Source organism: Arachis stenosperma, chromosome 9, assembly GCF_014773155.1.
Source record: "Arachis stenosperma cultivar V10309 chromosome 9, arast.V10309.gnm1.PFL2, whole genome shotgun sequence".
In the NCBI taxonomy this organism is placed as follows: domain Eukaryota; kingdom Viridiplantae; phylum Streptophyta; class Magnoliopsida; order Fabales; family Fabaceae; genus Arachis; species Arachis stenosperma.
Window position 1 is genome coordinate 37,246,981 of NC_080385.1, and position 71,262 is coordinate 37,318,242.

The following is a 71,262-nucleotide window of genomic DNA, read 5'->3' on the forward strand; positions in this document are numbered from 1 at the left end:
AGAGGTCACTAAGTTACTAGAGGCTGGGATTATCTATCCTATTTCTGATAGCCCCTGGGTGAGCCCTGTCCATGTTGTCCCTAAGAAGGGAGGAATGACAGTGGTTCATAATGAAAAGAATGAACTGGTTCCTACAAGAACAGTTACAGGGTGGCGTATGTGTATTGACTACAGAAGGCTCAATACAGCCACCAGGAAGGATCATTTTCCTTTACCATTCATAGACCAGATGCTAGAGAGACTAGCAGGTCATGAATATTACTGCTATTTGGATGGCTATTCAGGTTACAACCAAATTGCAGTAGATCCTCAGGACCAAGAGAAAACAGCATTCACATGTCCTTCTGGAGTGTTTGCCTACAGAAGGATGTCTTTTGGTCTGTGCAATGCACCTGCAACCTTTCAGAGGTGCATGCTCTCTATCTTCTCTGATATGGTAGAGAAGGTTCTGGAAGTCTTCATGGATGACTTTTCAGTATTTGGAGACTCATTCAGCTCCTGCCTTAACCATTTAGCACTTGTTCTGAAAAGATGCCAAGAGACCAACCTAGTTTTAAACTGGGAAAAATGTCACTTTATGGTGACTGAAGGGATTGTCCTTGGGCATAAAATTTCAAACAAGGGAATAGAGGTGGATCAAGCTAAAGTTGAAGTAATTGAAAAATTACCACCACCTGCCAATGTTAAGGCAATTAGAAGCTTTCTGGGGCATGCAGGATTCTATAGGAGGATTATAAAGGATTTTTCAAAAATTGCAAAACCTCTGAGCAATCTGCTAGCTGCTGACACACCATTTGTGTTTGACACAAAGTGTCTGTAGGCGTTTGAGACCCTGAAAGCTAAGCTGGTCACAGCACCAGTTATTTCTGCACCAGACTGGACATTACCCTTTGAACTAATGTGTGATGCCAGTGACCATACCATTGGTGCAGTATTGGGACAGAGGCATAACAAGCTTCTGCATGTCATTTATTATGCTAGCAGTGTTTTAAATGATGCCCAGAAAAATTACACAACCACAGAAAAAGAATTACTTGCAGTGGTTTATGCCATTGACAAGTTTAGATCCTACTTAGTAGGATCAAAAGTGATTGTGTACACTGACCATGCTGCTCTTAAATATCTACTCACAAAGCAGGATTCAAAGCCCAGGCTCATAAGATGGATGTTGCTTCTGCAAGAGTTTGATATAGAAATAAGAGACAGAAAAGGAACAGAGAATCAAGTAGCTGATCACCTGTCCCGGATAGAACCAGTAGCAGGAGCATCCCTCCCTCCTACTGAGATCTCTGAAACCTTTCCGGATGAGCAATTGTTTGCTATTCAGGAAGCTCTGTGGTTTGCAGACATTGCAAACTATAAGACACAAGGTTCTCCTTCTGTAACCATGGAGAGGAAGCATGAAAAGCTTCTCTCACTGCAGAGTCAACCAAAGTCCCCACAGTCAAACTCTAAGTTTGGTGTTGGGAAGCCACAACCAAACTCTAAGTTTGGTGTTGAACCCCCACATTCAAACTCTAAGTTTGATGTTGGGAGGTCCCAACCTTGCTCTGATTATCTGTGAGGCTCCATGAGAGCTCACTGTCAAGCTATTGACATTAAAGAAGTGCTTGTTGGGAGGCAACCCAATATTATTTAATTATATCTATTTATTTTCCATGGCTATTTTATGTTTTCTTTAGGTTGATGATCATGTGAAGTCACAAAAACAAATGGAAAATCAAAAATAGAATGAAAAACAGCACACCCTGGAGGAAGATCATTCTGGTGTTTAAACGCCAGAAACAAGCATCTGTCTGGCGTTTAACGCTAGAAACAAGCACCAAGCTGGCGTTTAACGCTAGAAACAAGCATCAGTCTGGCATTAAATGCTAGAAACAGGCTACATTTGGGCGTTTAACGCCAGAAACAGGCAGCAGTCTGGTGTTAAACGCCAGGATTGCACAGTAAGGGAATTTTGTACGCCTAGTTGGAGCAGGGATGCTAAATCCTTGACCCCACTGGATCTGTGGACCCCACAGGATCCCAACCTATCTCACCATTCAAATTCAAACCATTCCCCTCCCAAACCCACCCATTCACACACTTCCATCTCCTCCATCTTCTCCACTTCTTTCTTCTTTTGCTCGAGGACGAGCAAACCTTTTAAGTTTGGTGTGGTAAAAGCATTTCTTTTATTTTTTCCATAATTCAATGGTAGAGCAATTGACTGCAGATCAAAGAGCTATGAGGAAAGAGCAATAAAGGCAAGGAAGAGACATAGAGGAGCTCAAAAACACCATTGGTCCTTCAAGAAGAGGAAGATGCCACCCTCATTAAGGTGGACCCATTCCTTAATCTCCTTTTTCTTATTTTCCTATTTTTCGTTTACTATGCTTCATGTTTTGTTTGTGTCTTTACTATATGATCACTAGTATCTAAGTGTCTATGTCTTAAAGATATGAATGTCCTATGAATCCATCACCTTTCTTAAATGAAAATTGTTTTCTGCAAAAGAAAAAGAAGTACATGAATTTCGAATTTTAAAATAGTTTAATTATTTTGATGTGGTGGCAATACTTTTCGTTTTCTGAATGAATGCTTGAACAGTGCATATGTCTTTTGAATTTGTTGCTTATGAATGTTAAAATTGTTGGTGATGAGCGGATACTTTATACGCTTTTTGGGGGTAATTTCATGTAGATTTTAGTATGTTTTAATTAGTTTTTAGTAGAATATTATTAGTTTTTAGGCAAAAATCATATTTCTGGACTTTACTATGAGTTTGTGTGTTTTTCTGTGATTTCAGGTATTTTCTGGCTGAAATTGAGGGAGCTGAGCAAAAATCTGAGTTAGGCTGAAAAAGGACTGCTGATGCTGTTGGATCCTGACCTCCCTGCACTCGAAATGGATTTTCTGGAGCTACACAAGTTCAATTGGCGCGCTCTCAATGGCGTTGGAAAGTAGACATTCAGGGCTTTCCAGAAATATATAATAGTCCATACTTTGCGCGAATATAGACGACGTAACTTGGCGTTGAACACCAAGTACATGCTGCTGTCTGGAGTTAAACGCCAGAAACACGTCATGATCCGGAGTTGAACGCCCAAAACACGTTATAACTTGGAGTTCAACTCCAAGAAAAGCTTCAGTTCGTGGATAGCTTTAGTCTCAGCCCCAGCACACACCAAGTGGGCCCCAGAAGTGGATTTATGCACCAATTATCTTAGTTTACTCATATTTTGCAAACCTAGGTTACTAGTTTACTATTTAAACAACTTTTAGAGAATTATTTTGTATCTCATGACATTTTCAGATCTGAATTATATACACTTTGACGGCATGAGTCTCTAAAATCCATTTTTGGGGGGTGAGGAGCTCTGCAGCGTCTCGATGAATTAATGCAATTGTTTCTATTTCACTCAAACGTGTGTATGGTCCGATCTAAGATGTTTATTCGCGCTTAATTATGAAGGAGGTGATGATCCGTGACACTCATCACCTCCCTCAATCCATGAACGTGTGCCTGACAAACACCTCTGTTCTACATCAGACTGAATGAGCTTCTCTTAGATTTCTTAATCCGAATCTCCGCGGTATAAGCTAGAATTGATGGCGGCCACTCTTGAGAATCCGGAAGGTCTAAACCTTGTCTGTGGTATTCCGAGTAGGATTCAAGGATTGAATGGCTGTGACGCGCTTCAAACTCACGATTGCTGGGCGTGATGACAAACGCAAAAGGATCAATGGATCCTATTCCAACATGATCGAGAACCAACAGCTGATTAGTCGTGCTGTGACAGAGCACCTGGATCATTTTCATTGAGAGGATGGGAGGTAGCCACTGACAATGGAGATGCCCTACATACAGCTTGCCGTAGACGTGCTTTACAAACAATTGAGTTGAATATTACATTGCAGAAATTCAGAGGACAAAGCATCTCCAAAACTCCAACATATTTCTCATTACTGCACAACAAGTAACTATTTTATTCACTTTTATTTTTCCAATCTAATAATTCCAACTGATAATTTTAATTAATATCCTGACTAAGATTAATAAAATAAACATAGCTTGCTTCAAACCAATAATCTCCGTGGGATCGACCCTTACTCACGTAAGGTATTACTTGGACGACCCAGTGCACTTGTTGGTTAGTTGTACGGATTGCAAATTCGTGCACCAGTTGGCTCTTGAAAGAATGATGAAAAAGGAGAAATGTTATTTGATAATCTGAAAAATCATAAAAATGATTCTTGAAGCAAGAAAAAGCAGTGAAGAACAAAGCTTGCAGAAAAAAATATGAAAAAAAAAGAGCAAGAAAAAGAAAAAGCAAGCAAAAAAAGCCAAAAGCTCTTTAAACCAAAAGGCAAGGGTAATAAAAAGGATCCAAGGCTTTGAGCATCAGTGGATAGGAGGGCCTAACGGAATAAAATCCTGGCCTTAGCGGCTAAACCAAGCTGTCCCTAACCATGTGCTTGTGGCGTGAAGGTGTCAAGTGGAAACTTGAGACTGAGCGGTTAAAGTCAAGGTCCAAAGCAAAAAAAACAGAGTGTGCTTAAGAACCTTGGACACCTCTAATTGGGGACTTTATCAAAGCTGAGTCACAATCTGAAAAGGTTCACCCAGTTATGTGTCTGTGGCATGTATGTATCCGGTGGTAATACTGGAAAACAGAGTGCTTAGGGCCACGGCCAAGACTCATAAAGTAGCTGTGTTCAAGAATCAACATACTGAACTAGGAGAATCAATAACACTATCTGAATTCTGAGTTCCTATAGATACCAATCATTCTGAACTTCAAAGGATAAAGTGAGATGCCAAAACTGTTCAGAAGCAAAAAGCTAATAGCCCCGCTCATCTAATTAAGACTGATCTTCACAGATGTTTTTGGAATTCATTGTATATTCTCTTCTTTTTATCCTACTTTATTTTTAGTTGCTTGGGGACAAGCAACAATTTAAGTTTGGTGTTGTGATGAGCGGATAATTTATACGCTTTTTGGCATTGTTTTTACTTAGTTTTCAGTATGATTTAGTTGGTTTTTAGTATATTTTTATTAGTTTTTAATTAAAAATCACATTTCTGGACTTTACTATGAGTTTGTGTATTTTTCTGTGATTTCAGGTATTTTTTGGCTGAAATTGAGGGAGCTGAGCAAAAATCTGATTCAGGCTGAAAAAGGGACTGCTGATGCTGTTGGATTCTGACCTCCCTGCACTCAAAGTGGATTTTCTGGAGCTACAGAATTCTAAATGGCGCGCTCTCAATTTCGTTGGAAAGTGGACATTCAGGACTTTCCAGCAATATATAATAGTCCATACTTTGCTCAAGGATAGACGACGTAAACTGGCGTTCAACGCCAGTTCCATGTTGCAGTCTGGCGTCCAGCGCCAGAAACAAGTTACAAGTTGGAGTTCAACACCAGAAACAGGTTACAACTTGGCGTTGAATGCCCAAAATAGCCCAGGCACGTGAGAAGCTTAAGTCTCAGCCCCAGCACACACCAAGTGGGCCCTAGAAGTGGATTTATGCGCTATCTATCATAGTTTACTCATTTTCTGTAAACCTAGGTTACTAGTTTACTATTTAAACAACTTTTAGAGACTTATTTTGGACCTCATGATATTTTTCAGATCTGAATTTTATACTCTTTGACGGCATGAGTCTCTAAACTCTATTTTGGGGGTGAGGAGCTCTGCAGCGTCTCGATGAATTAATGCAATTATTTCTGTTTCTCCTTTCAACATGCGTGTTCCTATCTAAGATATTCATTCGCGTTTAATTATGGAGAAGGTGATGATCTGTGACACTCATCACCTTCCTCAATCCATGAATGTGTGCCTGACAAACACCTCTTTTCTACATCAGATTGAATGAGTATCTCTTAGCTTCCTTAATCAGAATCTTCGTGGTATAAGCTAGAATTGATGGCGGCCACTCTTGAGGATCCGGAAAGTCTAAACCTTGTTTGTGGTATTCCGAGTAGGATTCAAGGATTGAATGGCTGTGACGAGCTTCAAACTCGCGATTGCTGGGCGTGATGACAAACGCAAAAAGAATCAATGGATCCTATTCCAACATGATCGAGAACCAACAGCTGATTAGCCGTGCTGTGACAGAGCATCTGGACCGTTTTCACTGAGAGGATGGGAGGTAGCCACTGACAATGGTGATTCCCTACATACAGCTTGCCATGGATGGAACTTTACAAACAATTGAGTTGAATATTACATTGCAGAAATTCAGAGGACAAATCATCTCCAAAACTCCAACATATTCTCCATTAATAAAGTAACAATTATTTATTTCATGCTCTTTTATTTTTCTAATAATTTCAACTGATAATTTTTATTTATATCCTGACTAAGAATAATAAAATAAACATAGATTGCTTCAAACCAATAATCTCCGTGGGATCGACCCTTACTCACATAAGGTATTACTTGGACGACCCAGTGCACTTGCTGGTTAGTTGTGCGGATTGCAAAAGTGTGATTGCAATTTCGTGCACCACACATATAATCATGACCATGTGTTAACGTCATTCTTCTTTACTGTGCATTGATTACCACCCTTCCCGTTCTCTTCCTTGTTCTAACCCTTGAAGTTTTAACATCCTTACTCTTTCCCTTTCAGGATGGCCACCAAGAAAGAAAAAGAGAAAGCTACTCCCAAACCACCAGCAAGGAGAGGAACAAAAAGAGCATTAGTGGCAGAGCCATCTTCAACTGCAGTTAAGCCCTCAACAAAAAGAATTAAGAGAACTATAAAGGTCAATGAAAAAGAGAAAGTCTTCCCAGCAAAGGACACTGCGCGATTCCCCAACCGCTACTGTGAGCAGATGTTCCCCATCCTGGAAGAAAGGAGTTACAACAATGAATACCTTCATATCCTCCCAACCCGTATTGCTGAATTTGTTGGGCCGCAAATTGAGCGACGACAATGGGGATTCCTACAAAGACAGCCACGGCAGGTTAATCTTTCATGGGTAGTTGAATTCTACTCCAATTTCCACTTGCCAACCCTGCAGTCTGTCTATGTCTGTAAGAAGCAAGTACCCATTACAGAAGAAGCCATTCAACGAGCTTTAGATCTTCCCCCTGCTCCAGAAGGATTGGACGCATTCCAAGAAGCCTCACTCAAGCGCCAGACATACTAATTCGACTGGGACGCTATTCTCAACGTTATCACACAACCTGGCAGCAGCTGGATTTATGGATACCATCGTTCCCGACCTAAGGGAATATCGGCTTCCACACTTACCTTGGAAGCTCGCGTATGGGCAGAGATTATGTCCCATTACGTCTTTTTGAGCACTCATGAGTCCTCATTCACTGCAGACATGGTCGTTCTACTATGGTGCATCCTTACAGACCAGCCTCTGAACCTACCAAGACACATCCAGAATGCCATGGGACACGTACAAATTGCGGGCAACTTACCTTTTCCCGCCTTGGTCTCAGATCTTGTCTCAGCAGCCGGAGTCTCCTACAGAGCTGGGGACACCAAAGCCATGCTTCCACGGGATGATCAGTACGTCCCTAACAGGAAGTATCTCAGGCCACCAACAGTCACTACCAGCCAATCCGCAGAACAAGCTACAGACATTCCTCCTTCAACACCACAGGCACCTTCTACAAGTCAGCTGCTCCATCAAATACTGGAGAGGTTGGACCGGCAAGAACAGAAAGCGAAGCTACGAGAGCGCCGCAATCAACGCCGATTCAAATACCTCAGGGAGCTACTCATAGGCAACCACAGACCTGACAAAGACATAGACACTCTGGACTCCACTTCCTTTACCAGCACAGGGAGCCATGACGGTCCCGACTGTAGAGATATCGCTACCAGCCCACCTTTGTTCCTGACAGATGGCACCAAGGACGGTGCAAAGCCTTAAGTGTGGGGAGGTCGGTCAGTACCTGACTTCCGGAGGTAATTTCTCTTCCCTAACATCAATAAAGTAGGATATTTAGTCAGTTTTTTTTTAGGATAGATTGCATAATAATAGGTTAATTGCATGCATGTTCTGCTTGATTGAAAAGATAATAAGTTTCTTCTAAGACCCAAATTTTTTATTTTTTTCACTAATTTAAATCAAAACCTTTATGTTAGATTTGTTTGAAGTTGTAATTGGAACATAGTTTTTAAGCTAAAGGACACACAACCTGTGAGACTTTGAGCCTAAATACATGGTTATATTATTTAACCATAACTATTTTATTCTTGTGTGTTTACTTCTCTATGATTGTAATTTGAATTTTGTTTTATCTTATATGTCCAATGTTAATGTGTTATTTGCATGCATATGATTGAGGCCATTATTTGTCTAGCTCACTTATCCCAAATAAGCCTACCCTTTAAATTACCTTTGTTAGCCACTTTGAGCCGTTTTAATCCCATTTGTTCTACATTTTACCACATTACTAGCCTTAAGCAGAAAAATAATTAAATATTCCAATTGAATCTTTGGTTAGTTTAAGGTAGAAATTGTGTGTTAATTGAGTATGGGAAGATTGTGGGAACAAAAGTTAATAAAGGAATGTGTCATGATAAGATAATAGAAATTTGGGTACCTACTCATGTGAAACTATAAAAGAAAATTAAAAATCTATGTGCATTGATAAGCTATGTTTATTTTCATGTTCAAAAAAAAGAGAAAAATATTTAATAAATAAGGGGACAAAATTACCCCAATGATAAGTTAAAGTTCAACAATCAATGCACATGTGATAAAATTAAAATAAAGGTTGATGCATGAGTATGGAATGTGAAAAGGAAATTCTGGGTAGCTAGGTATGAAATTTGAAGTTATATAAAATATACATATATGATTAAGTAAAAGCTTGGGTTAATTAAAGATTCAATTTATAAGCTCACTTAGCCATATATACCCTTACCCTTACCTTAGCCCCATTACAACCTTGAAAAGACCTCATGATGTTTGCATTGATACATTAAATGTTGTTGATTAGTTAGGTGAAGAACAAAAATTGGAAAGCATAATTAGAGAAGGATAGAGTGATTACCCTATACACTAGAGAGATTAGAGTGCACACACACTATCAGTGAGGGTTCAATGCTTGATTCTATGTCCCCTGCTTTCACGAGCTGTCTTCTTACAAATCTACTTGCTTTTACTGTGTGATTTAAACTAGTGGAATCTGCTCTATGTTTTGTCTTAGAGAACTTATTTATTTTTAATCAAACAGACAAAATCATATAGTTGCATTCATATATATAGGTTGCATTGCATTGCATGAGTCTTACATGTCCCTATTCATTCATATTTATCTCCTTCAACTAAGCATGAGGACATGCTAATGTTTAAGTGTGGGGAGGTTGATAAACCATTATTTTATGATTTATATTGTGTTTAATTGAGTGGTTTTATCAAGTCTTTCACCCACTTATTCAAATGATTAGCATGATATTCTAAGTCCTTCCCAAAATTGTTCTATGATTGAAAACTTGCTTCCTAAAGATCTTTTAATTATATATTTTTATTCTCCTTTATACCATTCGATGCCGTGATCTGTGTGTTAAGTGTTTCAGGCTTCATAGGGTAGGAATGGCTTAGAGAATGGAGAGGAAGCTTGCAAAAATGAAAGGAACACAAGAAATTGAGGAGATGACTAGCGAGAAGTGACGCGGGCGCATGGCTCACACGACCGCGCGAAATAGAGGAAATCGCAGTGACGCACTCGCGTGCCTGACGCGAACGCGTGGATTGGAAGCTGCACGAGTGACGCGAATGCGTGGTCGACGCGCACGTGTGGCACGAAAAACGCTGGATGACGCGAACGCGTGGACAAAGCAGTCGCGTGACTTGCGTGATCTGCAGAATTTATGGGAATCGCTGGTGTGGATTCTGAGCCGTGTTTCGACCCAGCTTTCGGCCCAGAAACGCAGATTAGAGCCAGGGACATGCAGAGACAAAAGACAATTCACATTCCGCATAATTTCTAGTTTTAGTTTTTGGGATCTAGAGAGAGAATTCTACCTCTTCCTCTAGGTTTTTCTTTACATTCATAGTTTAGGATTTGAAGATTTTGCTTTGGTTATTGACAAGAGTCTACCTCCGAAACTGGTCATTCTAGTTTGTTTACTTACCTTTCACTTACTCTTTCATATTCTTAATTTGTCCAGAGTTACAATTGGATTATTTTTAGAGTTCATTAATACAAGACTATTTTTATTTTTTAATTGATCTCTTTGATTATTGTTTATCATGTCTCTTTTTATTTCCCCTTTTAATTTTGTGAAGTCTACATTTATGATAATGGAGTAGTTTTCCAACTTGATTGGGAGTTTATTAAAAGGAGAACCTTGAGTTGGAATACTCAAGAGTTCAATTGTAATTGGTTCGTTATTGGTTGGCTTGTTAGTCACTAACTCTAACCCTTCCCAAAGGAGAGGATAAGGACTTGTGAATAGAAGTTGACTTTTAACTTGACTTTCCTTCATTCGTTGAGGGTTAACTAAGTAGAAACAATTACTAATTATTAATTTATCTTGAAAAAATTCCAACAAGGATAGAACATCCGATTAATCTTCTCCCGGTCAAGATTTTTATTTAAATTACATAAATTCTCTGATTTAATTTCCTGTTTATCAAACTCAAAACCATTTTGGAAAACCTCTGATTAATAAAATAGCACATCTTTCTGCAACTCGTTGGGAGGCGACCTGGGATTCATACTCCCAGTATTTTAATTCTAATTTTGTGACAACTCTTTTCTAAATTGACAAGTGGATTTTTGATGGTTAAGAGCTGTACTTGCAACGCTATTTTTCTTAATAATTCTTAATCTGCCAATTTCCGCCACATCAAGGTGCAACTGCAAGACGCATCAACAAACAAACAAAACCACCTTGTTAATGCTTCTATTGTATAGATGCGTATTGCATGCTGTGAAAACGTAACAAAGGAATTGGGTAAGGGTCCTATTTGGGGTAAGTTAATTAAAGATATTTTTCTTGTAAAAACTTTAGAAATCGGAGACTTAGGTTTCTGGAGTACTGGGGACAGATTTGGCTGAGTGAGAAGGTGGAGTATTGTGTTGATGATCACTGACTATGAATTGGAAAAATTATTAATGAATGGTGGTCGAGACGAGTCTGGGACTCGGAATGGAATGATGGATAACTGATATACTGAAAAAAATGATTTCTGAAAACTATTGAATTACTCTTTTAAACTCAGATTATTGAGATGCTATGCGCTTGGAATGGACGACGGTTTATCCCGCCTGTCGAGGTCGCGGCGGCAACGTAAGGACGGTGGTTAGTCCCGCTTACATTGAGTTGTGAGGTCCGTGGCAAAAGTATCCCGCTCGCATCCCTTCGGAATCACTATAGTGTGTAGACACTGACATCCTGGACCGTGATTCAGGCACGATATCTCGAGGATTCCCATTATGAGACCGAAGGGCGACATCTCCATGGAGGTGTGTCGGGTTGGCAGTGAATCGATGATGTGATATCACAGCCAAATAGGACAAGCATTCATCATGTGCATCTTTTATCTATTTGCTTGCTTTGCCGACTTGAATTGCTTGTCTGATTGTATAACATGCCTAAATTTGAATTACTTGGTATACATGCTTATACTTGTGCTTTTCTTGTATTGTATTATTTGGGATAGAGGAGGTTCGGAAGGCGGTGGCGATGGGATCGCATGGCGGTTAGGCAGGCGAAGGATGTGGGACTGCGGAGAATTGTTAGTTTAGAATTTCCTAAGTTAGATTACCCCTTTTTCAATGTGGTTTTAAAGTTAATGTTTTAAATTTACTTATGGTTAAGCTTGAATCTCATTATGGATATGAAGCTTTAGGATTGCCTCTGGCGTCCAAGAGTCATATATCTTACATCACTGGGCACTGTTACCATACTGAGAACCTCTAGTTCTCATTCCATACTATGTTGTTATTTTTTAGATGCAGGTCGCAACCCACCTCGATGGGTTGCTTTGATGATGACAGAGCGGAGGATCCTGGCTATGTTTTGGAGTCTTTTGATTATTTTGTTTAGTTCTCTCACCTTTTGTTATTATAATTGCCTTAGAGGTTTACTTTGAGAAAGATATTTTGTATATACTGTTTTAACTTTCAAAATTCTGTATGTTAGTAGTTAACTAGTCGGCCTAAACTCTGCAGGCTTAGGCTAGTATCTTATGATTAATATACTCTTATATATCTACATACATCTTGTTGTCTTACATAGTGTATCTTGTCTTTTACGCTTGTAGTTTCGCGTGAACGTTCGCGCTTTGTAATTCTGTATTTAAGCTTATTTTCTTCATCGGGCTTCTATAATTATTACTCCTTTTATATTGATATATGTATAAGCCTTAGAAATTGTTGTAACCTTTAATTAACCTTTATTCTACGACTAGAGGTAAGGCTTAGGGTAATTAGGGTGTGACATCAGTCATATCTCAGATGCACCCGAGATATAAACAAGACGAGATCTCGGATACAATACATCCGAGATATAGCATTAATTAGCCTTAACCCACTGCATTCAAGATATGCACATTTTTGGTGATTTGGGGCAATGCATTCGAGTTACGTTCGAGTGTGCAAGACAATTTTTTTTATAAACTTTACAATATTTTTGTAAATTTAAAATTACGTGTATTATTATTAAAAAAATTATTATAAAAAATATGTGTATATTATAAAAAATTTACGATTAAAATAATATCAATTTTATTTTTATTTTTAAATTAATTCAATTTTTAAAAGTTATATCTTACCCTATGTACTTAAAATTAGTGATTCGAAATTGATTGGTACATTATTTTCTTAAAAATCAATCCATTTGAATTCGTACTCAATAAGAGTACATACAAAACTAGATCAAATTAAATTGATTTAAATTTAAAAAAAATAAAATTGTACGTGTTTAGTTATTATATTAAAACAAACGTGGTCGATGAAACAAGTAAAACAGATAAAAATAGAGAGAAATAATTTCGTTTCTTCTCATCATGAAATCAGACCACGTAACTTTTTATCCCTGATCACATAATTTCTAATCCCTAATATTCTCTCACATACTCAATGTTTCAAATTTTTACATATAACTTTTCATTTCTCATAAAACTATATTTCAAGTTTAAATCAATCCAGTTTGATCTATTTTTTATGTATTTTTTAGTTCTAATTCAAATAGGATAGTTTTTAAGAAAATAATATTTTCCAAGTTAATATATATATTTTTTTACTAAAATATTATAATGTTATATGTAAAAGTTGTCCTGCATACTTACACATATCATTGCCCCAAATCAGCATACATGTTCGTATTTTGGATGCACTGGATTAAAGCAAATTACACGCACATCTCGAACGTAGTGTATTAGATATACAGTCTTATTCATATTTTGAGTGCATCCAAGATATATGACTGACGCGTGTCGTATTACAATACGGGAATAGTGCATCTAAAATATGACTTAAAATATATTTTAGTAAATACTTACACGTTTATTTAAATCGATAAATATTATACATTTTTAATTTAAATAAAAAAATCCAAAGAAAGTAGAGGCTATGATCCACGCTCATAAAAGAAAAAGAAACGCACGTGGTTTGGTTGCAGTCCCAAAATGAAAAGTAGTTTGGCGCGGCGGCTGATAGTGGCGCTTTGAGAGATTTTGTGACGAAAGAGATCGTAAACAGCAAAATCTTTGTTCATTACCCACGCGCACTTCCTTTTCTTCATTTCCATATATAATTAATTGGATAAGAATGAACAATGATATCATTATCGTGATTATGAGATATCCTTTTACTCATCATATAAATAATTAAGTTTAATTATTTTGTTAGTTTTTATAATTTTATAAAATTTTTAATTAAATTTTTATATTTTTTAATTGAATCATTGTACTAATTTTTTAATTAAATTTTTATATAATTTTTTTATTTGGTTTTTACACCAATTTTTTATTTTTTAAATGAATTTTTATATAATTAAATTAATTATTATTAAAAAGAATTTATTTAAAAAAAATTGTACAAAAATACAATTAAAAAATATATATATAAAAATCTTATTAAAAATTTCGTAAAACTTGAGTAATTAAACCAAATAGTTATTATTCAATCTAACATCACATCTTTGTTATATTATATCTTTTCTTTGTTTCTGGTAAGATCCTACTACTCATTTCATTTGTTGACAGTTATTAAAGGCTTGAGTGGGTTGATGCGCCCGCAAAGTGACGCTACTGTACTTCATCACGTTATCCATTTTGATTTACGAATTGAATCAAGCGCAAAAATGCTATTCATCTGATAATAAAATACACAAAATAATACTTCTATATATATTTAGCTAAATTTAGTATGCATAGTACCAACCATAATTATATTGATATTGATATCATCAGCTTGAATTGACCAAAATCAACTTTAAGTTCCCTCAAAATCTTTTTATAAACTTTAACACAATCACACTAATACTAGTATTTTGTTTCATATGTCCCAACTACTAGACTAGTGTTCGTTTCTTATTGCTGTCTTTATTTACGAGAATAAAATATTAAAATTAATATATAAAAAATAAAAATATAAAATTTTATATTTTTGTATTTTATTTGATGATAAATTAAAATAAATTATAAAAATTTAATTTATTTTTATTTTTTATTTAAAAAATTTGAAATAAAAAATATAATTATAAAAAATTAATAAAAAAATAAAAAAATTAATTATATATCTCACTAATATTTTGTATCTTTTTTATTAGTATGGATATAAAAAATACTAATTTAATATCTCTAAACATATTATTTCGATTAATATATTTTTTCTGTCAAACACAATTTTGTGCTTTAATATTTCTGTTTTTATAAACAAATTTTTAAAAACAATGCAGCTTATGTGTTGGAAAATTGGAAGCCAACTTTGAGTATCTATCCATCTATACTGTACTAGAAAAGTAGATATAATAATTTTGTACGGATCTTGTATATAAGAGAGAGAGAGAGAGAGAGAGAGAGATTTTGGTTCCGAGAACTCGTGGAATTTGTTGTGTGTTTGTACCTGATTGCTATGCTGATATATCTACAGATTTTGGATAGATATGTAATAGTGAACTATTTAACCAAGTGTTTAATGATTTGCAAGCAAGGGATTTATGTGCAGCTGGTAATGATTGGAGAAAATGACGTCTTTGAATTGAAGGCACACACGCACAGGCCGACTTCCCATGTCAACATTCCAAGTCATGAATGCACTAAGCTTGAATAAAAAAACATAATAAATTAAAGTAATAACGATAACGAAATATTATATATATTTTATGGGGATTACAATAATTACAGTGGTTATGAACTTATGATACTTGTGAAATTTTAATTTACACATATTAGCCAGTGAAATATGTGCAAATCAGCATATTAGCAAATTTATATTTTTTTATTTTTAAGTTAATTATTTATGTTGTTAAAAATATTTTTTATTTAAATTCAAATAAAATATAAAAAGATCAAACCTAAAAAGACTACAAGCCGAAAATTTATGTTTTAGTTTAAATTCAGAAATGCATTTTCACAAATTTATAAATTTAAAATAGAATTAATATTCTAAAATCTGTTAAAAACCATTCTTTAATTCATTGACATTTAAAGAATCGTTACCATTACAAGTGAAGATGATGATATTTGTATTTTGCAAACCAGTTGTGCATTTGATATGAAATTTTAGCAAATTCATACAAAAAAACGAAAACAAATAAAAATTTGATTTCTAGAGTTTCTTTTTATACTTTTTTAAAATATTTTTGGCCATTTACAAAAGAATCACAAAAATATCTATTTAGTGTATAATTATCAAATTTTAAAGATAAAAAATATAATATTTTATTTTTAAATCATAGTTGTAAAAAATTATATCAAAGTTCAATATCTAAAATATTTTTTGATAATATAGATTTAATGGTGAGGTACTTGTGTCATGTTTTAAAAGATATTTATAAGAGTGTTTATAAATCGGATTTAATCTGTATATCTGCAGTATTTATCCGAATTCGATCTGAAAATTGCGTATATCGGTATATTAATCTGATCTGCAAGGCCATTAGATCGGATTGCGAATCGAACCATATCCAATCTGCACACTAACTAATAGAATAAGATCAGATTGTGGATTTTAGGTACCTATCCGCATGTATATCTTTATTTAATAAAAAAAATAAATAAGTAAATATTTTTTTATTTTATTTCAATTAATAATTATCATATGTATTGTACTATTTATTTTTATTATTTAAAAAATATGTTTAATAATATTTTAGGAGTAAAGATCTTTAAAAATGTAAAAAAAAATATTAATAAATTTTAATAAAAATATTTTTATATTTTGTAAATATATCTAATATTCTGATTCATAAATGTGCGAATCATTTTTAAATTTAAATAAAACAGATTTTAAATCTAATCTGATCCGATGAATTTAGTGTAGATTGTATCAAAATTTTAGTCATATCCGATCGATTCATATTAATCTCTAATGATCTCTAGATATTTTGGTGAACAACTAAGAGAAAAAACAAAAGAGCAGAAAAGAAAAAGAAAAGAAATTAGGTTCTTAACAATAAGAGAGGACAAACCACCTCTGGTGGCTGGTGCCAAAGGTGAACCTCATCAGTTTCGCTACCTCCAGATCCCATCTTTGCCAACCGATCTGCCACGATATTAGCTTCTCTCGGGATAAGCTCAAAACGAATATCCCAATCCCTTCTTAACTTCAAGTCAAAGATCAGTTGTATCACTTCTTTTTCAAGATGTCAGAGTGGAACTTGCCAACCAGTCACTAGTTCAAAAGCTGTTGCGCAATCTGTCTCACAGACAACAAGCTTAAGACCCGCCTCCCAAGCCCAAGCCAAACCTTTCCATATACTCCACAACTCCATCTTGATGACACTAGATCCAAAGGAATTTCCTGAGCATCCCATTACCCATTGACTGGAGCTATCGCGAATTACCCACCCAAAACCAGCACAATCATCCCCCAAGTTCACACTCCCATCACAATTTAACTTCCAAGCACCAGGTTCTGGCGGAGACCAAGACAGAGGTTTTAATCCCTGGATGCAACACACTTGATTCTGAGTTGTATATTCAAAATCTACCATGCACCTGCGAGCCTTGTATGCAATTGACCCAGCAGATCCAAAAACTCCCTGAAAATTACCCATATTTCTATCTTGCCAAATTGACCATATTATAGCTGCAAATTTGGAACAACCTTCATTGAGGAGGCCATGCTTGAACTAATCATGCACCTCGTAAGAGCCAAAGAAACACACATCAGAAAAACCTAGAGAAACCCAAACTGATCGCACCACTTCACAATCCCGAAAACAATGAAGAATTATCTCCGGAAGTTGATTACAACGTGTACATAAGGATGAGGAGGAGAGATGTCGCCGAAAACGCAGATATTGAGTTGGTATAGCATCATGAAGGCAAAGCCACACTAGGAGCCTCAACTTTTCAGGGACCCGCGCCTTCCAAAGCCAAAGCCAGTTGATATTCCTATCCCAATTCAACTTCTTCTGAATTAACCATAAATATCCTTGTTTAGCAGAGTAAAGAGTGTGCTCCCAACTCCAACCCAAATCACGACCAGAAGCTGAAATATGTACTAAACTAAGAATGTCTTCCCTTAAGTCCCTAGGAATAAAAGAGTAAATCCTCTCCAAATGCCAAACTCCATCACGGTAAACATTTTCAATGGTCAAAGCAGCCTCACAGATATCAAAAAATTCAACCTTCGGTCCTATTGGCCCAGAGTGTAACCAAGAGTCAAACCAGAAATTCTTAGAAAGAGCTCCCACTTTTCAAACAATTCCTTCCTTTAATACGGAAGCTGAGTGCACAATAGACTTCCATATATACGATGAAGAATCCATTGCTTTAACTGCAAATAGGTTTCTATTCTAGAGGTATCTCTAGATATTTTTGTCGTTAAAATATTTGAGGCAGTATTTTTGTTAGTGATTTAATAATTTGAAAATATTTGTGGTGATTTACTTATAAAAAAATCTTATAACATGAATGCATTTTCTATTTTACGTCAAATAAAAGCTAATTTATTTTATATATTTCTCCGCTCTTCCCATTCTTTAAGAATTATAATAAAAAATTTCACAAAATTATTATGTGAAAATAAGTATTGATTATCGGATATATAATCTCTGTTTTAAATTTTTTGACCCACTCTAATTTTTTCTCAACTTCGTATAATAATAAAACAATTTAAAGAAATTAAAGAAATTTACAAAATCATTGTTCAAACTTTAAAAATAATAATTATTATAAATTTATTATTATTAGAGTAAATGTTTTTTGCGATTCCTAATTATTTGTTCGATGGACTTTCCACCCCTTAAGAAATCTAAAAACTCAAATCGATCCCTATCTATTTTGATATATGTACGTTGCAGTCCTTGGTTAGGGACCGGAAAGAACATTACCGGGGACCGGAAAGGCATTTACTCAAAGTAGATAGGGATTGGAATGTACATATATTAAAGTAGATAGGGACCAATTTAAATTTTTATATTTTTTTAGGGGGTGAGAAGTCCATCAGACAAATAGTTAGGAACCGGAAAGGACATTTACTTTTATTATTATTATTATTATTATTATTATTATTATTATTATTATTATTATTATTACATGCACACAAGTTTGTCTCTTAAAGAAAAGGGTAAACTTGGGATGCTGTATAAGTGTGTGTGTGTATATATATATATACATATGCATAAGATCCACAGCGAGCATCCATTATTTTACGTTGAATGTTGAGTATAACTGAAAACCAATAATCTTCATTGAAGCAGTCATCACAAAGACTACTACTGCCATTATTAATTATGAGAGAACTATAAAAGATCCACAAGCATCCATTTACAGTGCAAAGCAGACGTATGCGCAAGATATAATAATAGTAAGAAAGAATCTTACTTGTGATAACATAGTGTATGTGGTGGTGGATTTCCAGCTGGCAAATAATAATAAAACCCCAGAAAATCAAAGCCATCCACATTTTTGGTGTGTGGGATCCCTATATTTGGTGATAGAGACTAGCTAATAGTTGAGAAGCAGTAGTAGCAATTTGGGAAACCAACCTTCCATATTTGACGAAAAAAGTATGATTGAAACATTTAGATAGGGCGGCTGGCACAGGTAACATATGAGATAAATATTGCGAAATAATAAAGCTCTAAATAAAAAATATTTAAAATTCATAATAATAATAATAATAATAATAATAATAATAATAATAATAATAATAATAATAATAGTTTATCTCATAATATAAGTTTCATATATTTTGTTACCGAGAAGTTGGTAGAAAAAGCATAAAATTCTTGTTTCATTATTTCTATATATTTATGTCGTCTCAATTTTAGATTACATCGTTATAAAAAAAAATAGATTACATCATTTTAATTTCTTCCTTAAATATATAAGTTATATTCTTTGAGAAAATACTCAAATTAATTTTTAAAAAATTTTAAATTAGACATTTTAATATTTAATAAATTTTTATTCTTTAAAAATTTTCGATAATTATTCCTATAAGATAAATTAGTCTTTTATCATTTTAAAAAAAAAATAATTTGCCTTATAGTAATATTTTATAAAGATGAGTGCTATGCGTCAGTAGATTTTGTCATTTATAATCATCAATTAGTCATTAATAATATTTTTAATGGTATAAAATTATTTACTTTTTTTTTTGATGATCAAGTACTGATCAAATTTTAATAAAAATGTTGGCTTCCTAAATTTTCTCCATTATAAAATCAAATTATTATAAAAAAATTTATTAAAAATTTATTTGTCCGATATGAATATTAAAAGTTTGATTAAAAACGAAAAAAAAAATTATCTAATAAGAATAATTTTCAAAATATTTAGAGAACAAAAATTTGTTAGAGACAAAACTATCTGATCTAAATTTTTTTTTAAATCAATCTTAAGTGTAAAATAATTAGTATTATTATTAAATTATTATTTAATAATTTTTAACTATTAATTTCATATAAAAATATCTAATGTTTACTTTAATCTAAATAATACTCTACCTTCTTGGTGAATAACTGAATCATTGAGGAAAAAGCAAACAGAATTAAGGATATATAAACACACCACACACGTGACTTGTCCTTTCACTACAAAATCAATTGCCACTACTTAGCTTCCTAGAATTGGCTTCCCCTCTTCTTAATTTGTTGCCATTTCGATTCAAGAAAAAAAAACATACACAGGAACGAACTATATGGCTTCAGAAGCTAATAATCCTTCAGACTTGGAGAATCTTTTGGATTTTTCATACCTTGTTGATGAGGATGATATTATTGTTGAAGATTATGATACACGACAAGCATGCGAAAGGGTACGTATTAATTCTTGTCATGCAACTTATACGTACTAGCTATATATATACTATATACTATTTATTTATCCAATTATTTTTTAATTTTATTTTTCTTCTATATCCTTTCAGTTTCTTTTATTTTCATTGTTTAATTTGTTAAGTTTAATTAGTTATCTTGTTTTATTCTTTTTTTTCAGGAAGAACATGAACACGATGAATTGAAAGAGTTAGCAGAACTTCCACCATCACTGAGGTTAACGCTAACGATAACACCATCTCTGGTGCAAGAAATAGAGGAAAAAGTGAACGGTGGTAGTGTTTATGATGATGTAGTAGAAATTAGAACTTCTTCTCCTTCTCCTTCTTCTCCATGCCATGAACCACTCATCAACAAGGTTGAGAACAAGTTGAAGGCTGTGCACTTGCCAGTTTGCTCCCTTGCAATTGGGTGTTACTTGGTAATAAACTAATAATAATAATAATGCAATTTATACAGTGTTCAATTATATATTCAATGTTGAATTTTCATGCATGCAGTATTTCATACGAATAATATATACTTTTCTTTTATGAGAAAAATTAACCAGTCTATTTCTTCTTTTTTTACATAAAAATATTATTTGTACACAAAAATTATCATTAATATATTTGTATATAAATATATATTATTTAATTTATTTTAATATGTATTTGTGTTTTAACATATATTTTAAATTAAATTAATAATTAATTTTAGTATATACTTAACATAATTATTTTGAAATTATAAATTTTATATTGAATTTTATTCAGTTTTAATTTTGACTTCTAAACTGAATTTAGTTTCTTCAGTCTAAGATATATATATACACACACACATAAAGCATTAGTACTTAACTACTTATTGCACTTTTCACAACTTTCCATGTTTTCTAATATACTTTATAAGAAATGAATTACTACTAATTAATGTGTGAATTTAATTCAAGTAATAAATTTATTTACATACAAAAAAAGTATAAGTAGATATTGAAGAGAGGACGAGAAAGTCACACACAACATTTTGTTCTCGTAAATAAAAACAAAATTTTGCATTTTAATTCTATTGAATATTATTCACCTTTAACAACATCGTATATATATTTTTTATGTGAATATTCACACTTAAACTTTAGTAATTTTTTTATTGGTAAAATAAATTGTTCATGATTGTGAATAAAACAAGCGACTATAATAAGTTTGATGTATAGATAGAAGCTCAATATCCAGCACACTTGGTGGCCAAGTTTTACTTTAGCAAGCGAAAACTTGTGTGGGAGATATTAGATAAGGGTTTGAAACATAAGATTGAAATACAATGGGAGAATATTTCAGCCATTCAAGCAAGCATTCAGGAAAACAAACCTGGCCATCTAGAAATTGAGGTGCGTTTAAATATTACGCAAATAATTTTTTATTTTATTTCGAATTAAAAACGTGACACAATATTGTTTAAATACTTATTTTATTTATCAAGTAGTGGTGATTTAATTTTTAAAAGGAGATAACGCCACTTGAACTAAAGTACTTGATGATGAACTTCTCAAAAACAATTGTTCTTACACAGCTTGATAGAGTGCCATTTTTCTATGGCGAGACTACCCCACAGCCTAAAAAGCATACTGTATGGTCTGCATCCCCTGACTTCACTGGAGGTTATGCTTCCAAATACAGGTGTGTGTAATCTTAATTCTAGAATAAACACTCAAAATTCATCCTCAAGACATTTCAGATTATTAAATACTTTGATCCTCAATAAATTTTTATACTTTAAAAGTTTTAAAAAATTATTGATGTCAGATGCATTCGTCCTTCTATTATTTTAAAGAACTAATTTATTTTAGAATGTATTTTTGCAAACCAAATTAGATTATGATTACTTTTTAGGAATTTGTGTAGGACAGCTAAATGGACCAGCCTGACCATTTAAGTCTAATTCGCACAAATTTATAGGTTAAACGGTTTAATTTGTTTAAATTCACTTTTTTTACGGTATATAATTTTTTAGGTTAGACTATTTATAATCAATTTGATGGGTTAAATAGACTAGTTTATTTATTATTTTATTTTATTTTTTGAAAAATATTCCAACAAAAAACATCATTTTTAAGTAAAAAACTTTAAATAAATAATTTTTTTAATTAATGAGTCAAATTTTCATATCAAATTGTAGAAAATATTATCTAAACTACTATTTTTTTTTTTGAAAAAATAATATAATTTAAATGATGTTTAGCTCACGGGTTGGTCCGTTTAACCAAAAAGTTAAATGGACTAAATGTGAGAGATAAAACAGCTCCGAAGAATTTGATCTATTACCTATTTTGACGAACCTAGAAGACTAGACTTTTGTATCCAATACACATTAAAAAATTGATTAAAAGCGATAAATGCACCAATTTATCCGATAAAAATAATTTTCAACTAATTACTCTTCATGTTATTATCCCGATAATCTACAACTACAAGAGTTTCACATAATTTTTCTTATGACACTTCTAAATAATAGATATTTAAATAGAATATTTCAGTAAATTATAATTAAATTCATCAACTGAAGTAGGTGTGCATTCCTTCTTCTCCTTTTGTTGTTTATTTATTCAGGAGACACTCCCTTCAATTTCCTCCTGGAGTTCTTGACCAGCACTATGTTAAGCTTCTACAATTGGACAGAAGATTGTTGGAGTTGAGTGGGACACCTTTTCCTAGATTCAAATCTTGTTATTTTGATTCATACCTAGAAGATGAAGAGACAGCAGCAACACACATTCGTTTTGGTCATCATCGTGATCTATATGCACATGGGTCAACAACCACCAACCAAACTATGGAAAGTGAGAAACTATATTTCAGTGCCTTTAAAGAACCAACTTCATTTCCTTCATCAGCATCTACTTTTGATCTCCCTCAACAAGTTCAGCTATATCACAATACAATGCCATTGACCACATGTGCCGTTACTGAATCATCAACTCCTCTTTCTTCTGGTAACAATCATTTCTATTCATTCTTGCATAATATGTACTCACCATAACCATGGCAAAAATTACACTGATCATCACTCTGGACTCTTGTGAGGATATTATGGAGGGCAACTGGCAATGTCATATTTATAAGAAAATTAGTATGGTAAACATCATCTTATGCAAAGCATCCTTCATTACACAAAGTTTAGAGAAAAAATTGTACCTATAAGGTGTAATATAGATAACCTAATTTGATTAAAGTATTAATGATTGATTCGACGGTTTGAATATGCGATCTCAGAGACAACACAAATGTTATTCCAATACTCTCTTTCAAATATTAGAATCAAATTTTACAGAATAAGAAAATGTCAAAACCTATAAGATCTAAGAGCAACGCCAAAGACGATTGCTATTACTATATTAGTGTAGATAACCCTAAAAAATAATAGTAATAAATAAATGGTACTTGTTCACAGGCAATTGCTCTCCTACAAATGAGGAAATCAAGAATCAACTGCAAGTAGATCATGGCATGTATGACCCTTTTGACGTTCAACATATTTTGTTCTACCAACAACGTAACTCATTACATCTCTTCAAAACAACAAGAGCTTGCTCATAGACTCATATACCCTAAGAGGCTAACAAACTATTGCACCCTGCTCCTAGCTACGAGAATGTGTTGGTCAAATGCAATTTCACCCACAGCTATGAATGGAATTTTTCCTAACTTGTAAAAAGCTTTTGCATTTTACAAAGCCAAAAGCAAACTACCGCCTATTTATTTACATCTCACTTTGCTATCCTCATTTAAAATGTAACGTGTCTTTCTTGGTAACTTCATTTTTAAGCAATAATAATTATTGCAGACTCACTTTTGGCTTAACTAAGTATTTAGTAAACCATTTTATCACTAATATTCAAAACTTCATTTTGATATAGATCCAAATATTTCAAAAAAACATTTAGTTTTGACTCCCAGAAGATTATGATAAATAGATTTTCAAGAAGCTTAAACTATTATTTGAAAAGACTCGAAGCAAATTATCGTAAAGTTTGAGACTTCAAGGACATAGTACTTTGGTATAGAAATTAAGGTTTTCAAACTCAATAGTTCACATAAACTTAGGAAATTTAAATAAAGTTGGATGGTAAAACTCAACTTGTAAACTCGACTTGAGGACCTAGACTAATAAACTGGACGATTTTATGAATTAACTAGGCAGATTGATACGTTGATCTAGAAACTTGAACTTAATACCTTTAGAAAAATTTGGACCCAAACCATGAAACATATAATAGTAATAATACTATTTTCAATAACAAACTTATTTAAGCGCTCACTGTTTAACATCATTCTCAAACATAAATCAGATCTCTGAAAAATTCTAAGATCATTCTTTAAAAATTTATTTCAAGAGAAATTATACCAAAACAGCAAATGGACAGTGAGTGGCCAAGAGAATATCCTATGTCTTCTTATTGATTTATTTTTTATTTTTATTGGTAGGGTAGCCTGGGGCAGCAAGAGAACCACCTGAAGGAGCTATAAGCAGAAGCTGGTTCATGGATTTCAAAGCTGGATGAAACATCACTTCTGAGCAAAGGTGCCACCCACAACCATTGACTTAAAAAGGAGTCCAAGGTTTCCAGTTTCCTTGGTTGCGTATTGCCATCACAAAACCACCCCTTCTAGATTGAAAGTAAAGAGAAAGAATAATGTGCCTGCGTATTAAATTTTCGGGCGTTAGAATAGCTTGAAACTTCAAGAATTAGATTTTATATATATATATATATATAGCCTGTTGAAACACCCATTAGCCAGAGCAAATTTGCAATACTATGATTCGTTCAGATGTCTTACTTTTGATTTGAGTCTCTAATGACAAAGAAACGTAGGAATGATGACCCTAAATCTCATTAAATTTTGAAATAACTCTTATGAACCAAGTCCAGCGAGTATAAATGTCCAGAATTTTGTTTTGTTAAAATTTAACACTCCAAACATCAAAATTTATTGATCTATCAGCTGTGAAAGGAAAATTTTTTTAATTTGCATCTTAAAGAAGGACTCTCATTCTGATCAACAAATCATAATTGTGTAAATAACGAAACGGTGTTATTTAATCAAGTATACTATAAACTTTAGTTAAAGACTTTTTTATATGTCCATTATTTCCACCTCAAACCTTTATACTTAATAAGAATAAAATATACCCAAAGAAAAGAATTAAACTGTAAAGAACATCACCAAAAATAGTCAATCTTTTTTTATAAAAACCAAATTGAAAGATAATTATCACTGGGCAATGATAATGTAACAATAAAAGTTACAGTACATAGACACAACCGATCCCCACCACCCTTTGTTCATTCATATTATCATAGCGTCAGGCTAAACAGACATTTGACATTATAAAAAATGGCTGAAGATTTTTCTGCAAATAAAACAGAACTCTCGGCAATTACAATTTTTGAAAACTATATGCAAGATGGAAACAATTTTACCCTGAGGGATTTAATTGCTTTGGGGCAAGCAGACTGATATAATAGCATGTCAACCAGTGGACTTCAACCATTGCATAAATCATGATGTTCAAATTATATTCCTAATGTGTCCTGTAACAACCTTAAAATAGTTTAAAGATGAAGCATCTGTGAATCAACAACACAATTAGTGAACATTCATAAATCAATTTCATCAATTTTATAGGTATATCATACAAAACTTGGTAATGGCATGATATTTCTAAACTCCAGTGAAATCCTACAAGTGGTGTTAATGATATATGTACTAGATGTAATCACTTCCATTACAAATTAAATAACTAGTTTAACTCACAAATCAAGTTTTTGAGATTGAAAGCGGTGATTTGCCAGAGCCTTCTGACATCGCTGCAGGATCAGAAGACCTGGTTGTAGTTTCTTCTGCTCCTTCTGAATTTATTTCGGCAAAGCTTCTTTTCTTTGGTGGCGTGTTTAAATTTACATTCTCGTTTTCTTTTTGCTTTCCTTTGCCTTTATCTTTTCTGCTGTCAGCCTCCTTATCAGGTTGTGGTTCCCCATTTGGAAGTGGAAATAAAGGAGGCTCTTGGCCACTCAATCGACAAAACACTTTTTCAACTGTTTCACTTATCTCCTTTCCCAGGCCATTATTGTCTAAAATTAACTCCCAAACTGATTTAGAGGCTTTTTCAAGTACAGAAGCTCTGCATGAAATAAACATGGACGTAAGAGAAGATCAATAATGAATATAAAATCTAATAAGGAATAATGACTACAAACCAATCTTCCAAGACCACTACATATAGCGACCAGATGGAAGCACAACAAAATAGACACTCAACATGAGAAAGTCAAGAAAACAATATATTAACATTAAGCAGACCACATAAGCCCAAAAAAAAGGGATTTAACAAGTAGGTGATATATTGACCAGGGAGGGCTGCTTAATATGCTTTTTGTAATGTTTCATTTGATAACAAAAAATAATAGGCTCAGACACGCACAAAGACTGTCATCAAAGAGCAAACACGTTTGCTTTGGTCCTGGTCACTGATCAGAATCGAGAAATGTTGTCTGTCATCACAGCCTACTGATATTCTGTAATGTTTGTGCAAAAACGATTTGAAGTGAAGTAGCGAATTTGAATTCATCGTGTTTGCACTCATTTATTCCATACTTCTTTGCAGAAAACCACTTAACGCTGCTAATAGAATGTAACCTTTATATACGCAACTTCGAAAGCAAGTTAGAAGCTATGCAAGAATTTCAATTTCGTAAAAATTCCAGACTATCAAGGACCAACTGTCTTAAAATCATAAGCTGTTAGGAAAAAAGGCACATAAATGACCTTTTTATTTCATCGGAAGATAAAATTATACATATAAGAAAGGAAGAATTCCCAAGACAAGAGATCCTATATACTTACCAAAATATACAAAAACTACCAAAGGAGCATAATATTCCAATCTCTCAGTAGGGCCTAAATAGTCCTCTAAATAGTCCATCTACTTGATACCGAAAAGACACCAAGTGCCTAAATCTATCCCACAGATGAAGCACGTTAATGAGTTTTGCTAATAGCCTAATGCCCCCTCCCCCCAACAATGCAAGAGCCTGTTCGCCTTAAAGCATCGACACTACATGGGCCTATCATATGCTAAAGTTCAACTCTCAATTAGAATAATAGGGATAACAAAAATTAAATTCTAAACCATTTTAGTCATAGACTTTGGTAATATGACAACGAGCATCTCAGCATAGTGTATATGTTATTATGTGAAAGCATATGAATAATTTATATATTTAACAGACCCAATACTTTTGTCTGGAGCAGAATACTTTAATACCAGTTGAGATGGGGTCTTCTCTTCGGGTGAGTTATAATCATTTGTAGGTAAAGCTAAGTTCATGCTTACTATTCGAAAGGAATTCAATGACTATATATAGAACAGGTTTTACCCATCCCTTCCCCACCAAATATGTTAAACAAATACAGTTCGATAACTTCTACCCTGCATCACATTATGCATCAATTATGTGCAATATCAGGAATGAAACTTTCAAGGTAGAACCCTTTGGAAGAGTTAGCACATAAAAACTGGTGCTTGTGGTCAAATCTTTAACTTACTCGAGCTCTTGCCGAAGCGCATCAAACAGCTCTCTTTTGGTCTGTTTCTCAGCTCCAGGGGTGTTCAGAACCCTACTCTGTTCAGCCATCTTTATAGTAGTGCTCTTCAATTCCTCCTTTAAAAAAAAATCAACTTAGACCATGAAAAATTGCAAACCAATGAGACCTCATGGAAATTAACTATCTAGTGCAATGGAATCAGACACTTGTTAAAATTCAGCCAAGTTTTCAGTAATATCTCATGGCTTCCATAATTAAAAAGACCAAGATTAAAAGAAAACAGAAAAGGAAAAAGAGAAAGAGAAAGGGAAATTACATTGGCCTTGAGCTGGTTGATGATCTTCAATCTGAGGGCATCGATTGTGCCGTCGTTCATGAGGGACTCAAGCACATCCTCCGGAGTGATGATAGAGGAAGAAGCCATGAGAGTCAAAATTGCAGAAAACCGTAACCCTGGATAATGTATTTCGAGTCTCGCGTTGATCGATGCTTATACTACAATTGCGAATGTCTGGGGTTCAGTATAGATGAATATATACACCTTCCAGAAAACGTTGTCGTATTAATGGGTAAAAGAGGGTGGAGCGCAGTGTCAGTTTGAGAAAAACGGGGACTCAGAAAAACCCTAAAAATACGATGGAGAGGGGAATAGAGATGAAGATGAGGGTGAGGCGAAGAGGAAAAGTTATATAACCGTTTTTATTAGATAAATTTTGTTTTGACGAAACTACCCTTCATGAATCATTCTCTCACTCTCCGTCTCCGTTCACACCATTCTGGCATTCTCTCTTTCAAGTTTCATCCCAAAACCCTTCTCAACCATCATCGCTACCAGAATCTCCAAACCCTCCCTCTCCAAAACTGTGGTAGCATGGCAGACTCAGATGAACCCCAACCGCCAACCGACTCGTCCCAAAATGGCCTCACTTCCCTCGATAATTACCCCGTGCCACTGTCCCCTCCACTCCCCGCAATCTCCAAGCAAATCGAGCTAAGCCGAGCCATGACCGCATCTTCGAAATCGAGCCTCTTCTCTCTCTCAACGTGCCACGTCATCTACGAAGACCAATGGCTCATCGCAATCAACAAGCCCCAAGGAATCTACTGCGAAACCATCCTCTCTTCCGTTCCAACCCTTCTCAAACCACATCAAGGTCAAACTAAATCTACATTAAAACAAATTTGTTACACATTTTATAGCCTTTATTTCAGAGTTAGTTATCATATTTTTCTGTCCAGGTGTCCACGTCAGCGTGCCTGAGCTGCACCTTGCTAACCGTCTCGACCGCGACACAAGCGGCGTGACGATTATTACGAAGTCCCACAAAGTGGCATCGAAGTTCGTGAAGGCATTCACCGACCACGAGGTTCGTAAAACCTACATCGCTCTCTGCAGTGGCGTGGCCCCGAAGTGGAACAGGATTACCGTTAGGTCCGGGCACGGGAGGTCCAAGTTTGGCGCGTGGCGCGTTTACGCTGCCTCCGATGTCGGGCGGAAGCTACCAGGCGGTTCGGTAGTCCGTGACATGGAGACTTCGTTCGAGGTTTTATCGGTAAACGGAAGCGGAACGTTCAGAGACGAGTCGGAAATCAACGACGGTGGTGATGTGGTGGTTGTTGAGGAGAGAGCTGTGAGAGAAGGTAGTGGTGGCGATGCAGAGAGTGAGATAATAGTGAGGGCGTATCCTAGGAGTGGAAGAACGCATCAGATTCGGTTGCATTGTCAGTACCTTGGGATTTCGATTGTAGGGGACGTGAAGTATGAAGGGGTCTGTGAATGGAAAGAGGTGGCGCGTGAGGGCCACGCGCTTCATGCCGAGAGCTTATCGTTCAAGCACCCCGTTACTGGCGATCGCATTTCACTGCACGCGCCGCTTCCATCTTGGGCCAATAAGGCCTTGCAGTTGCAGCACTGAGGAAATTGTGTGTGTTTTGCAATAGAGACCTTTAATTTAAAGGAATCATTGTCATGTCCTTGTTGCGATGAAGATCAGGGTCGTTATCTTTTGAAACCTGCTTCAGTGCTCTCTCCAAACTGTCAAATACTAACGGAGTAACAGTACATTCAGAGTTTGGTTGCTCCTCGGCCACATGCAGTGGGCGCCTGAGAAATTTGCTAATTTGGAGGTTCTTGCTATTTCTCATGTCAACAAGTTTGCTTGAGCTTTTGAGAGTTCCATTATACTAAATCTTAGCTCTGTTTCTTCAAAGAATATCATTTATGTTTGATATCATTCTTGGTTTTGTTTGGAAAGATTTTTTTTTTAAATCTTTAGTGTATCAAACTTTATATAGTGGGTAATCAAAATAGTTTCTCAAAAAGCAATGTATACAAATATGTGATTTATATTGGAGTATTTTGAGACTCAGTCTTAACCATTTGTGATGTTCCTGGTGGTGTAAAAGAAGAAAATATTGATCTGGCATTATTGTTCAGAAAGAATAATAGATTAATAGTACACATGCACCTTTGTAATTCTTTCGATCAAGTCATTTGTATGACTAATCTTGGCAACTTGTAGAACGGAGATATGGACCTTTATATTAAATAATTAGTTCCAATGACTATGCCCACACTGTTTTTACTTTTGAAGAGCATCAACAAAGAATTAGAAAAGTAATTCGGTTTTGATTAGTCCCTTGAAATTGAGCCGTTGTTTCTTATCACATAATCTTCTAGACTGGTTGGTATTGGTCTATTGGCATGCTTTTAATGACCTCATCATCTTGCGCAAAGTAGCGTTATGCTTATCCATGTTCGGTTCGATCACACCTAAGCAAGTTTTCTTTAGCAGTTGAAAGATAAGACACGTGTTTATTTAACTTATTTATAACTTTCAGGCTTCCACCAGTTGGTGCTATATAATATATTTACATTTTTTTGGTGTGAATGAAATACTTATTTTGAGTGAACAGTTTGTAAGTTGGTGCTTATTAAAACTTAAAAGTGAAGTTGATATCTCTACTTGTACACATCAACATCATATTTTGAAAATTGGTTGCATTCTTTTATAGTTCTCGGCCCATGGGAATATGATTAGAATTGAACAGACATGTCCTACCCTATTAATCAAAAGCTCCAGTTTACTAAATCAGTGTCATGGAAAAACTGTTGAAGTCCAAATCCGTCATTCTAAACAACCAGGTTTTTAGATTCTAAGGGCCATGCAAGCTCCCATAGTTTTCCCTTATCTTGTTATATTGTGCACTTTCTAGATTTTAAGATTGGTCTCCCAGGCTATAAAACTCGGTGGTTGATTATGCTATTTTAGCTAAAGAAGTTTACAACAAAATTTTCAACTGCGATATTTGGAAAATGGGGGAGTTGAGTGAGGGCCTTACACAAGTTCTGATACCTGTGGCAGCATTAATTGGAATTGGATTTGCTTTGCTTCAATGGTTCTTGGTCTCAAAGGTCAGAGTGTCTGCTGTTGCTGATTACAATGGCAGGGACAATGGGCACAAAAGCAGCTTACTAGGAGATGCAGAGTTGGAGACTGGTGTCCGGGTTCCTGAAGTTACTGCTAAGTGTGCCGAAATTCAGCATGCCATTTCTGTTGGTGAGATTTCTTTTTCCCTCTTATAAGCTTGTGATTGGATTTAGTTACAATAATGGAGAACTGAAACATGATCATCTCAATTTGATACGTTTGCAGGTGCTACTTCGTTTCTCTTTACTGAGTATAGGTACCTGAGTATCTTCATGGGAGTATTTGGTGTAATAATTTTTCTGTTTCTGGGCTCTGTGAAGGGCTTTAGTACCAAAAGCGAACCTTGCACCTACAATGAAGGCAATCTTTGTAAACCAGCGCTTGCCAATGCTGTGTTTAGCACTATAGCTTTCTTGCTTGGTGCCCTTACCTCTGTCCTTTCTGGCTTTCTTGGGATGAAGATTGCTACCTATGCCAATGCTAGAACAACTCTTGAAGCAAGAAAGGGAATAGGAAAGGCCTTTGTTATTGCTTTCCGCTCCGGTGCGGTGATGGGGTTTCTTCTTGCTGCAAATGGCCTGTTGGTGCTATATGTTGCCATCAATTTATTCAAACTGTATTATGGGGATGATTGGGAGGGACTTTACGAGTCTATTACTGGCTACGGGCTTGGAGGTTCATCAATGGCGCTCTTTGGAAGAGTTGGAGGAGGCATATACACCAAAGCAGCTGATGTTGGTGCTGACCTTGTGGGGAAAGTTGAACAGAATATCCCTGAAGATGATCCACGCAACCCAGCTGTAATTTCTTGTTTACCTTTCTTGTTAATCATCTCAATTTATTTTCTGAAAATGCTATTTGTTGTTGAAGTTTTTGCAAACATTTTCATGGTTGATTACTATCATTCAAAACCAAGCCAAATTCATTATAATCTATCAAATTAAAACATTCTCCAATGCATGATTTGTGGAAAACTAAAGTTACTATATATCATTTTAAACTATTATGCTTACATGTTTATATTTCCGGTCACTGAAGTTTTTGAATATTTTCAGGTTATTGCTGACAATGTGGGAGACAATGTTGGAGATATCGCAGGTATGGGTTCTGACTTATTCGGGTCCTATGCAGAATCATCCTGTGCAGCTCTATTTGTTGCATCCATATCATCTTTTGGACTGAATCATGACTACACGGCCATGTCATATCCTCTCATCATAAGCTCAATGGGAATTGTGATTTGCATGATTACAACTCTTTTTGCAACTGATATATTCGAAATAAAATACGAGAACCAAATAGAACCATCCTTGAAACGTCAACTTCTTATCTCTACTGTATTAATGACCGTTGGTATTGCCATAGTCAGCTTCTTTGCTTTGCCATCAGAGTTCACTCTTTATAACTTCGGCGGCAGCAAGGTTGTCAAGAACTGGTATGACTAATTTTCATGTGCCAGCCTACTTTTGTCAGCATGTACAGATTTCTTCATCTTTATGTTATTCAAATTCAATATCATCAACTACATAATTACAGGCACCTTTTCTTCTGTGTTGCCATTGGCTTGTGGGCTGGACTTGTAATCGGGTACATTACTGAGTATTTCACTAGCAATGCTTACAGGTGAGCAACCTTCATTTATTCTTGTGTTGGAATTCATATTGCTTTCAAAGCTCTTCTAATCTCCTGGCTCCTGTCCTGTCACATGGAATCCCATTCCCCCCGATGTTAAAAAGTCCCTGCTTCTTCTAATCTTCTGCATAAAGTTTTTCATAACCATTCCCTTTAAACGCCCTCATAGATACTCAACGACTGTCTCTTTGACAAATATTGATGTTCAAATTTGGTGCTTGGATGCTAATTTGCTGACTACCTGTTTCATATTTCATTTGCATGTTGCAGTCCGGTGCAAGACGTAGCAGATTCCTGCAGGACAGGAGCTGCAACAAATGTTATTTTTGGATTGGCGCTGGGATATAAGTCGGTCATAATTCCCATATTTGCTATTGCAGTTGCTATTTATGTAAGCTTCAGCCTTGCAGCCATGTATGGAATTGCTGTTGCAGCACTTGGAATGCTGAGTACTATTGCCACTGGTCTTGCCATTGATGCGTATGGCCCCATCAGTGATAATGCTGGAGGCATTGCAGAAATGGCTGGATTGAGACATGAGATACGAGAAAGAACAGATGCTCTGGATGCTGCAGGAAACACCACTGCTGCCATAGGCAAGGTAACTGTTTGTAAAATGCTTAAATTTAATAGCTTGCTTGGAAAGACTAGAAAGAAATTATGAATTCGACTCTTGTTATTGAATTATCTACGAGAATCTGATTTCTATTTTATTTTATTTTTTTTAATTTTTTTGTGCGTGCCTTTGTAATAGGGTTTTGCTATTGGATCAGCTGCACTTGTGTCTCTTGCATTATTTGGTGCTTATGTGAGCAGGGCAGGCATAAAAACAGTGAACGTTATGACCCCAAAAGTATTTATTGGTTTGATTGTGGGAGCAATGCTTCCTTATTGGTTTTCAGCAATGACAATGAAGAGTGTTGGGAGTGCGGCTCTCAAAATGGTTGAAGAAGTTCGCAGGCAATTCAATACTATTCCTGGTCTCCTAGAAGGAACAGGAAAACCAGATTACGCAAATTGTGTAAAGATTTCTACCGATGCCTCATTGAAGGAGATGATCCCACCCGGTGCACTGGTTTTGCTTGCTCCACTTATTGCCGGAACATTGTTCGGAGTGGAAACACTTGCTGGGGTACTTGCTGGCTCTCTTGTTTCCGGTGTGCAGGTATAATATGGCCTTAACCTTGTACTATCTCAACACTGATGCTATTTTTTCGCCATTAAGATTGTGCTTTCTTGAAAATTAAAGTTTGAAAATTTAACTTGTTGACAAAATGATTTTCATTTTCCTAGGTGGCAATTTCAGCTTCAAACACTGGCGGGGCATGGGATAACGCTAAGAAGTACATCGAGGTAAGGGACAAAGGTTTCATGTTACCATTCAATGTTACCATTCAAATTTGGTTGGTTTTTAGCGCTTTACTGATGTATAACTTGCCAGCCAAGAATTCTAGCATTCTAAAGGAACACAATGCATTTTATCTTTTTGAGCAGGGGTGGAGCTATAACCATTTATAGGAGGAGGTCAACATGAAAGACCTAACTAGATAGGAAACAAAAGAAAAAATTAGGGGGATCAAACCATAAAAATAGAGGACTTCATAAATAAAATTTATTAATTTGGGACTCTTCATCTACAATAAGCTCCGCCCCTGCATTTGAGTTTTGACCACTTCTTTCCGCATTTAGAAATGTAACTAAAAAATGTTTTTCTATTAACATCCAAATATATGTTGTCTACATACTATATGACACCCATTTTGCCGCTCTCTAAGATGTTCAAATACATTACTCCAAATGTAATTTATTTTTCACTGAACTCCAAATGTAATCTTATACATTGTTTTGGTGCTTATAGGCTGGTATTACGGAGCATGCTGTGTCACTGGGGCCAAAGGGATCAGATGCTCACAAGGCTGCGGTTATAGGTGACACTGTTGGAGACCCTCTCAAAGACACTTCGGGTCCCTCACTCAACATCTTGATAAAGTTGATGGCCGTGGAATCATTGGTATTTGCTCCATTCTTCGCAGCTCATGGAGGCTTAATTTTCAAGTTATTCTGATTTCTCTCTTCTTGCAGTCAACTAAACCCGGTTTGTGCATATTTGTTCAGCATCATGTAGTGCAGTGGAGCTATGAGATTGATAGTGTTTTGCTTTCGTTAGTACAGTATATAGTATAACATTACGTAACTTTCATTAGGCCAATTTTATTCCAGTAAATCAGCAATAAAATTTACATGATGTAACTTGAGTGTCATGAAATTTAGATGTCATTGTTAATTTATGAAAATATTAGTTAATAACTTAATATTTATGGTATATGGATTACGCGTGACATGTGCGAGTATAATGAAGCCAAACGCTCAAAACCGTCTCGGTACCTAACGCCGTCGTGTGGAACACTCTAGAACAACCAATAAATAATCATGACCCTTTAATATTTGTCGATATGTAAATCGCTTCTAATTTAAGCATTTCAAAACAAAATCTTAAGATATAAATGCCGGCGGTTTACCCATTTTTGCCCCTGAATGTCGATGAATGGGGCGTGGATATCATTATTAAACCGTCATTTTAAAATGAACAGTGATGAGTGATGACTTATCACCAACTCTACGTTACAAGAAAATTTCCTAAACCTTTTTTCATAGCTGGAATATGTTGTAGGGTTTTTGTTTTTCTTTTGTGGCGAATCCTGACGTTTAAGAATTAAGCCTTCCGAGCCGAATAAACGACACAGTGCCATTGTCAATATCGAAAGACTAACAATCCTAGGCGCTTTATAATTATTTTTGTAAATCCTTATAATTTTACTAAATTTTTAGTTAATTTTTTATAATTTAAAGTCTATGATTCAATCTTTGTATTAGATAAAATAAATAATATTTTTTTGTTAAAAGTATAATTTTTTAATATTTGCTTTTTGTATTTAATTTAGGATTAATTGTGAAAAACTGTATTATAATTATATTTTTTAAAGATGATAATTAGAACGATTTATTTACAAATTTTTATTTTGTATAAAAATCTAATTGCAAGTTTTTATGCTTGAGGATTTAATTAAAAATTTAGTAAAATTATAGTAACTAATATAATAATTAAATTTTATGTTGTTGAATTTTTTACAAGCTTTTTGCTAAAAAATATTTATTTATGATTTATAATTTATAGATACATTTTACTTTTCATTTTATTTATTTATTTAATATTTATTTATTAAATATTTATTTTATGGTGCTGTTGTAGTAGAGGCTCCTGTTGTGACAGACGGTCGCCGTGGGAATGAAATTCAGCACCAGAGAGGTTGTTATTAGGGTGATTAAAGATTACACCATCTACAAAGGTGTAGAATATCGAGTATATGAGTCCGAACCAATGACATTTTATGCTAAATGTACACAATACGGTACAAGTTGTGATTGGTTTATCAGGGTTAGTTTGATCCACATGAAGTACTGTCAGGAGATACGAAGGTACAATAGTAGTCACACATGTACTAGAGCCACTATTTTTCAAGATCATTCGAAGCTGGATTCTAACACAATTGCAGAAGCAATAAAGTCGTTGGTAGAGCTAACCCCTCTATAAAGTTGAAATCAGTCATTGCAGAAGTGTAGTCAAAGTTTATTATACCATAAGTTATCGCAAAGTATGGTTAGCAAAGCAAAAGTCACTGAAAAAAATCTTCAGAGGTTGGAAAGCTTCGTACGAAATTTTGTCCATATAGTTTGAGACCATGTGTTACAAGGAGCCATCAGCAGCCGTCCACTTTGAAACCATGCATGCGTACTAGGGGGATGACTTGGTAACTGATATCCAGGTATTACATCGAGTCTTCTGGAGTTATTACCCTTATATTAGAGCATTCAGACATTGCAAATCAGTTGTCAGGTAGATGAGACTCACTTGTATAGAAAATATTAGGGTTATCTATTGGTTGTAGTTTCACAGGATGGTAACAATAATATCGTGCCTGTAACACCCCAACTTTTGACACGTCATGACCAATGCCAATCGCTTAGGTGTTACTTGTTGTACGGACCTACTTGCCTCTAGACTCGGATTTCATCAGCAAATATTAAAATAAGCCTTTACCGGTTCAGCATAATTAACTTATTTATCATGAAAAATCGTCTAGTTACTCACAAGGTTAATACTTAAAGCCATATTACAGATAAATATATGGTAACAAAAAATATCATATATATACACATATATACAATTATACACACGAGTTAAGCTTAGAGATACATGTCGTGTATCACAAACCGAGTACTACACCAAGTTATATAACAGATACAAAAGAGAAAGTCAGTCCCAACCCTCACACGGGTTTCCTAAACTGGAACCAAACTACTAAGAGATCCTACCCCTCTAAAAGTACTACAAAAGCGAGGAGAAAGTAATACTACTGATAATCAAAAAGAGAGTAGAAGATCCGTTGCGTCTATCTCTGGTGTAATCTCTGAACATCCTCCGAGAAAGTGGTCCAAAGCGTGCTCCATATGAAGACTCCACCCCGCGCCGGGTCCTCAGAACTCAGGATAAAATGAAACTCAAAGAACTCCTCTGTCAAACCCATTTGGAGAGGGGGAGAAAGAAAGAAAAGAAGGGTGAGAACCTAAAGTTCTCAACAAGGTAAAGCCTAAGGTCTTTGTCTCTAAGTTGTCGTGAAACGAAAAAAGAACAAACACAGAAACATAAGGCACAAATATATATAACAAGTAAATAGAATAAACAATTAGGAAATAAAAATAAATAATTCACAAGAAGTTCATATGCACAAACAAAATTATGTATGCATGTTCCTAGTGCAGGTCATGAGCTCATGCGTCAGTTGTCTATGCGCAACCCGACGTTACTCGGGGCGAATCCCAAATATGGTCTCTTTACCATGTCAGTTAGGCACAATTATCATCATAGGCGAACCCATATCAGTTAGATATCTTGGCATCACGGTAATAGACAGGCTATCAATTAGGCGAACATTCCCGCATTAGCAATCTCAGGCTATCGGTTAGGCGGGCACTTTCTGGTGCGGAATTTATAATCCACAAACTAACCGGCAAGTGTACCGGATCGTACCAAGTAGTACCTCAAGTGAATGAGGGTCAATCCCATGAGGATTGATGGACTAAGCAACAATGATTGTGTGATTTACTTAGTTAGACAAACAGAAAATGGTGTTTTGAGAGTTCAATTGCATTAACAGTAAATTTAGAATATCAGAAAGCAAGCAGTAAACGGGTTGTGAAATATATGAGTAAAACAGTTAAGGCTTCAAAGATATTTATTTTCCGGATTAACTTTTCTTATAAACTACTTTAATCACGCAAGATTCAATTCATGGCAAACTATATGTGACTAAACCCTAATTCTTTAGACCTTTTTAGTCTACTCTAACCTTCGTCAACTGCTAATTTCTTGGTCACTTGATTCTGATTAGAGGGTTAAGTTCAAAACTAGTTTATGAGCCACACAAACCCTTATTATCCAAATATAAGAGGATAATATGTCACGTATCCCGTTAAGTCCAGATAATTAGAAATTTTGGAGAAATTGTTTTCAAGTTGTTGTTCAAGCAAAGAGCTTTTCCAAGTTTTACTGAATTCAATTAGAACAAGGGTCATACTTCTGTTCCACCCAGATTCATAGGATAAAGAACGAAAACAATTCTTGAAATTGAAATCAATACATGAATTAAAATATAACAGTAATAGTATTAATCCATAGAATAAACAGAGCTCCTAACCTTAACAGTGGAAGTTTAGTTGCTCATGCAGTTGGCTTACGTCGACAACGTTGTGACTGTGGTGAATTCCAGGTGGACCAAATTCCATGTCAACATATATTTGTTTGTTGTGAAAATTAGTGGCTAGATTGGTAAGTGTACGTTCATGACATTTACAAAAAGGACCAAATTTGAAGAGTATACAGAGCTAGGTTTAGGCCATTAGGGAATTCCACCACTTGACCTGCTTACCACAAACCTCAATTCGTACTAAATCCGTTCCTCAGACGAGTTACCAAAGGTCAACCAAAGATGACTCGCTTCTTGAATGAGATAGACACTCGAGCTGTTCGATTACTCTTCCATCAACTCGGACCGTCCGATTTGTTCTCCTCTGACATTACAACGGCTTTAAACACCTTACTTTTTAATAACGTTGTGATACACCATTCTTATACCCATTTCAAAATTGAAAAGTGACAATTTCACATTTTCTACTTTAAAATTTTTCAAATACAGAAATAAAAAAGGTGTGATTTCACTTTTTAAATTTTTTAAATTTTTGAAAAAAATCATACCCTACAATTTCAGATTTTTTTTAATTTTTTTATAAAAGAAATTTCAAGTGTGATTGTTGTTGAATTATACTATTTTTCTTAGAAAAATTCGCATGGTATGATTTCTTTCTTATCCTCATACATGGGTCTCTTTGTACTTCACTCAAAGTGTACAGTTACAAAAAAAACTAATTTGTGCTAACTTTGCAAGTTTAAATGTACCTCATCCAATATCGTAAGGTAAATAAATTTTCTTTCAACGAAGTTTTCAACTAAATATCTAAAAGAATAAAAATAATGAGAATACACTAAAGAAAAATCAATATTCTTCTTTTTTTTTTTTCTTAGTCTACATTCTTTCACACATAGTGATATAGATTTTGCCATCAATCTCAACTTTTTTTTCTTCTAAATCTCACATTCTCATCCTCCATTTTAAACTATATTATTTTTTATAATGAATATAATCAATATATTATGAGTTTTAGCTTGTAAATTGAATTGATTTATTCTATAATTATTATGTTATATTAGTGTTTTTGTTATTTTTTAATTTACAAAGATAATGTCTATTGATAATATAGATATTCGTCTTCTTTGCAGAAACAAATAAACGAGAATTTGTAACAAAAATAAGGAGGAGACGGAGGACATTTTTCTAACAGAAATAGGAGATGAGGAAAAAGGATATTATCCTCACAAAGTTTCATTGACCATTATCACCCTTATCTATTTCATTCTTTTTCTTTTTCCCTTTGCTAATTTTTTTTAGTTTTATTTTTCTTATTTTAGTCTGTTACATTTTTCCTCTTAATACCATTTCTTGTTCTATTATTCATATTTTGTTATGTATGCTATTTATGCTTTTTTTTTTTAAAAAACTTGTTTTCATTTAAAAAATGAGTTTTTCAAAAATTTTGTGTTTTTTATAATAAATTTTTGTATTTATTTCACAAAATTTATCTATTTATGTTATTATAAAAATAATTTTTATATACTAACAGTGTCAAAGAGCACACATCTAATTATATATCTTCACATAATTAAAAGTAATTAATTTTTAAATTTATTATTTAAAAATTATATAGACAAAATAATTTAATTTAATTAGATTATCATATAAAACTGTTTATACTATTCACAGATCAATATTAAACTCTTTAAAAATTCTAACCTTTTAGAGATATAGCTGAGACTTAATTACTAAAATATTTATTCATGTAATATTTTTCTAAATTTGAATTTAATCGATTTTGATTAATTTGGATCCGGTCACAAAAAAAACCTTTAAAATGATCCAATACCAATTGATGAAATTTAATCGGTTCGACTCTTAATTTTTCCTAAACGTGAACCAATCCGATCCATTTTTACCTCTAAGGAAAATAAGAGTGAAAATTTTGTACTTCTTTGAATCTTATTCATACCCTGACCCAAAAATATAGCCAGGCCCAAAATAGATAAAGCTTAGATAAGAGATTTTTTTCACCCCATATCTGACCTTATAGAGATCGGACACAGCGACAAGAGTCAGATCCTACTTATCCGAATAAGTTACTGACTCCTAAGACATCTCTCACTCATCTAGAAGGGAGATCTCAACAACTTTTCTATAAAAAGGGAACCGTCATTCACCATCAAAGGTGGAACTACTCTAAATGATGGTTATCTATTCTACTATAAATACACTAACACCATCAGGTATATTCAGGACCCAATCTATAAAAAATCTGCTTTAAACACTTGTTAACTTAAAAATCAAAGTCCTTTGCAGGTGTTACTCCCCACCTCCTCACGAGGAACTTGGACAGTAGCACCTCGATATCAGTGGAAGTCCGATGCTGCCTCAAAAGGAGTTTGGACCTCACGTCTAGGCCCAAAAGTAATCCTGTTTCAGGTAACCCTAGGAACATGGACGCCGTTGCTAGGGACCTGGAAGTCTACACCTAATCATGGCAGACAATCAATTTAAAAGCTCCGACATAGACCTCTATGATGGGACGACCGACCCAAGACATCACCTCAAAAACTTCAAAAGTCAGATGTATTTAGCCGACGCATCCGATGCAACCCGTTGCAAAGCTTTCCCGACAACGTTAACTAAAGCGGCGATGAAGTGTTCGATAGCTTACCTCCTAGGTCGGTGACCTGTTTTGACGATCTTGAGAAGAAGTTTCTCACCCGATTTTTCATTCAGAAAGACAAAGTCAAGCACGCTCCAAGTCTCCTAGGGGTCGAACAAGAGGCCGGAGAAACTCTTCGAGTTTATATAGAACGATTCAACAAAACTTGCTTGAAAATTTAAAATTTACCTCCAGAGGTAGTAATAATAGGGCTAGTTAATGGCCTAAAAGAAGGACCATTTTCTCAATCCATATCAAAGCGAAATCCTACCTCTTTGTACGAAGTGCAAGAATGAGCATAAAAATATATGAACATGGAAGAGAACTCCCAACCTAGAGAACCAGTTCCAAGATAAAATCCTTCTCAAACTTGGAACAAAGAACAAGATGCAAAGAAAAAGGACGAGTATAGCTCGGATAAGCCTCGAAGGTACCATAACTACACTCCTCTACGGGTTTTTCTTGTCGACATTTACATGGAGATCTGCCAAACTGAAAGCTTCCACCTTCTCGTCCTATCAAGAATAAGAAAGGTAAAAGTCAGAAAGAATACTGTGAATATTTCAAGTTGTATGGGCTTCCACCAATAATTGCTACGACTTGAAAAATGTGATAAAAAAACTTACCAGAGAAGGTCAGTTAGAAAGATACCATACAGAAAGGTCAGATGATCCGGAAAAAAGGAATAGAGATGAAGAAGACAAGAGTCGACGAGATCGGCTACCATACACCCCTGATAGACACATCTGCATGATAGATGGAGGATTTGTAAAAAGTGGAGCAACTAAGTTTTCTCGAAAAAGACATTTGAAGGAAATCTACCAAGTCGGGGACGAACCCGAAATACCTGACCTACCCACCATCTCCTTCACAAAAGAAGATGCTCAAGGGATAACCCCTGACCACGATGATCCCGTGGTGGTTACAATTATACCCGCCAATGCGAATATCTACAGAACTCTGGTGGACCATGGAAGCTCGGCTGACATACTATTCAAGCCCGCCTTCGACAAGCTCGGGTTAGAAGAGAAAGAGCTGTGAGCCTATCTCGATACCTTTTTTGAGTTAGGAGATACCCATCCAACCTCTCGGTTTCATCCCATTATATACCACTTTTAGTAAAGGAATAAAGTCCATAACTTCAAATATATATTACATTGTAGTTGACGTAGCATCAGCTTATAATGCACTGATAGGTCAGACAATATTGAACTGACTAAGCAGTTATTTCCACTCCTTGTCTCTGCATGAAATTCTCGACTTTAGAGGGAATCGCTAATATAAGAAGAGACCAGAAGTTGGCACGAAAGTGTTATAATAAAGGCGTGAATCTACGTGGAAGCATTAAGGAAAAGGAAGTCAACACCATTGAGCTTGGTGGTGTCTAGGTACGAGAAGAACTAAGGCCCCAACCCAGTTAAAGGACTGAAGAGGTATAAATCAAAGATCAAGTAAAAAAAACAAGCATAGGAGCCAGCTTGAACAAAGAATTGAAGATAGATGTTGTTAAGCTCCTACAAGAAAACTCCGATCTATTTGCCTAGAAAGCCTCTGATATGCCCAGAATACACCCCGAACTCATGATTCACAAGCTCGCCATTTACCCAGACTTACGACCTGTGTAACAAAAATGACAAAAGCTCAGCCTGAGTGAACACAAGTCGTTGAATAGCAGGTCTAAGCTTTTGTTAGAAGCCGATTCATCAGGGAAGTCAAAGATCCTTTGTGGTTAGCCAATGTGGAACTGGTAAAGAAATAGAATGAAAAGTGAAGAAAGTGTGTTAACTACACCAACCTCAAGAAAGCTTGTCCTAAAGACCCATATCTGCTTCCTAGCATTGATGCCCTGGTAGATTCAGCTTCGGGCTATAGATATTTGTCCTTTATGGACGCGTACTCGGGATACAACCAAATCCTAATGTACAAGTTGGACCAAGAGAAAACTTCCTTCATCACTCCAAGAGCTAATTATTGTTATGTGGTAATGCCTTTTGAACTAAAAAATATTGGAGCCACATATCAACGACTAATGAACAAAGTGTTTTCATCCAACCTTGGAAAGTTGCTGGAAGTCTACGTTGATGACATGCTTGTCAAAACAAAGGAAGACACCAATCTCTTGTCTGACTTAGCTGAGGTATTCAACATAATCAGAGAGCACGAGATGAGACTGAATCCCTTAAACTGCACATTTGCAGTAGAAGTCGGGAAGTTCTTAGGTTTCATGCTCACCCAAAGGGGCACTGAGGCCAACCCAGACAAATACAAAGTAATACTTGAGATGAAAAGCCCGACTAGTCTTAAAGAAATTTAATAATTAAACGAAAGGTTAGCAGCCTTATCCAGGTTCTTGGCAGGGTCGGCCCTAAAGTCTCTACCCCTATTCTCAATACTCAAGAAAGGTTGTCAATTCAAATGGACTCTAGAATGTGAGCAAGCCTTTCAAGACTTCAAAAAATTCCTGAGTCATCCACCAATCCTCACCCGACCTGTCCAAAGAGAAGAGTTCATATTGTATCTGGCAGCTGTAAGTAAGGCTATAGCCTCTGCTCTCATCCGAGAAGATGAGAACAGACAACAACCAATTTATTTTGTCAGCAAAGCCCTACAAGGGGTAGAGCTAAACTATCAAAAGATAGAGAAGTTCGTGTATGCCCTTGTCCTCATCTCTAGAAGGCTGCAACATTATTTTCATGTTCATGCCATAAAGGTCTGAATTAATCAACCCATGAAGCACATCCTCCAGAAGACAGATACTGCAGGTCGAATGCTACAGTGGGCGATAGAGCTGACCGAGTTCGACTTAAAGTATGAAACTCAAACGACAATCAAATCCTAATACCTAGCTAACTTCTTAGCAGAGTACACAAAAGCCCAAGGAAGTCCTACGACCTAGGATTTGTATGTAGATGGATCATCAAACAAAGTTGGAAATGGAGCAGGAATTATCTTAAGCGTGAAGATGGAACTCAAATAGAGCTTTTATTGAAATTCAAGTTCCCATCCTCCAGTAATCAAGAAGAGTACGAGGCCATGCTTGATAGCTTGAAGTTAGCCAAAGAGATTCGGGTGGCAAAATTAATAGTGTTTAGTGACTCTCAAGTAATAACTTCTCAAATAAATGGAACTTACCGAGCTCAAAATCCCAACATGAAGAAGTAATTAAAAGAAACACTGAAATAGTTAGCTCAATTCCAGAAAGTAGATGTCTGACATATAACCTGGGAATCTAATACCCGAGTTGATGCCCTCTCTAAATCAGCTAGCACCAAAGGGGCAACAATAGAAGCTTAATCCAGGAAACTCTCCATACACCATCCATGACGGCCATCTCCAATCTAAACTTTGGCTAGATGAACCCTATTATTGAATACCTCAAATTTGATATCATCCCTTAAAAAGAAAGGGAAGCAAGAAAGCCCATAAGGAAAGTACAAAACTACACTTTGGTTTACAACGTCCTCTATAAAAGAGGAGTATCTACACCTTTATTAAAGCGTGTCTCGACCTCCAAGACTAATGAAGTCTTAGAGGAAGTCCACAGTGGCATATGCGAAAACCATCTTGGAGCACAATCACTAGTTAAAAAAGTGATTTGAGCTTGCTTCTTTTGGCCGACCTTATAAAAAGAGGCAGCCGACTTCGTTAAAAAAGGTCCGCGTTGCTAGAAGTATGCTAACTTCCATGTGGCACCTTTTAGAAGAGCTCATTAGCATCACTTCACCTTGACCATTTGCAAAATAGGCCTTAGATCTCCTTGGTCCATTCCCCCAGGCGTCTGGGCAAGTAAAATACCTCATAGTGGGATTGATTATTTCACTAAGTGGATCGAGGTAGAACATCTAGCAACCATCACATCTCAAAAAAGTCAGAAATTTCTCTAGAAGAACATAGTCACCCGGTTTGGAGTTCCACACTCTATTACCACGGACACTGGAACTCAATTTACTGACTCAGCCTTCAGAAGTTTGGTAACAAGCCTCAAAATAAACCACTAGTTCACGTCGGTAGAGCATCCCCAAGCCGATGGACAAGCAGGGGCTGCAAATAAAGTCATATTGGCTGGGTTGAAGCACCAACTACAAGATGCAAAGGGAACATGGGCCGAAGAACTCCCTTAAGTCTTGTGGGATACCGTACAACTCCCCACTCAACAATTGGGGAATCTTCTTTTCGACTTGCTTATGGCATAGAAGCTATGATTCCTATAGAAGTCAACGAAGAATATCCAAGAGTTAAATTCTATGATGAAGTAGAAAATGTCTAATGCAAGCTCAATAGAAAAAACTCGATCTCCTACCAAAAGTTTGGGAACAAGCTCAGATAAAGGAGGAAGCACTGAAGCAAAGAGTATCCATAAGATACAACAAGAAAGTCATCAGAAGAAATTCACCACAAACGACCTTATACTATTCTGAAATAACATCGGAACACAAAGGTCGGGTGAAAGGAAGCTGATTGCAAACTGGAAAGGGCCCTACGAGTTCATTATAGTCTTGAAAAAGGGTTACTTCAAAGTGTCCGACTTGCAAGGAAGTGTACTTCCAAGTTCGTGGCACACATACAACTTGAAAAAGTACTACAGCTAGAAAGAGTACCTTGCTTTCTGGTGTACTCTTTTTCCCGACTTCATAGTTTTTTTTTCAAGAAGGATTTTCTGAAGGGGGTTTTAATGAGGCACCATAGTAAGGGCTAAGAGTGGGATGCCCCAAACTCTTAGTAGCCAAAAATCTTGTAAATTATTTCACTCTTACTTAATGATAATCCATCTTTTATTCCATTATTTATTCCATGACATGCATTAACTTAAGCTCGAAAAAACGTAAAAAACATTGACCTACCTAGATAGTCGGCAAGAGCGACGAGGTTCAAGTTAGTGTAAAGAAGTTATATATGGAGATCGTTGCTACAACTCAAAAAATCACTCATTGAAGGTCGGTAAAAGAGGTGACCCTAAAATGAATTGCAAAAATAAATTAATGAAAGACTTCTATAAGTTGGTAGTACGTCATAATAATGGGAAAAAGAATTACCAGAAGAGAAATTTACAAAGCTTTTTGACCTTATAAAAATTTCATATGAACCAAAAGAAAAGGTCAAAAACTTAGAAAAACATTCACAAAAAATGTTGCATATACAAGTCAGAACTATAAAAATACCTATAACGCAATAATGTGTGTAATAGAAATCACTATTTTGAAAACGCGCTCAAAAGGTGTAGAATCTAGCAAAAGAAATATTCAACAAGAGTATCATCTACTAAGTCATTACAAAATATAAACTGTTTTCAAGACCCACTAGTCGGGCCATCAGTATCATAACTAAGGAAGAGAAGTCTGATCACCAGAAGTCATGTTGGAAGTCTCATCAGATTGAGGAGGTAGGAAAAGTTTCATCAGGCCGGGTTAGAGAAGAAATGGGTTCATCGTCCAACCAGGTCGGAAAGCTTTGAGAAGCTCCCTCAACCTGGGTATCTAAGGTATTCGGATCTCCCATGGGGATATCTTCCTCATCATCAAGAGGAGGTACAATCTTCCTATCCACCACGATCATGTCGGGATCAATGAGGGAGAGGTCCACCCCAGGAGCAACAGCTTGGAATTGGGCTTTTAAGTTTTCAACCAACTCATCCATCCCTTGGGAGATTGTTTTCTCTAGGTTGGCATACTTTTTCCTTACTTTAGCGACCTCATCCACCAAGTCTAGCTTCTCTCTAAAGACTCTGGTATAGCTTTTTTCAGCCTTCTTTTTTAAATCATCTGCCATGGCACAAGCCGCTTCAGATTGCTTTACCTTCTCCCAAGTTTTAGCAAGGTAGGACGCCAGGACCTCCTTCTCCTTCTCTAACTCTAATTTAGCTTCCCTCAAAGATGCCACCTCAGCTTTCAGATCAAACAAAATTCACTGAGTGGCACCAAGGGGAGTCTCCTCAAGATGCCTCAGCAAAGCAGAGCACACTCCCACCGTCCTTATCCCACATCGGGCTAAGACTTGAAGGTGATTTTTTATAGAAATATCGTCCATACTTATAAAATAATTGGGAAGGGCGTGTTTCTCACAAAATGCCATTGCATCAAAGTCTTTTTCATATACACTTTTTGACTCAAAAGTTTTACACTTTTTAGGCTTCGGCTTGGGAAAAGAAGGCAAAAAAGGAATTGTCTGATTATCAGAGACAATAAGAGGAGTAGGAGGATGAGGAGTCGGATTAGAGGTAGCCTTAATAGAGCCAGAGGTACCCAAGTCCGACTTGGAGGGAGAAGCAAGGTCACCTGATTTGCCGACCACTTTCAGTTGAATAATTCGGGCAACATCATTCTTCTTGGCCGTGCAAAGAGTTTTTAGGGCAGCCGCCTTACCAGTCATCTTTTCTATAAAAAAAAAATCAAAATTGGCTTGCATCAGTATACCAAATAATTAATAGAAAAATCTACAAAAAATATAAAAGAGTACTACCTAGTTCGGAATGGACATGGTTTGACTTTTCTAGTAGGAATTTTTTGGTGTCAAGATTGGGAGCTCGGCTCCAACACTCCTGGAACAAGGCAACTGTACACTCATCTACCTTGTCCAGATCATCTAGGTTGTACTTAACAACACGAGGTTTTCCTCTCAGTACAAAATAAAAAGGACTTCATCCCTCTCATTAAGAAAGAAATGTAAGACGCCCTTCACAAATAAGACTTTAAAGAAATAGCTTTTGAAATCATGAAAAAAGTCATAAAAAATAGCAAAGACCTTCCCCCCATGAATAGTTCGAAAGAAGATCTAGCCGTGTTTTTTGGAACTGAATGGTTTGGTGTGTTGGAAGATGTAAAAGAAAACTTTCGAAGAGAGGGGGAGATCGAGTTTATGGCAGAGGAGCTGGTAAATTTTTAGAAAGCCCTAAGAATTGAGATGGAGCTGAGAATGGACAGCTTTACAAAGACCTAGAATCTCAGACTCAAAATTGGAAAAAGGAAGGGTAACCCCCAACTTTGTAAAAAAGCATTCATAAACATATATGAAATAACGTTCCAACTTGTCAAGTTGGGAAAAGAAAATTCTCTCCTCAAGGTCGCCAACTACAATATCATATTTTCCCTCATGCTCTCGATCTCTACACAACCTGTGCTGCCTACGAAAGGTTTTAGCATATTCATTATCAATTACATGGACAGCCAAAAGAACGGGTATATCTATCCAATCTAGGTCAGACGAGACTTCAGACGACATGTTGAGAATTACTGAACGAGACATAAAGCTATTCCTACAAATTAAGAAGGAAATCATCACAACAAATCGGAAATATAGGAAAATCATCACATATGATCAAACAAGGCCATAAGAAATTGGACCATCCTCAACAAGGAAGAAGATGGCCGTGGTCTTTAACGTCTCTTCTGAATCAAGCAGACCAACTACATTGCAAATATAAAAATTGCGCTGTACTTATAAGAACACCACCATTTAGGGACAATACAGGGGAAACCCCACACTCAGATTCACAACAACAACAACAACTAAAGTTCAAGCAAAAACAAGCAAATTCTTGAGATTGATTTTTGACATATAAGAAAAAACGCAGAACCCCTAAACATACAAAGAGTCATTGCCATCCCTCCAGTAATAACGGCAACAAATGATTCAAAACAAAAAGTATATCACCCAGAACACAAAATACAGAAAATGAAGTTCAAAGGTTAAAAGAACCAACTTTGAGGGAACGCAAAGCTGAAAGAGCGCACGAAAACAACAAACACATGAACGTTCCATGCAAAGCAAAGATTTATAATAGAGAAGCGTTGAAAAGTTATAATGAAGAAAATGAAAAACCTGAAGAAAGGGAGAGCGATGAACAAAAATGTTTCAGAAGGAGCAAAAAAAGATGAAAGAGAAAGAGTTTGGGTATTTATAAGGTATTAGGGGCAAAAGATTAATTTCTCGCCCCCTCATTTATAATGCGCACGGTTATCAAAGTAACTGTACAAGAACTATGAAAAAATGTGACACCTTATGTTCTTAAAAAAAACATGTCAAGTACCCGACCTATTCCCTAGAAAGGCGGCGCCCATGACGTGACACACTAACGCACCAGAGACAAGTCTAATATACAAATGCTCGAGTCCGACCTCATGAAACACGAGTTCAAGTAGGGGCACTATTCATACCCTAACCAAAAAATATAGCCAGACCCAAAACGAATAAAGCCCAATTAAGAGATCTGATCCACCATATACCCGACCTTATAGAGGTCGGACACCGTGACAGGAGTCTGGTCCTACTTATCCGAATAAGTAACCGACTCCTAAGATATCTCTCACTCATCTAGAAGGAAGACCTCAATAACTTCCCTATAAAAAAGGAACGATCATCCACCATCAAAAGTGGAACTACTCTACAAGTTATATTCACGACCCAATCTACAAAAGAACTGTTTTAAACTTACTAACTTAAGTATCGGAGTCCCTTGTAGATACCACCCTCACATTCTCAGGAGGAACTTGGATGGCGGCACCTCGATATCAGCGAAAGTCGGACGCTACTTCAAAAAGAGTCTGGATCTTAGGTCCCGGCCTAAAAGCAACTCCGTTTCAAGTAACTCTCGAAAATGCTATCATACTAGTTTATTTTTTTTAAAAAGAAATTTTTTGTGCTTTTTAGTTTATTCGAATATTTAAATTTCTTTAAAGGTATAATTATTGTTATAAATATCATTTTTCAAAATACTAAATCCTTCCAATCATAAATTTAGAAGCAAAAAAATATTTTTATATTCAAATATAAAATCAACTTTTAGTTGTAACATGATATTTTTATATAGAAATTCATCTATTAAAATAGAATCAAATTTAAGACATTATTTCGAACAAATTCTAATAATGATTATTAGTTTATTATAAATTACCTATCAAAAAAGATTTCTTACATCTAAAATTCATATCCAAATCCATATTATTGTAAAAATTAATCGTTATTACTTATTTTTAAGGGGATGAAATTGAATCATGAGCTAATGAGCTTGCAACATAACCTCAGGCAGGGAATATAACGGAATGGAAGTTTAAGCTTTGACCTTCACGTATATTCCAACGAACCAAAATCTCGCCGGAGGCGCTAAACGTTTCCGCTGACGTGTACAATGGTAATACGCTCCCCAGTTAACCAATGACATGTCGCCACGTCACTCTCATGACAAGATGTAAAAACGTGGCACTCCTTCAGTGGCCTTCTTTTGCCACGTGTGAAGAAACCACGTCCATTTCCAATTCTACCCACCCCGCTGAATAACCAAAGCGGAAAAAGGCATATCACTACTCACTACACTATATAGAAACCAGGAGAGCTCAGGGGAGCTGCAGGAACCTTTTCTTTCTCTCTCATCGCTTTCTCTCTCTAATAGCTTCCCCCTTCGATAGCAATGGCGCTTAGGGTGCGGCACCCTAACCTTCTCTCCGTCGTTCTTCTCTCCCTCTTGGCCTTCGCTTCCGCCAAGGTCTTCTTCGAAGAACGCTTCGATGGTACAATTTTCTATTTCTAGATCGTCAGCTTCAGTTTTCGGTTGTTTGAGGATTTTCTTTTGCTCTTTATTTTGCTGTTTGCATTATCGTTTTGTCGAATTGGCGCCCTTTTGTTCCGATCAAAGTTTCGTTTTAGGTGTTTGAGCCTCGATCTGATGGCTTCGATAGTTCGACTTTTGAAATGTCATCGTCTGGATTAGATCTGAAAAACTGTGCTCGGATTTGCTTCTAACTATCGTGATTTTCTTTATTGCCATTTTGCAGTCGTGCTGATTTGATTTTGTTTAGAGTTTATCGTGTTTCCCAAAGGATTAGCTTAATTTTATTTGTTAAAAACTAATATCATTTTGTCAAAAATTTCTGGAGCTGAATGTGCATTCTCTGAGGTGTCTTTTTCCTCCTCCCTGTTTAAAGACGTGAATCTACTTCTAAAAAATGCTGCTGGTGTTACTGAGCTTTTTTTAAGCTGCAAATATTTGCTATTATTTATCTCGAGACTCGAGAGTACTTTTTTTTAAAAGTAAACCTACTGTAACTACTTTATTTTCTGGGATTTAGCTAAAGAGTGTCCAAAAGAAGCATTGGTTAAGTGAGTGCCCGCTCGAATGGCATTGGCTAAGAGTGTGTAAGTGGACAATTTTGGTTTTTCCAATGCCTAAACCCTTGTTAGGAAAAACCTTATTTTCTATTTTTGAATTGGGTTTCTGTCCCTGTGCCCCACTAATCCATGTTCATGATTCATCCTGATTCCCGAATATTTACTCAGTCTTTCTTTCCCTTTCTTTTTTTCTTTTCTTTACTTTTCTGTTTTATCTAACTTGTGTATGTTTATACGCATTTTCTGAATTTAAAGATGGGTGGGAGAGCCGTTGGGTTAAATCTGATTGGAAGAGAGATGAGAACTTGGCCGGGGAGTGGAACTACACATCTGGTCAATGGAATGGAGATGCTAATGACAAAGGTAAACTGAATTACTTTGTTTACATCCATATTTTCTTAAAAACGGGTATTGATTTAGGTTCGTTTGAATGTTTGATATCCCCACAGGTATTCAAACAAGCGAGGACTACAGATTCTATGCTATTTCTGCTGAGTTCCCTGAATTCAGCAATAAAGATAAGACCCTAGTCTTCCAATTTTCTGTCAAGCATGAACAGAAGCTTGACTGTGGTGGTGGTTACATGAAGTTGCTTAGCGGTGATGTTGATCAGAAGAAATTTGGTGGGGAAACTCCTTACAGGTAATTTAAAAGATTCCCTTTTTTTCACAGCTTTTTCACTACAGAAGCCCTTAGACATGTTAAGGTGGCTTATTTTCCTGACTTTTGTTGTTCTGTTGCAGTATCATGTTTGGACCAGACATCTGTGGTTACAGTACCAAGAAAGTACATGCTATTTTGACCTACAATGACACAAACCACTTGATAAAGAAGGAAGTTCCATGCGAGACTGACCAACTAACTCACGTGTATACATTTATCCTCCGTCCAGATGCAACCTACAGCATCCTGATTGATAATGTGGAGAAGCAAGTTGGCAGTCTCTACACTGATTGGGATCTTCTCCCTCCAAAGAAAATCAAGGATCCTGAGGCCAAAAAGGTACTCTTCTTCCCACTGCTTTGCTGTTTTATTGTAATCGCCATATAGGTTTTGAGTATTGATGATTTCTAATTACAAAAATATATATATAACTTGCAGCCCGAAGACTGGGATGATAAAGAGTACATTCCTGATCCCGAGGATAAGAAGCCAGAGGTACTGACTTTCTCAAAACAGCTTCTCTTGCTGTGTTGTACTATGTAGTATATTTACTGATATTGTGTACTTATAGGGGTATGATGACATCCCAAAGGAGATCCCAGATCCTGATGCCAAGAAGGTATTCATTAATTTGCTGTTTCCCATTGCTGCTTATTTCACATGTTATCTCGATCACTAGTGAGACTAACTTTTGCTTGCTTGCTTTTAGCCCGAAGATTGGGATGATGAAGAAGATGGTGAGTGGACAGCACCTACCATTGCCAACCCTGAGTACAAGGGCCCATGGAAAGCAAAGGTGCGTGGAGATTGTATGCCATGACATTTGTTTGGGATTGGATTGGTTTCTGACTTTGCATTCAATCTTTGCAGAAAATTAAGAACCCCAACTACAAAGGAAAGTGGAAGGCACCTATGATTGACAACCCTGGTATATTGTCAGCTTTATTTTGCAATACTTGTTAAAATAAATTCTTTTATACATGATTTGGACATTGGAGTTAAAATTGTAGTATAGAATATATTTTTTCCTAGAAGAGAGAATTAGCTTGAAATATTAACTTTTATGTTTGGGTCTTTTAAAGAATAAAACATGCACTCTAATTTTAAATTTTAAATGAAACTCTAATTTTATTATATAAAGATTTGATTTGAAATTTGAATATTAAAGTTAATTAAAATAATATTACAATAATTATAATATTTTTATGAAATTTTTTATACTCACACTAAAAAAGTTAGAATCTAGATTTATATATTTAATATTTTCAATAATAAAAATGTTACTAGGTAGCAAATAGTGCATGCTAGAAATTACAGAAGCACAAAGTAGTTTTTCAATTTCATGGATTTAATTTAATTCATCAATGCTGTTTCTTCCTTGACATAAAAATTAGAATCGACAAATATCAACTAAGACAATAATACAATATAGTAAAAGGTAAATAGCCAATGAAGTGTTGTCCATCCATTGACTTGTCGTCTGTAAAATAATTTCATCAGATTTCAAGGATGACCCCGACCTCTATGTTTTCCCCAAGTTGAAGTATGTGGGCATTGAACTGTGGCAGGTAAACTTTTCATTTTCTATGCTTAATTACATTACATATCTTGATCCTTTTGTATCCAAAGTGAAAAGCAAGCTATTTATTTGTCAGGTCAAATCTGGAACCTTGTTTGACAATGTCTTGCTTACTGATGATCCTGAATACGCTAAGCAACTGGCTGAAGAAACATGGGGCAAGCAAAAGGATGTAAGTAGTTTCTGTTCACTGTATATTTTGCCTTACATGTATTATATTTTTTATGTTAAATAATGTATCTGATGTCTTAAATGAAAAATATTTGCAGGCTGAGAAGGCAGCATTTGAGGAGGCTGAGAAGAAGAAAGCAGAGGAGGTGAGCTTTTGTTCTTAACCTGCTTCATTATTCATTTTTGAGATGATATTTCATTCTGTTAAATGATCTTGCAATATTACTTTTCTACCAGGAATCAAAGGATGATCCTGCTGACTCTGATGTAAGTATAACTAACTACTGATTCCTGACATCATGTTACCCTGATTACAATGAAATTAACTTTATACATTGTCTAGGCCGAGGAAGACGAGGAAGATTCTGAAGCTAGCCATGAGTCTGATTCCGAATCAAAAGAATCTGGGGAAGACAACGAAGAGGACAAACATGTATGATTCACACCTCCTTAATCTTCACACGATATCAAGTTTGAAAGCTAATATTACATGTAATAATTCTCTTCTTGCCATGTATTTGCAGGATGAGCTCTGAATGCGGAGTGAATGAAAACTATATTCCGGAGATAGGCTTTACGCGCGGCATAATTTCCCGTTTCCTCTTTTTTCTATATATGATTTTTAGTCGTAGGATTTTTCTCCTAGATAAGCAATCCGTTGAAAATTGCAGTCATCAACCTTGAGGTTTTGCTTCTATTTCAGCTGGATTAGAACAGGAAATGGTGTCTTTGGAATTGATCGTTTTTATGGTTGTCAAATTAGCTGGTAATGTGATCCTCAATCTTAGTAGAACTTGTGAATGCATTTTATTTTTGTTGCAACACTAATTCGGCCATCAGCGGATACTTCTATTCTCGTCTGCCTTTTTTTTTTCCGCAGGTTAAATACGATGACTTAGCGGGTTAATGGTGTTATGCTTAATCTTCAAAATAATGCTTTAAATTATGTTATCAACCCAAAATAAAATTTGTATCCAAGTATCGAATTATGCAATAATATTTATACAGATTCAAAAATTACAAATGGAATTTGCCTGTTCAAAAACAAAATTGGAATGTGTCAAGTAACAAAATAGTTGAGTCTTGAAAAACTCTTGGAATAGATAATAATTAAAACCGAATATGAAGTGATTAGTATGTGATTAGCTCATTATTTCTCCTCCATCGAGACAATCCTATTTAGTGCTTAGGCCCTACAATATATTCATTCATAAGTAATAACAGATGGAAACAAATTGTCGTGTATATTTTACCAAAAAAAAAAAAAATTGTCGTGTATATTCCCTTTATTCATAACTTACTTTTCTTATGATCTATTAGTAGCCATTTCTATTGATGATTTTATAATGTGGGAACTGGGAAGTGGCAGAAAGGGAATAATTAAAGTCCAATTTATCGGGAATCAAACCTGATGATTTGACAAAAAATATATATTTTTACTAGCTCTAATTCACGCTTATCTAAGAAAACTCTATTTTTAGATCCGCAAGGCGGATTCCTCAAGGAAATAGGTCTTCTCTATTTTTTTTGTTACTGAAAAGAATAAAATATAATTTTTTACCTTTAATTTTATAAGTGGGATCAACAATAAATAAGAGAGAGAATATATTAAATGGTAAAATTTTCCACTGGATACCATCTAATTTTTTTTTTTTCCACTGGAAAGAATTCACTCCCATTCCTCGACCATTCTGAAAGCTACGTATAACCATAGTAATCAATAATCATAAATAAAAACCCACTTTAGTCTTTAATATATAATATAATGTTATTCAAAAACAGATTCCCTTCGAGGAGGGGACAAAACACAAAAGCTACAAACCCAATCAAAATGACACATAACAAGGTAATTACACAAAGAGCAACATCGGATTGTTGATGTTATTATTTTATCAAGCGTCTTTGGGCTTCTTCACTATCAAAACGGGGCACTTCACATTCTGCGCACAGTGATTGCTCACACTTCCAAGAAAAGCCCTGCCATTCAATTCACAGCCCCAAAATTAACTATATATTAAATCAAAGAATGATTATGCAAGTAGTACAGTTTTGCAGAGAAGATATTAAGATGAAAATATGATTGCGGGATCAGGAAGTCACTCACTCACCTCTTAATGGGACCATAGCCGTGACTTCCCATGACCAGAATATCCGCATTCAACTTCTGAACCATCTCACAGATCACGTCCCTAGCGTCTCCATTCCCTATTTTTGTTTCCACCTTAACCACCCAAAATTCATCATCACAGGAAGATTCAGCTTGAATCAATGAATTTGATTTGCTTCAGAGTAAAATTACTTTCAGTTTATTAGTATATATAGAAACTTACATTCTGGATGTTGTTACAGAGTCTCTTGGCTTTCTCTAAGACGGACTCAGCGACTTGTTGGCTATACTTATCCATAGTCGCCGTTATATCAGAAGAAAACAAATAACCTGCAAAAAATATAATAATAAAAAATTTAACCATTTCTGTTTCTAGCATCAATTCAATTCAACTGGAGGCCACTAGCTAATGGATTAAAATATGAGTGAATGTCTTTTCCGTGTTGGACCATTTGCACGAAGAACAGAACGCACCTTTACAATTCGAAAATCCCAATCCAAGTAACTAGGCTAAACGCCTCTATAAACAGTGACCTACTTAGACCAGGGCCATTCTTAGCAACCGATTAGGAATTTTCGAAGTGTAGAGAGCAGAAAGAGCATTTACTCTTAAAATATTTACCGATTTGACCAATCTCACTTGTTACATAACTACATAACTAAAATAACTAACTAATTGGAAATAAGGCACAAAAAAATGAAGCAGGAAGTGGTTAATTTGAGGTTACACGTACTTGTACCATCGAAGGCGGAATAGACAGCGCGAGGGGGCTTAACATAGAGAAGGATGAGTGTGTCCTTTGAGTTCTCAAAAACAAGGTTGTTGACGCACCATGAGAGCGCGTACATGCTCTCTTCCCCTTCATCCACCGCCACCAGGATCCTCCGTTCCTTTTCACTCGTTTCGGCCATTTCTTTCTTTCTTCGCAGATCGATCGATGAAGCTTTGAGTAAGAGAAATAATAGTAGTCAATAATAAAAATGCAAAGGTGCGTGATTGGTAATAATGATTTGATAACTGGGAAGAATTAGAGTGTCTTGTGTTGTTACTTGACAAGTGTCAACTTAGTACTTAATGATTTTCTATATCTGTAGTCTGGTGGTGCTAATGATGACTCACCATTTCCATTTGGAAGGGATAATGGATAGTGTGGATAATGGAGTTTATTTAATGAATCTGTTGGTGGTTTCTGATGGGTTTGGGCTTTACTGGTTTTTGGTATTCTTTCCAACACAACGGGCCTACCTTGCCATTAAGATTAACGTTGCATTCTCTGTGGTTGGATAAGAATGATATTTAATCCAACGGTTCGGAACTGTGTTGTTGTCGCGCATGTCAATGTAATCACGGTAGATCACCGGTTTTGCTGTGTAACTTGGTAGTTTCTGACTTTCAGCCACACCACTCCCCGATTATAAAACAAACTAGCCCACAGAAAATTCCATATGCCTCTTACATATTGCCAATTAATGTTCAACAGCAAGTCCAAAAAAAAGAAAACATTAACGTTAAACAGGGTTCAAGGACAATCAAGGTTCATGCATTCGATAATTGTTTTAGAAAAGGCATGAACTAATATTAAAATCATACTTAAACATTTATATTGTTAATAAAAATGAATTTAAAAAATTTGAATGATAAATAAGTTCTCAGTGAGTTAAAATTTTGATAAAAATAACAAAAAATATAATGTCTTTTTATAAAGAACAAACAATCTTTATTTCAAATTTTTAAAGAATATCTGAATAACTATTTAAAAGTTGTATATAAAAAATCAGAACAAAATTTTATCTCTCAATTTTAATTTATTTTAAAAAAAAGTTTGGTTATTTACAAAAAACTAAAAAAACTCATTTGGCGTAAAATATTAAAATCTAAGGATAAAAAATTCTTATTTTTATAATAAAAAATACAGAAAATTTGATATCTAAAAATTAAAAAAAAGATATATTTAATATCTCATATTTTTTCATATTTTTTTATTTTTTAAGAATTTATTTGTTATTTATATATTTTATTATTATTTTTGTCAAGATAAAAATGTTTTAGTATTATGTTAGTAGTTTACTTTCTAGAAATAAATAAATAAAAAGGATAAATTAGAGAAAACTTAGAAAAGAAAGAAAAAAAGAAGAAGAAAATATCATAAATCTAAGAATATGATTGTCTATCAACTATGTTTTAAATGACCTCTAAAATTACGTAGATGTACTAAACAGAAATAGGTACACGCTTGTTCTTAATATCTCTATGTAAATCGAATTAGAATAATTCAATTTATTTAGCTATCTACATGTAAATCGAATCAAGACAATTCTGTTTAGCTTGTTACCCAATAAATCGAAATAGCGCAGTTTGATTTATCAGAGAAGAGTGAGAGAGTGCTTTATTCCCACTAAATCGAAACAGGTGAGTTTGCTTTATAATGTTTTGTAGTTATAAGAGTTAATCGAATTAGCTTGCTTCAATTTACTTTAACATGTAACTCGAATTAAATCGAAATGACTTAATTCGATTTAGCTTCGATTTAGCCATTGTTTCGATTTTGTGGCACTTACAATGGCTAGTGTTTATAGCTTTTTTTGTTATTGTGCACTACGGATGGATGACTAAAATTTTTTTTTTTGATAAGGATCCAATGAGTGTTTTTATCAGACCTTCCACGAGTTTTACTCAGCTGCAAAATACTATAATACAGAAACTGGGAGTCCATGGCATCAAATGGGTTGAGAAATTATTTTATAGGATTTTGATTTTTGTTGTGCGAGATGGTGTGAAGTATGACTCTTTTGTAATAGAGAGGGATAAAAATTTGCAAGTTTCACTATCGTCGTTAGTTTTCCGAGATGAAAACCCATGAACTGTTGGCCAAGTTTGGAGATGAGGTCGCTAGTTCAGGAAGATCAAATCAAAATCCTCAATCTGTAACAATGCCAGGAGCCTCTAGTTTAATGCCTATTGTTTCCTCTTTGCAGTTCCTGTAGTTGCACCCGAAGCAATATTGGTTGCATCTCTATCCTTCGCAGTTGATCTAAACTGAGTTAATGATGGAGTAATTAGTGATAATTATTCTTTTGGTGAGATTGCGGTTGCGATGGGTACAACTCCTAGACTAATACCAGATCCCATGGAAGATGTACTGCAGGATGATGATGTAGAGCCCGCCATGATAAATGAGGATAACGATGATCATTTAGGAAAGAGTATTTTAGTTGGTTAGGGCAGACTGTCGAGTTCTGAAACTCAGTAATGTCCACCGCACTTTTCAACTTTAAACCTGGAGGTCATGACACAATACAATTTTCCAAATGTAAAATCCAGATTTTGGGACAGAAATGCACAGGATACATCAGCTCCAATTGAGTTCCAACTTGGTCAATAGTTCCAGAATAAAGAGAAAGTCGTGTTAAGTGTTAAGACTTATAGCATCTGTCGTGGGGTTGAGTATAGAGTGTTGGAGTCAGATCACATCAAGTACCATGAAAAGTGTAAGAAATTTGGAAAAGGTTGCAGTTGGTTGATTCAGATCACTCTTCGTTAGCGAAAAAATATTTGGGAGGTCAGAAATGAACCTCATACATGTTTGGCCACATAGATTTCTAATGACCACAGGAAGCTTGATTACCATGTCATATGTGCATTCATCTTTTATATGGTTAGAGTTGATGCAACTGTGTTGATTAAGGTATTGCAAAATGCGATAGAGGCAAGTTATGATTTCCGTTTGAGTTACATGAAGATTTGGTTGGCTAAGTAAAAGGCAGTTGCACAGATTTATAGAAATGAGAGAAGAGTGATATAATGAGTTGCCAATATGGGTCATGGATATGCAAACAACAATGTCGGGTAGTATTGCAGTACTGAAGACAAGTCTTGTGCGAGTTGGAGGCCAAGTTAACAAGTCATCAACTTATTTTCACCGGTTTTTCTGGACATTCCCACCATGCATCAAGACTTTTAGGTATTGCAAGCCGCTGGTTAGTATTAATGGGACCCACTTATACAAAAAATATGGGAGTACCTTGATAGTGGTGATTGTGTAGGACGGGAATTCTAATACCATCCCTATTGCTTTTGCACTTGTTGAGGGTGAGAATGCGAAGTCATAGTTATTTTTTCTATCTCACATTTGGCAGCATGTCACGTCTCAATAAGAAATTCTAGTTATATCAGATAAATACAATAGAATCAAGGATTCCTTGGAGACCTCCTGATGATGGATGGTTCCTACCTAATGTTTATCGTGTATTTTGTATTTGGCATATTGCAGCAAATTTTGCTCTGGGTTTTAAGCGTAAGGATGCAAGAAAGTTTCTCATGAATGCTGCTCATGATAAGACTTAGATTGAGTTTGACTATTGATTTGACATTCTTCAAAGTAAAGACCCGACCATGTGTGAGTGGACTAACAGGATGGGATATAAGAAGTGGACCTAGCATTGGGATTGTAACACCGTAATTAGCCTAAACCTTATCTCGCGTCGTAGAGCAAAGGTTAATCGAAGGTTATGACAGTTCTAAGCTGTTATATATATTATATAGAAAGAATTAATAATATTTAGATGCCCGATGAAGAATATAGTTCAAAAACAGGATTTGAAAAGCGCAAAATGTACTAGCAAAGGTTCTAGCTTAAAATACAAGAAGCAGGTAACAAATAACAAAACATCGTAGTATATAGTATAATATCATAAGACACTAGCAATGACTCGCGGAGCTTAAGCTGGCTTGCCATATACAGACCGTGTATGAAACCAGACAGTAAAAGCAGCTTATACAAGTTTTGATCTCTTAATACAAAAGTGAGAGACATATATATATATATATAATAAATCAAAAGACTCCAAAAGATAGTCCAGATCCTCTGCTCCTATCACCAATCAGACAACTCACTAAGGTGGATTGCGACCTGCATCTGAAAAATACAACAGAATATGGTATGAGAATCGGAGGTTCTCAGTATTGTAACAGTGCCTAGTGATGTAGGATATAAGACCCCGGGACGCCAAAGGCAATCCTAGACTCCATATCCATCACAAGAATTCAAGCTTAAAGCATACTAACCCAAAACAACATAATATGTAATTCCTCAATACAACTTAAGCCGTAGAACCATAAAAGGGTAATCTATCTTAGGGAATTTCTACTCTAATCAACCACCGCTGTCCCATAGCCTTCACCAACCGATCCGCCATGCGATCCCATCGCCACCGCCTTCCGAACCTCCTCAACTCCAGTAAAGCACAAGTATATATAATACAAGTAAAGCACAAGTAGAGTCATATACAACAATTAACATAAGTAGCAATTAGACATGTCTAACAGATATGGAAAGCAATATCAAGTCGGCAAAGCATACAAGCAGGTAGAAAATGCATATGATGAATGCCTGCCCTACTGGCTGTGATATCACATTGTCGGTTCAACTGCCTACCCGACACATCTCCATGGAGATGTTGCCCTTCGGAATCATGGGTGGGAACCCCCGAGATATAGTGCTCGGATCACTATCCAGGGTTTTGCGCCTGTACGCTCTGATGATCCGAAGGGATGTGAGCGGGATCTCTTACCTCCGTCCTCATATCTAAGCGCAAGCGGGATTAACCACCGTCCTTATGCCGCCACCGCTACCTCGACAAGCGGGATTAACCACCGTCCCTGCCGGGTGTATAGCATCTCATATCCTCAGTATAAAACAGTAGTACAATGGTTTTCAAAAGCATTTTTAGGACAAAATGAACCTATCACTACATTCAGAGTCCTCGACTCTTTTCAACCACTATTCCTTTACATTTTAGTTCCTTGATCTCGCATCTCATTCATCAACCATTCATCACACATCATCAAACCTTCCCTAGTACAAAAGAAACCTAGCACTCCATTTGCTAACTTTTTCCAAATAATAGTGTCTAAGACCCTTAACCCATTTTCCATGTTTGAGAACCCAAAAATATGTCCAAAAGTCTTAAAAAGGTGTTATGGAAGCTTACAACCTCGTCGGAAAGGTAAAATAGTTGAAACAAAGCAAAATTTGAGAAACAGGGCGTATGCATCCGCACAGGGGTGTACGTGCGCTCGCCCAGGAAATTTTAATAGTGTGCGTACGCACAGGGGTGTGCCTACGCACAGGTGTCAAAACATAAAAGACTGGCCTCCCCAACCTGCGTACGCACAGGTTGCAATTCTCCCATTGGTGTGCGCGCGCACAAGCCATGCCAGCACTGCGGACAGATTGCCTGCCTTTGCATGTGCGGACGCACAGGTCTGTGCATGCGCACAGGTCACCATTTATGCAGAGTGTGTGTGCGCACAAGGCTGTGCGTGCGTACATACCAGAAAATCACAACTTTCACAATTGCTTGGCTAAACATAATCAAAACCAAACCAAACCATTCCCAAACTCCACCCTTCATTAAAATCAACCCTCTATGTCTTACCACACCAAAATTACCACATTTTTCTTCACTTTTCCTCATCCATAACATCCATATCAATATATCTCATATATAAAACTTTATTAACAAATTTTAACTACATTACCAATCAATCAACACCCACATCTCATTTATCAACATAATTTGTTTCTCAATTTCACAATTCATTTATCCTCATCATATCACTATTAATCATCATTTCATCAAACATCATCATACAATCACATTCAACAATTCAACAACTATTCAAATTCAATCCTATCCTATGGGTCACTAGCCTAAGTGTCCATGAATATTATATAATACATAGAGAAAACCGAAACTATACCTTGACCAATTCCCAATATAAACCAAATGAGCTTCCAACCAAAATCCAATCACCAATGTAGCTCCAACAAGCCCCAAACTCACAATAATCAAGCTATATACATATAAATCACCACAAAATCAACCTAGGGCTCAACATAAATCAAAGTTCACAAGAGATCAAACCTCTTACCTTTCCCAACAGATTTGGATGGCAAAACCCAAAGCTAAGCAAGGATAAGAGTGGACATAAATATCAAAAATCATAAAAACTCACTTAGCCATGAACCCTAGGTACCCGAAATTTTGGAGAGGAGAATTGGAAGGATTTCGAGCTTACCTCTAGAGTTTCTTGGGTGGGTTTTGTAGAGCTTTCCGCATGAAATGCGTAGCCGCTGAAGGCACGCAAATTAAATCGGAGCTCTAGAACTCAAGATATGAGCTTGAGAAGATTGAGGTGATTAGGGTTCAACCTCTTCTTCTCTCCCTCTTTCAAATCTGAAGTGTTGATGCAGGTGGAAACTGTCTCTCAACAAATTTCCTTTGGCAAGTGTACCGAATTTGTCGTCAAGTAAAAACTCACAATAGAGTGAGGTCGAATCCCACAGGGATTGATTGATCAAGCAACTTTAATTAGAAGAATGTTCTAGTTGAGCGAATTCAGAATTTGGGTTAAGATTTGCAGAAAATAAAATGGCGGGAATGTAAATGACAGAAAAAGTAAATGCTAGAATTAAAGGGCTGAAAGTAAATGACTGAAAGTAAATTGCAGAATTGTAAATGGGAATAGGGTGTTTGCTCATGAAAGTAAACGCAGAAATTAAAGAGAATGGGTGAGATCAGAATTGGAGAGTTCATTGGGTGCAGGAGATGTTGCAATTCTCCGGATCAAGTTCATTTTCATCTCTTCCTCAATCAATGCATTCATTGATCTCCTTGGCAATCTTAATTGATTGAATTACAATTTCTTGCAATTCAATCTCTCAAATCTTGATCAATAGCCAATTCCTTGGTCAATTGCTCATGAGAAGAGATGAAGTGTGGTCACTGATTATACCACATGCATTTCTCAAATCAAGTATTGAGAGGATTATAGTCACATATCCATCCAAACCCAATTTGGTCCAGCATGAGAAAGCATTTCTAGCTTAATCTCTTCATTCCTCTTTCAAGGCTCAGAAGAGATCCAAGTTTGAATAGTTTCTTTTCCAAGATAACTACCCAATGAGATGAAGATCGAAAGCTTTCAAGTAAAATCAAGAGAAAAGATAGAAGAAGAATAATGAAAACTAGTATTGATCCATCAAATTACAACAGAGCTCCCTAACCCAATGAAAGGGGTTTAGTTGTTCATAGCTCTAGAAAATGAAAACAAAGATGGAGAATACATCATGGAACTAGAAGAGCAGTAAAAATACAGAGAGTAGTGCTATTTTCCAACTTTCGAACTCCCAAATAATTCAAAGCTACTCCTATATATACTACTCTTCTCAGCTTCTAGTTGGCTCTTCAAGTCTTGGGCCTTTGGATCTTGAGTTTGAAGCAGTTCTCTTCTTCATTTGGGCTTGGCTTTACTTGCAGAGAGAGAGTGTGAAGTGGGCAGAGACTTTAGCTCAGGACGTTAGGGGTATTAACGTTTAGTGAAAGTATGAGTTCGAGAACGTTAGTGACACTCAACATTGTCACTAACGTTCCAATGTACCCCTTTGCCTCACGTTAGAGCCCACGTTAACTAGGTTAACGTGGCTTCTAACGTGGCCTTGCCAACCTTCGAGAACGTTAGTGACACTCAACATTGTCACTAACGTTCCAATGTGCCCCTATGTTTCACGTTAGAGTCCACGTTAACTAGGTTAACGTGGCTTCTAACGTGGCCTTGCCAACCTTCGAGAACGTTAGTGACACTTAACATTGTCACTAACGTTCCAATGTGTCCCTATGTCTCACGTTAGAGTCCCACGTTAACGAAGTTAACGTGGCTTTTAACGTGGCCATTCTTAGCCATCCCCAACGTTAGTGACAATGTTGAGTGTCACTAACGTTGGCTCATCATTCACTCATCAACGTTAGCTTCCACGTTAACTAAGTTAACGTGGAAGCTAACGTGGCTCCTTGGGGGTTTTGTGGTTGCTTCCAACGTTAGTGACAATATTGGGTGTCACTAACGTTGTCAACCACCCTTGCCTCTTACGTTAGCTCCCACGTTAACCAAGTTAACGTGGGAGTTAACGTGGTACATTGCACCTTAGGCCAACGTTAGTGACAATGTTGAGTGTCACTAACGTTGGCTTCCTTTCCCCTTTTAACGTTAGAGGCCACGTTAACTAAGTTAACGTGGACTCTAACGTGGCCACTTATGATCATTGGCCAACGTTAGTGATAATGTTAAGTGTCACTAATGTTGGCTCAACGTCCCTTCTTCACGTTAGAGTTCACGTTAACTTAGTTAACGTGACTCTTAACGTGGGCAATGATGGCTTCGAGAGCGTTATTGGCAATCACTTTTCTCATTAACTTTGCAAGTTACCTCCCATTCCACGTTAGTGGTAACGTTAATTAGATTAACGTGACTGCTAAGTGGCTCTTCCTTGTTTCCTTTGGTCCTGAAATCAAGCACTAGAGTGCATCAAAGTTCTAATCCAAGTCATGGGTAATGCAACATATAATTTGTCACTAAACTCATGCAAAATCCTCATAAAATCATGTAAAATGCACAATGTATGCTTGAATCAATGTATAAGTGAATATCCACCCAAAACTAGCTTATTTCCTAAAGAAATGCATGAAACTATCCTAAAAATAGTAAAGAAAAGGTCAGTGAAACTGGCCAAGATGCCTTGGCATCACAACACCAAACTTAAAGCTTGCTTGTCTCTAAGCAAGTACTGGAACAAGAGAATGATGAATGGAAAGCCAAGAGAAATGAGTCATTCTTGTGGAAGTCATGTCACTGATTTTATGATGGTTTCATGCATAGCAACTTAGGTTCATTCCATTACTAGCTTTCAGACCTTTATCATGTCCTAAAAACACTGGCTTTGCTTACATCCCATGAGACTTTTATTGATCCTTTTATTGTCATTCTAGGGCTTATTTGTGTTTTCCAAGCTAAGTGCTCTGTAAGGGGGCAACTCTTTAAGATAAGCTTTCAGCCAACACTCCCGAGCCAGTTGGTTCAAGGTGCTAGGTGTTGAGACACCCCTAAGGACTTACTCCCTCAAGTCTCTCCCCCATACATACACACCACAGGCATCTGGTTCATTTATTTTCCTTCTTGAGACCTTGGTGTCCAGTACCTCTTTGGGTTACTAAATTCTCTGTAGTGAGGGTTACTCTTGATAGTGGACTTTCAGCTGATAATCCCGAGTTAGTTAACCCAAGTTACCAAGTGATAAGGCACCCCTAAGAGCTTATTCATCCAAGTAAATCCCTCACACAGGAACACCACAGACCCATGCCTCAAGATTAAAACCATTGGTGCCTAGCCTTATTGTTTACTCTTTTTCTTTTGTTTTTCATTGTTCTTTCCCTTTCTCTTATTAGGATCTTATTATTGACTTAGTCTCATGGGTATATTCAAAGTATAGTATTCAGGCCAGATAGTTGTCATCCCCACCTTATGGTTGAACCAACTTAGCTAACTTATGATCACACCAAAGACTCAGAAAATTACTCCATATCATGAACTCCACTCTGGTCTTTTGAAACATAAACATTCTCTTCTTCATTTGATTTTAAAGATAAGCATACCATAAGTAAAGATATGATGCAGTGACACTTAAACCAGAAATCATAGACTTAAGCAATAAAACTTAAAATGCAGAATTGAAAAGGTTTCAATCAACACATGATTATTAATTAACAGTGCATTCGGACTTCCAATTTTTAACACGATGAGTAGATGGAATTAAGTAGCAATACAACCTTTGGAAGATGGTTTGCTACACCAATCCATTTGCCCTCTTGTTGTCATTGTCATAGTTCTTGATCCCTCACTTTCTTAGTTGAAGGTGCACCATCTCCTCATAAGCTGCCTGCAAGGTTATTGGAAGTTGCTTGTTTCCCAAGCACTTGAGGAATAGTCAGCTTGCATGTATGCTTATGATTTCTGAACTTATTTTGGTGTGTGAACACCAAACTTAGTTCCTTGCCTATTACAAAACCTTGCATGCATGCGTAGAACCTTGTATCTTGCTGTTAGCAACCAATTAACTAAAGACTAATCTATATCCAAGTGGTTCCCTTGATTGATCAGAGCTAGCAATGTGTTTTGAGAGTGTAGTGTGATTCGAACTAGCATCCTTTGGTGGGACACTAAACTTAGAATCGCACTTTCACTCTTGAATTGTTTTGGTGTGGAACACCAAACTTAGCTCCTTGCAATGCAGGGAAAACAACTTGTGATCTTTATTGAAATGCAGCTGAAAAAATAGTTACCTAAGGTTGGGTTACCTCCCAACAAAGCGCTCTTTTATCGTCGCTAGCTCGACGGGTCCTTACTTCACTTGAGATGATATTTTACTCTGGGGTTTTCCCCCATGTTGCCCAGATAATGCTTGAGTCTTTGTCCATTCACTGTAAAAGTCCTCTCTGACCTTTCATCCATGATTTTGATGTGTCCATATGGTGAGACTTTTGTGACAATGAAAGGCTCGGACCACCTCGATTTGAGTTTTCCTGGGAACAGTCTCAATTTGGAATTGTAGAGGAGTACTTGCTGTCCCTTTTCGAAATCCCTGGGTGCAAGATGCAGGTCATGTCTCCTCTTTGCCTTCTCTTTATATATCTTAGTATTTTCATAGGCTTGTGACCTGAATTCCTCCATCTCTTGCAGCTGCTAGATCCTCTTTGCACCAGCAGCAATGCTATCAAAGTTTAGTATCTTGATGGCCCAGAAAGCTTTGTGTTCCAATTCTAGTGGTAAATGGCAAGCTTTCCCATAAACCAGTTGATATAGGGACATTCCCAGTGGTGTTTTGAATGCTGTCCTGTATGCCCAAAGAGCATCATCCAGCTTCTTCGCCCAATCCTTTCTTGATGCACCCACAGTCTTTTCCAGAATCCTCTTTAGCTCTCTGTTGGATATCTCCGTTTGTCCACTTGTTTGGGGATGGTAAGGTGTGGCTATGGTGGACGAAAATGTGATCCTCAAAGTTGGTCTCTTTGTACTTGTATGAAATTTAAATATTGGCTCTATCAGAAATACCCCAAAGAGATCATGGTATGATGAATTGGGATCTTAATAATCCCTGGTAATGGCACCAACAGCTTAGTGTTGTTGTTGGACCAAAAGAGTTACAGGCACTGTTAGAGAATCTCACAACTCCGTTCAACTAACCAGCAAGTGCACTGGGTCATCCAAGTAATACCTTACGTGTGTAAGGGTCGATCCCACGGAGGTTGTTGGTATGAAGCAAGCTATGGTCACCTTGTAAATCTCAGTTAGGCAGATTAAATGGTTTATGATAAGTTCAAAAATAAATAATAAACAGAAAATAAAATAGTAAATAGTTACTCATATAATTCCATGGTGGGAATTTCAGATAAGCATATGGAGATGCTGTGCTCCTCTCGAATCTCTACTTTCTTATTACATTCATCCAATCCTTCTTACTCCTTTCCATGGCAAGCTGTATGTAGGGCATCACCGTTGTCAATGGCTACATCCCATCCTCTCAGTGAAAATGGTCCTATGCTCTGTCACAGCACGGCTAATCATCTGTCGGTTCTCAATCAGGTTGGAATAGAATCCCTTGATTCTTTTGCATCTGTCACTAACGCCCAGCATTCAGGAGTTTGAAGCTCATCACAGTCATTCAATCCCAGAATCCTACTCGGAATACCACAGACAAGGTTAGACTTTCCGGATTCCCGGAATCCTACTCGGAATACCACAGACAAGGTTAGACTTTCTGGATTCCCATGAATGCTGCCATCTATCTAGCTTATACCACGAAGATTCTGTTGAGGAATCTAAGAGATATGCGCCCGGCCTAAGGTAGAACGGAAGTGGTTGTCAGTCACGCGCGTTCATAGGTGAGAATGATGATGAGTGTCACGGATCATCACATTCATCAAGTTGATGTGCAACGTATATCTTGGAATAAGAATAAAAGAGAATTGAATAGAAAATAATAGTAATTGTATTGAAACTTGAGATACAGCAGAGCTCCACACCCTTAATCTATGGTGTGTAGAAACTCCACCGTTGAAAATACATAAGTGAAAGGTTCAGGCATGGCCAAATGGCCAGCCCCCAAAACGTGATCAATGGCCTCCTAAGATGAAGAATAAAACAAAACTGAGACCAAAGATGAAACATGGTCAAAAGACGACTAATACACTAGTAAAAAGTCTTATTTATACTAAACTAGCTACTATGGTTTACAGAAGTAAGTAATTGATGCATAAATTCACTTCCGGGGCCCACTTGGTGTGTGTTTGGGCTGAGCTTGATCTATCCACGAGCTGAGGCTTCCTTTGGAGTTGAACGCCGAGTTATAGCGTGTTTCTGGCGTTCAACTCCGGGTCGTGACGTGTTTCTGGCGTTTGACTCCAGACAGCAGCATGTACTTGGCGTTGAGCGCCACTTTACGTCGTCAATTCCCGAATAAAGTATGGACTATTATATATTTTTGGAAAGCTCTGGATGTCTACTTTCCAACGCCATTGAGAGCGCGCCATTTGGAGTTCTGTAGCTCCAGAAAATCTATTTTGAGTGCAGGGAGGTCAGATTCCAACAGCATCAGCAGTCCTTTTGTCAGCCTTTTTTAAAGTTTTGCTCAAGTCCCTCAATTTCATCCAGAAATTACCTGAAATCACAGAAAAACACACAAACTCATAGTAAAGTCTAGAAATGTGAATTTAACATAGAAACTAATGAAAACATCCCTAAAAGTAGCTTGAACTTACTAAAAACTACCTAAAAACAATGCCAAAAAGCGTATAAATTATCCGCTCATCAGGCTACCTTGTGTTTCACCCCATATCGTAGGAGAAGAGCCTCTAGTGGTTTGTTACAAAAATGGCTCCCTCCATCACTGATGAGGGCTCTTGGGACTCCGAACCGGCTGAAGATATTCTTCCTGAGGAAGTTCATGACCACTTTGTTGTCATTTGTTGGGGTTGCAATGGCCTCTACCCATTTGGACACATAATCCACTGCTACCAAGATGTACTTGTTTGCATATGAGGTTGGGAATGGTCCCATGAAATCTATTCCCCACACATCAAATACTTCCAGTTCCAAAATGAAATTCTGTGGCATGGCATTTCTTTTGGGCAAGTTTCCAGATCTTTGGCATTCGTTGCAGCTCCTTACCAGTTCTTTGGCATCCTTGAAAAGGGTGGGCCAAAAGAATCCACTTTGTAACACCTTTGCTGCAGTCCTGTCCCCTCCAAAGTGGCCTCCGTAGCATGAGCCGTGGCAATTCCATAGTACCTCTCGTCCTTCCTCTTCTGAGACACATCTTCTAAGGATTCCATCTGAACACTTCTTGAAGAGATAAGGCTCGTCCCAGAAAAAGTATTTTGCATCATTCATGAGCTTCCTCTTTTGATGTTTATTGATCCCTGGAGGTAGAGCCCCAGTTGCCTTAAATTTGGCAATGTCTGCAAACCATGGGGCTTTGTGCACTGTCATTAACTGCTCATCAGGGAAGAGCTCGTTCACACTCATATCATGTGTTCCTCCTTCCTCATGAGGAATCCTGGATAGGTGATCTGCCACCTTGTTCTCCACTCCCTTCTTGTCTCTAATTTCAATATCAAACTCCTGCAATAATAAGATCCATCTTATTAGTCTTGGTTTTGATTCTTGCTTGGCAAATAAATATCTAAGTGCTGTGTGATCTGTAAAAACAATGACTTTAGCACCAATGAGGTACGATCTAAACTTGTCAAATGAAAAAACTATGGCTAACAATTTCTTTTCAGTAGTGGTATAATTTCTTTGAGCATCATTGAGGACCTTGCTAGCATAGTATATTACATGGACTAAGTTATTTTTCCTCTGCCCTAACACTGCCCCTACTGCAAAGTCAGATGCATCACACATTAATTCGAAGGGTAAATTCCAATCAGGTGGGGAGATGATAGGGGCAGAGGACAATCTTTCTTTCAAATGCTCGAATGCCAATATGCAGGTTTCATCGAAGATGAATGGTGTATCTGATACAAGGAGATTACTCAAGGGCTTAGCTATTTTTAAAAAATCTTTAATAAATCTTCTGTAAAAGCCAGCATGCCCTAAAAAGCTTCTAATTGCCTTGACATCACTGGGCGGAGGAAGCTTTTCAATAAGTTCCACTTTAGCCCTGTCCACTTTGATTCCTTGGTTAGAAATCTTATGGCCAAGAACTATTCCTCCTGTCACTATAAAGTGACATTTCTCCCAGTTTAAGACCAAATTGGTCTCT

At 36.2% G+C, this 71,262-nt stretch overlaps 6 protein-coding genes and 1 non-coding gene across 12 annotated transcripts; 4 read left to right on the forward strand and 3 right to left on the reverse strand.

Moving 5' to 3' along the window:
* The first annotated feature begins 20,174 nt into the window (after positions 1–20,174).
* LOC130950799 (uncharacterized) lies at positions 20,175–24,195 on the forward strand. The gene is made up of 6 exons (XM_057879390.1): positions 20,175–20,406; positions 20,586–20,846; positions 21,618–21,791; positions 21,974–22,080; positions 23,011–23,393; positions 23,852–24,195. Exons 1-6 carry the CDS (start codon positions 20,290–20,292, stop codon positions 23,995–23,997), a joined length of 1,188 nt encoding a protein of 395 aa, XP_057735373.1. The 5' UTR covers positions 20,175–20,289; the 3' UTR covers positions 23,998–24,195.
* Positions 23,272–28,562, reverse strand: LOC130950801 (uncharacterized). 6 transcript variants are annotated; one of them, XR_009073732.1, is made up of 6 exons: positions 28,325–28,562; positions 28,009–28,124; positions 26,218–26,584; positions 25,884–25,994; positions 24,913–25,100; positions 23,272–23,501 (listed from the first exon to the last, which is right to left on the reverse strand). XR_009073732.1 is itself a non-coding variant. In XM_057879393.1 (4 exons), the coding sequence occupies exons 1-3, from the start codon at positions 28,430–28,432 to the stop codon at positions 26,221–26,223; spliced, it is 588 nt and encodes a 195-aa protein (XP_057735376.1). In that variant the 5' UTR covers positions 28,433–28,562; the 3' UTR covers positions 24,191–25,100; positions 26,218–26,220. The 6 variants fall into 6 exon arrangements, 1 of the variants encoding a protein (XP_057735376.1); XR_009073735.1 differs by lacking the exon at positions 25,884–25,994; XR_009073731.1 differs by lacking the exon at positions 23,272–23,501 and having other exon boundaries at positions 24,191–25,100.
* LOC130953594 (small nucleolar RNA snoR126) lies at positions 26,868–26,969 on the reverse strand. Its single transcript, XR_009075763.1, has one exon. It is a non-coding gene; the product is annotated as a small nucleolar RNA snoR126 (small nucleolar RNA).
* A 182-nt stretch (positions 28,563–28,744) lies between the features above and the next one.
* LOC130950800 (RNA pseudouridine synthase 1) lies at positions 28,745–30,486 on the forward strand. The gene is made up of 2 exons (XM_057879391.1): positions 28,745–29,162; positions 29,248–30,486. Exons 1-2 carry the CDS (start codon positions 28,745–28,747, stop codon positions 29,922–29,924), a joined length of 1,095 nt encoding a protein of 364 aa, XP_057735374.1. The 3' UTR covers positions 29,925–30,486.
* Positions 30,487–31,015: 529 nt separating this feature from the next.
* On the forward strand, positions 31,016–35,322 carry LOC130950798 (pyrophosphate-energized vacuolar membrane proton pump-like). The gene is made up of 8 exons (XM_057879389.1): positions 31,016–31,568; positions 31,665–32,239; positions 32,495–32,874; positions 32,976–33,062; positions 33,342–33,672; positions 33,826–34,236; positions 34,365–34,424; positions 34,930–35,322. Exons 1-8 carry the CDS (start codon positions 31,325–31,327, stop codon positions 35,134–35,136), a joined length of 2,295 nt encoding a protein of 764 aa, XP_057735372.1. The 5' UTR covers positions 31,016–31,324; the 3' UTR covers positions 35,137–35,322.
* A 15,429-nt stretch (positions 35,323–50,751) lies between these two features.
* LOC130948226 (calreticulin) lies at positions 50,752–54,825 on the forward strand. The gene is made up of 14 exons (XM_057876938.1): positions 50,752–50,986; positions 51,840–51,947; positions 52,034–52,226; positions 52,328–52,586; positions 52,686–52,742; positions 52,819–52,866; positions 52,957–53,043; positions 53,118–53,175; positions 53,748–53,815; positions 53,903–53,998; positions 54,096–54,143; positions 54,235–54,264; positions 54,341–54,430; positions 54,522–54,825. Exons 1-14 carry the CDS (start codon positions 50,887–50,889, stop codon positions 54,531–54,533), a joined length of 1,254 nt encoding a protein of 417 aa, XP_057732921.1. The 5' UTR covers positions 50,752–50,886; the 3' UTR covers positions 54,534–54,825.
* Positions 54,826–55,702: 877 nt separating this feature from the next.
* LOC130948227 (universal stress protein A-like protein) lies at positions 55,703–57,272 on the reverse strand. The gene is made up of 4 exons (XM_057876939.1): positions 56,839–57,272; positions 56,328–56,434; positions 56,106–56,218; positions 55,703–55,974 (listed from the first exon to the last, which is right to left on the reverse strand). Exons 1-4 carry the CDS (start codon positions 57,014–57,016, stop codon positions 55,890–55,892), a joined length of 483 nt encoding a protein of 160 aa, XP_057732922.1. The 5' UTR covers positions 57,017–57,272; the 3' UTR covers positions 55,703–55,889.
* Positions 57,273–71,262: the final 13,990 nt, after the last annotated feature.

Coding starts and splice junctions, on each gene's coding strand:
- LOC130950799 (XM_057879390.1), top strand. CDS start 20,290: ATGGCTTCAGAAGCTAATAATCCTTCAGACTTGGAGAATCTTTTGGAT. Junction 20,847..21,617: donor TTGCAATTGGGTGTTACTTG/GTAATAAACTAA, acceptor TTTGATGTATAG/ATAGAAGCTCAATATCCAGC. Junction 23,394..23,851: donor ATCAACTCCTCTTTCTTCTG/GTAACAATCATT, acceptor ACTTGTTCACAG/GCAATTGCTCTCCTACAAAT.
- LOC130950801 (XM_057879393.1), bottom strand. CDS start 28,432: ATGGCTTCTTCCTCTATCATCACTCCGGAGGATGTGCTTGAGTCCCTC. Junction 28,125..28,324: donor TCAACCAGCTCAAGGCCAAT/GTAATTTCCCTT, acceptor TTTTTTTTAAAG/GAGGAATTGAAGAGCACTAC. Junction 26,585..28,008: donor GCGCTTCGGCAAGAGCTCGA/GTAAGTTAAAGA, acceptor TATTTCATGCAG/AGCTTCTGTACTTGAAAAAG.
- LOC130950800 (XM_057879391.1), top strand. CDS start 28,745: ATGAATCATTCTCTCACTCTCCGTCTCCGTTCACACCATTCTGGCATT. Junction 29,163..29,247: donor CCTTCTCAAACCACATCAAG/GTCAAACTAAAT, acceptor TTTTCTGTCCAG/GTGTCCACGTCAGCGTGCCT.
- LOC130950798 (XM_057879389.1), top strand. CDS start 31,325: ATGGGGGAGTTGAGTGAGGGCCTTACACAAGTTCTGATACCTGTGGCA. Junction 33,673..33,825: donor CCACTGCTGCCATAGGCAAG/GTAACTGTTTGT, acceptor CCTTTGTAATAG/GGTTTTGCTATTGGATCAGC. Junction 34,237..34,364: donor CTCTTGTTTCCGGTGTGCAG/GTATAATATGGC, acceptor TCATTTTCCTAG/GTGGCAATTTCAGCTTCAAA.
- LOC130948226 (XM_057876938.1), top strand. CDS start 50,887: ATGGCGCTTAGGGTGCGGCACCCTAACCTTCTCTCCGTCGTTCTTCTC. Junction 51,948..52,033: donor TGGAGATGCTAATGACAAAG/GTAAACTGAATT, acceptor ATATCCCCACAG/GTATTCAAACAAGCGAGGAC. Junction 53,176..53,747: donor ACCTATGATTGACAACCCTG/GTATATTGTCAG, acceptor TAATTTCATCAG/ATTTCAAGGATGACCCCGAC.
- LOC130948227 (XM_057876939.1), bottom strand. CDS start 57,016: ATGGCCGAAACGAGTGAAAAGGAACGGAGGATCCTGGTGGCGGTGGAT. Junction 56,435..56,838: donor TTCCGCCTTCGATGGTACAA/GTACGTGTAACC, acceptor TATTTTTTGCAG/GTTATTTGTTTTCTTCTGAT. Junction 56,219..56,327: donor TCTGTAACAACATCCAGAAT/GTAAGTTTCTAT, acceptor TGGGTGGTTAAG/GTGGAAACAAAAATAGGGAA.